Here is a 63,041-nt window from a genome sequence, read left to right as displayed (position 1 = left end):
TGGCTGTCTCTTCCATTTTCTGTGTACCATCTAGTATTTTATAATATGCTATATTATTATTGTTTGCAATGAGATAAAACATTAAAGTTCCTCTAGAGAAGGAAGGGTGCCTTATGGTAAGCACTTACTGTTCTCTGAATGTTTTCTTGTCACCTCAGTGCCTTTTTCCATTCTCTTTGCCTTTATTTTGTTCTCTAAACTCTTCTTCCATGTTTTGGCAATGGCATTAGTTCAAAATAGAAATAAAGGCTAGTTGAAGACAAGTAATTTAATTTTGCTTTAAAGCAAATTATAATGTACTTTTTAGATGTGAGAATGTTGTGTAAAAATGATACGAAATCCAAGATTCTGCATTAGCTACTTAAGATATCTTAAAGTATATAAACATTTATACCTTACAATATATATGTGTATATAGATATATGTATATATGTTTTATATATATTAAGAAAATATTTTGGCCCTCACTTTTCCCTCTTCATTAAAGTTCCCTTTTTTGGTCTTGGATTGTTGAGAATGATCTCGATACTGGTAAACTGCTAAAATATATTATTTTGAAAAATTTTTTAAATTTTTAATTTTTTAATTCGGAAAATTGACTATTTTAGTTGGTCTTCTGGTTAGCTAGCCAAGGCAGATTTCCCCGAGTGGAGGGGTGAGGGCGGGAGACCAAGCCCTGCACCAAAGAGAAGAAGGTCTTTTGGCGGAGAGTAGAAAGAATTCAACACACGTGTCAAAGTTAGGGCCAAAAGGAAAGTTTATTAGAAAAGGGGTCACACTCCACAGAGTGTAGTCTTCTCTCAGGCAGAGAGTGAGAGGGACTGAGAGGGACAGTGAGAGAGAGACAGTAAAATCACTGAGGGGGACCCTGAGTGTTCAGGGAATTCAGTTTACATGTCATTCTTTAGTTCCCATTTCTTTTAATATTGTTACCGGAGAGCAGGGTCCTTTACCCAGCACGTTGTCCAGGTTCTTGATGTCTCGAACAAAGAAATGATCAAGACACCGAAATACAGTAGAAAAGCTTTACTAGAAGGGAAAGTATACTTCCAGACACAGAAGCAGGCCCGAGCAAGGGAAGTGTGGCTCAAAAGGCCTAGTAACAAACCCTCTGGGGGTTTATCCCTTTTTGCTGTGGGTAGTTACTTTTCTCAGAGGAGTGGGCTTCCTTGATTGACAACTAAGATTGACAGGACTCAGTGATTCATCATTTGCTTTCTGCACATGTTCATTCCCAGAATTCAGTCTGTTATAATGATATTAATGAACTTCTGGGCATATGCATATTACAATGATGGTATAATGAGGCTCAGGTGAGTCGAAGGTTATTGGGTCTTCGTTGCGCAGGTGTGAGTGACTGGCTTAAATTGGTACCTAATTCTCTGCTTGCTTGTTTCTTTGTGTGAGTTAAAAAAATGCCTTCTGTCTTGCTTAATTGTGGGCGGATTAGGGCGGACCCCTTCTAGGATAGGATGACCTCAGTGTCTTTGCAGGCAGACCCGAAACCCCCTGACTTTCTTGCCTAACTCTTTTCTAAGAGCCACGAACCCCCTTATTATTAGTATGGATGTTGAGGCATGGAAGATCTCTTCTTCCGTATGGGCTTCCTGCTGAGAATGGCCGAAGTCCCTGCCTACTAGGGTTTCATGGAGCTCTTTCTCTTTCTGCCTCAGTCAGAGTGGGATCTTGGGTTTCTCGCTGAAGTGCTGCCTCAGTCCTTAGGAAAAGGTAAAAGCTTGTTATTTAAATCATATATCTATTAATTTCTATTATTGACGTACCTATTAGGAGAGTAAAGGGAAACAGGTTTCGCGGGAAGCTGGGCGAGGGCTGAGTGGGGACTGCCTGTACTGTTAATATTATATTTCTTAAAGAGTAAAAAAAGACCTTCGGCCAAAAGTCCCCTCCTTTCTCAGACTCTAAGGGCCCTGTCTGGTCTAACACTATTTCTGCTAACAATTGGCTGATGACTCTAATCAATAGCCCAAGGATCTGAGTCACCAGTTTCAGGGCAATTATAGAGATTTGAGAGAGAGGGCCTTTTTTTTCCCAAAGAAAGGAAGAACACTTAACTAGGTTTACTAAAAAGATTAACTCTGCAAGAGATGTCCCTTTTCATTTCCTGCTAAAAGATTAAGAATTTTACAAGTGATGTCCCTTATCAATATGGACAAACTGTGAGGAAGGATACACGTAGAGTGAAAGGGCTGCTGGCAGTTCCCAGCCTTTAATCCTTAGGTTCCCAGTGTTTTAGCCGTAGGGAATGACTCTGGTTCCTGTTTCCCCTTCACAGATGTGGAGAATGGGTTGTTGATAATCCAGTAGAAATCCTCCTTTGTTCTGAAGTTGTCCTGGCCTAGCTTCGGGGCTGATCAGATCAGCATATTGCAGTCTCCAGATGTAGCTTTATTAACATTTTTAATTCTCTTGCCTCCTCCCTGCATTAGTATGGTGTAATTTAAGGATTAAATATAACAAGATTTAGCTCTTAAATTTCACTAGCATGTCATAGATTTTTTTTTCCTTTGATAGAGTTAACTTCATTTTGTGAAAGACAGTTGCTCCCTATGAATTACCTGCATTGGGAGAATTTACTGATATAGAACAGAAAATAGAAACGTAATATCCCTTCTAGTTTTCATAAAAAGTAGTAAATCTGCCAGCACCAAACTCACCCAACAACCTTTACAGACTCTAAGATATTGAAACTGGACATTATAAAAAATCAGTGGCTGTTCCCCTGCTCCTCCATTCATAAATCCAAGAAAATTGGTTTAGGTCCATTTGTGGTCGTGAGTCAAAATTGATCATCATAAAGATGGCTGGTAATGAGAGAAAATAAGTTTATTAGTAGGCCTTGTCTGTTAATTTTTATTTAGGGAATCTGGGCAGATCTAAAAAGTATAGAGAAAATTTTGGATTACAAATGGTATAACAGAGGTTAAAGAATATAATGAAAGCAGTAATCCCCCACTCGGGTGATTTTAAGTGAATATATGTAATGTGCATAAATTTAAAAGAAAAAATCTTACGGAGTTAACTTTATTGTTTAGATATTTTTTTAAATATTTGACTTAAAAAATCAAGCTGTCAGTTTCATAACAAATTAAGAATAACTTTGTCAGAATCACCTTTTTTTCTGTGGTGGGAATGGTAAGGCATAGATTTAAATACTTATTTAAATGTAACAAAATAGCAACGGAGAAAATTTACTGTAATTATTCTGTGGCCTCCCTCCACAGGGCTGAAGATTGGTAATGCCCAAAGAACTTCTAATTTCTTGGATTGAACCCATTAGATAAATATGCAAGTAACATTTGCAAAGTCAGTTCTCAGATAATTGGCGTTTATAGAGTTTATTGTGACTTTTTTATTTTCCGGGCCCGTGCTAAGCACCTGACCTGAATTTATGTCTTACCGAATCCTGACATCAACTGTATGAGGTAGCTTTTATTTTAACTAAAAAATTAAGTACCTGGCCCAAAATTATCCAATAAAAGGGCTCAGCTGGGATGTGAACACAGATCTATTTATCGTCAGAGCTTTTGCTTTAACACAACAAAAAACTTTTAAAACACTCCCGAAGTGACTCGGAATTGTATTTTCCAGTCTTGTGACTTAGAAAATTAACAAGAACATAGGGATTTTATTTTCTCTCTCAGACTAGACTAGTCTTCTTTATTATCATTACAGTTGTGATAAAAAAGACAGACTATTTGAAAAGACAAGGAACTAATGAGGCAAGAGTTCTGTTCTTGGCGAGTCAGACTTACACGTCTTGTCTGTGCCCAGGCTGGACTCTGCCCTAACTTTTAAGGGTCCTTTCTGCTTGGGTTTCTGGAGATTCCCCCTCTTTGGCAAGATTGTCCTCAGCTCCAGACCCGTCATTAAAATAACAAATCAAAGCAATTAGCCACCATGCATAATTGCATTGCTGATCCTTTTATAATGCTGACTTTTCCAGATGGAGCTAACACCATTATGGAGATTAACTGCTTTTTAGTAGGTTTTCATTCTCAGTCTTGAACACATGGTGTATATCTGAATTAAGTTGATAGTAAACTATGACAGGGAAATGGTTCTGGTGCTTGGGATTTTTCAATCTCTATAATTCAAAAGCTAACAAACTTTTTGTTGTCTCTCAAAAATATTTCTCATATTGATCATTTTGGTTAAAATGTGGAGCTAAAGAGTGAAATAAGTCAGACAAGGATAAATACCGTATGATTTCACTTATATGTGGAATCTAAGGAACAAAAAGAACAAACTAATTGAAAATAGTCTCACAAATACAGAGGACAGTGTGGTTATGGCCAAAGGGTAGGGGGCAGGGGCCGTTTGTGGGCTGGGAGAAAAGGGTGAAGGGTTAAAGAAGTACAAATTAGTAGTTGATAGATGGTCACGGGGATGGGGTGTAGGCATAGGGAATGCAGTCAACAGTAATGTAATGGCTATGTGTAGGGCCAGAAGAGAGAAAGAGTAATCAGGGGTATCGTTTCATTAGCTATATAAATGTCTAACCAAAGTACTGCATACTTGAAACTAATAATAAAATAAAAAGAAATGTGGAGCCGAGATTAGATTTTTTAGTCCTAAAGATAGAAATGAGTGGATATTAACAGAACTATGAAATATTGTCTGTTTTCTTTTTCTTGACATCTAGAATATAAATGCTACAATCTAAATATTTTAAACCAACTATCCAAGGACGATGCCCCCATAACCTATACTGAGATAACTGCTGTAACAATCCATCACACTGATAGTTATCAAGTTGCTCTAAGCGTAAGAATGTTAAGAATGATAACTCTGTGCCAGATACTGTGTTAAGGGCAATATATACATTTTCTCATGCAATTTACTTAACAACCCTACTAGTCAGATACTATTATTAGACCATTTTTACAGAGGAGGAAACTGAAGTTTAGAGTGGTTATATATTTTGCGCAGGGTAATACAGCTAATAAATTAGTAGTTGAGCCAGGATTGAAACCAGGTTAGTCTTCTCTAGATCCCACACTCTTAACCGCTACCTTCCATTGCCAAATTTTGCTTTGTCCCAGAAATGACAGTGGTGAGGATGGAAACTTTTATTATAGCAGGCCTGTTTTAGGATAAGCTTATATATCCTATTTATAAGTGAACTAAATGGAATTTTTAAGGTAAACAGATTTGAAGAATGTTCTTTTTTCTGTTTAGCTGGTTTTAAATTGTTATTTTCAAAGATGTTCTCCAAATACTTTCTGATGTGGATATGTTTTGAAAGTAATGGATTTGGCTAGGTTAGGGGTGGATCAATCATGATGGTAAATTATTTTATGGCAAATGCTGTTTGGCTTGATATTCTAGCTTTGAGTAAGTATACACAATCAGTTTAAGACCTGAGTATTTAATAAAAGAGTCAGGGTTTTAGTGGATTATTTATTTTATCACTTACCCAGACTTTCCATTCATTAGTTTATGGCATTCCTCGATCTTATTCACCAGTCGAATGAGTTATTCCTATTCAGCGTTCTGGCTCTCTACTTGAGGTCTGATTTGTTGAACTTGAACCTCTAGATTACTTGCATTCATGAAAGCCGAGCACAATACTTTCTTTTTCTGTCAAACTGGATTCAAAAGATTGCCTCTGAAGGCACGGGAAGTAAAAGTGAAAAGATGATTCATCAAAAATTGCAATGTGGAAAAACAGGGCAGAATGACGTAATCTAAATGGCTACCAGACAGGACTTAATTTGTAATGGAAAAAAAAAAAACATTCTGAATTTGTTTATTATTGCTATAGTGTCTTTCTCTCTTATTCCAATTTACAATTCCTCCATAGTTTAACCTTAAATGGAGCTGCTTTTAATAGTGCAGACTATTAAATTTTAATAGTGCTTTCTATATAGAACATAAAATTGCTTGAGAAATCTATGATCAGTCATGTAACTGTCATATGTGGATAACCATTTGGACTTTCAAAGCAATATGTTGCAGCATTCTTAGCAGAGATTGTTAGACCTGCAGCTTTAATTTTAGTGTCTGGAAATTTTGCTGCAGTTCAGCCATTTTCCTCCTGTTGGTACTTGTCTTGTGAGCAGAAGCCAATACCTGCCTATTCAGTTCTTTACTCTGAAGTATTAGAGTGAAACATAAATATAAACACTTTCTACCAGCTTTCACGAGCTCTGCTTAATACTGGATTTTTTTTTTTTTTGGTGGTGATAGGTTTACCTTTTCCTTAAATCAGGCCTCAGCCTTTCTGAGACCTCATATCACCCCTCATCTGGTTCAGCAAGGCAGTCAGGTCCATTCCCAGGTCGTCTTGATTTCTACATTGACTTCAACATGAGGTACCTTGTCACCCTGCATTTCCTGATCTAAAATAAAATAATTTAAAATGCCATAGGTTACGTGCTTTTTTGCATTTAGAATATAGTAATTTAAAAAGATTTAAAAAGCTAAAACTGGAAATATAGATTTTAAAAATCATTTTTAATGTTTTAAAAAACTGCTAGGAGATTACAAAATAGTGTTACTCTATTTAGCGAATAAAAATACAGAATTCTCATTTAGATTGAATTTCAGATAAACATGAATTCTTTTTTAGTATGTCCCATGCAATATTTGGGATGTATTTGTATGAAAATATTCATTGTTTATCTGAAATTCCAATTTAACTGGGTATCATATATTTTATCTAGAAATTTATTATAAAAATATTTAGGACCAATATACTATAAGATATTATTAGTTTTATATTTTATAAAATGTTTTACTATAAATGATTTATTTGGTCTTTACTGTCACTCTGAGAGGTAAGCTTTGCTGGGAGGTGGAGAAAGGGGTGTTGTTATTCTTTAATTAGCAAGATATTGAGACCCAGAGTAGCAACTCATCAAAGCATGAACCTGAATCCAGTGCTTTTGTTCAGTCCAATGTTCTTTCTTAAAATTTGAGACATTAGCAAAATACAAAAAAGCACCATGAATTAAGATTCAGAAAGATGCAAATAGTAATGTAAGAAATACCATATTCCTACCCAGCATTGACGACCTTTAATTTTCATATTGCTTTTGGTTGAGTGTCCTTTCCAGCGCAGTGCATTACGATGCTGCTCTTAGAAAGCAGGTTAGCAAGACCCTCTCTCACGACACAGGCCCCTCCCTGTGGGCCATTACTGAGATCAGTGGGCTAGGCAGAGGGAGAGGGGTATGGAAAACCTAATGGACATGTTGACTTTATAGTCTGTGTTATTTTACCTGTGTTTTAAGAAACAAGTATCTCATTATGACATCTGCTACCACCCTATCTTCATACGTGTTGAATACTGAAACCTTTGATTAACATTTCATGCCATTCCTAACTCTTCACAGTAAACCAACTCCTCCACAAGGCTTTCCATTTGCAGTGCTAGGTCAGTCTTGTTCAGCATTAACTCATCCAAGACTTCTCAGGCCGATGCTATCAACCTTGGCACTCTGGTAAAGGGGAACTTCACTGTGGCACCTGAGCTAAGCACCATTAGCAGAACAAATACAACTTAGGTAGTAATGGGACCCTCCTCATCCAGTGGTGATAAAACATCCCACATAGTGGAGGTTAAAGAGCACATCTCTGGAGTGTAAAGACTTGGGTTCATATTGTACCTCTTCTCCTCATAGCTGTCACCTTGAGCAAATTTCTTCTCCAAACCTTAGTTTCCTCATCATTAAGATGAGAATATTATGGGGATTATATGAGTTAATGTGTGCAAAAGTGCTGAGCACACCATCAATGGTAGGTATAGTATTATTAAAGTTATAAAAAAAAAAAGAAAATTACCTTCTGCTCGATTACCAGGAAAAGAACAGAATTCTTTTTTTCAAGTACAGTACTGGGAACCTTGTGCAGTTCTATAAAAATGAATCACTGACATGAGTCATATACTGTATGTCAGAGAGCCAGTTTTCAGATAGCTAGCCTATGACTGTTATTTATAACTTACACCTTTTTAGTATGTCCCATGCAATGTTTTAAAAGAGATAGTGAAGTGTTGGGGTGTTTAATAATATGAAAGAATGATATTGTAAATTTTATAGTAATTGCTTGTTAAATTTAATTAACATGAATGGGGAAAATATTTTCTTGACAATCAGTCTTTTACATGTTTTGTGTCTTAACTTGAAGTCCTCTACAATGAGCCTGGAACTGTTGATCTGAAGCAGAGTGTTGGCGTTTTTCAAAGTAAAATTTGTGTTGACTTTTGGGAGAGGAAAAGGAACCATATCATTCAACAAAATATATTAGGTCCAGCTTACATACTTCATAGATTCCAATAATTATAAGTGTGTGCAATCATAACTATATTTGTATAAACTAAATAAACAGTAAATTAAAAATTTTCTGTGCTTGTTATGGAACTTTTTAGATAAATGATTTTCTTTTAGAACCTCCGAAATATAGAAAAATAAGTTAAATGCTCCTCTTTCAAATGACTGTCGAGCCATTTTGTGTTAATTTTTATGCACATTAGATATTTTTCTTTTTACATTAAATGCATTAATTCATATGATATAATGTATGTTGACCAGGAAAAAAAGTGTTCTTTATGTAAGATGAATTTTAAGTTCTTAATAGTAGTGTAATATTTGCTATAATTTAGAGGTTGACCATCAATGTTTTCCTTTTCCAAAATTCTCATACCATTTTTTTATTTTGAATTCAAGGTCAGCATTGGCATTTTCCAGGTGATGCATCTTGTCAAGGTAGGAGGCTGTGAAGTTGTTTAAATTCTGCATGCTTGTCCTTTCCTTCCTTGAAAGAAGGCCCACTGCATCAGCACCACCAGCACTTACAAGGCCCCCATTCGGTCCAGCACTCATGCTACTTTACCCTGTGCAAGCACCCAGCCCAACCCCGTAAACTCCACCAGAAGGCCCTGCACTCTCTGAGCCCCCTACAACGCCACAGCTTCTCCCTGAGGCATAACAGACCCGCAGCCACTTCCTGCACTGCTGTGTTGGTAAAATCCAGTGAAACAAGCCATGTGTGCAAGTGTAGCAGAAGTCTAGGGTCAAAGTATAGCTTCGAAGTCGGTGCACTATGGAGACCATTGTAGAGTTTTATATATATATACCACTGTACGTTACATCATCTTTACTGAGCAGTTTTTTTAAAAGTATATATATTTTTGGTCAACTTAGTTTGGTGATTGATGAGCCACATATGCTCAAGTGATGCCTCTTTCGGGGGCTGGTTATATATGACAAAAACTGTATGTGAGCAGGGAAAAACAGATAGGAGTATTATTTTATGACTGTCCTTTGAACTGTGAAAAATCATTTTTTTGAAACAATGGGTACTCCTCTAACAGAAAAATCTTGGTTTTCTTCTGACCTTATATTTATGTCATTCTCATGCTCTTGAGCCAGCTTAGCTTCATCTATGTAGCTTTTTAAGCCAACTGCTGTTCAGTTTCCAGGGAGTCTGTGTGGAGTAGTGCACACACTTTGGAGTTAACAAATATCTTTGAGTCCTGGCTTACTGTTTTCCATCTTGGGAAAACGAATGAGAAACAAATAATAGTGTCTGGCACATAGTGGGCACTCAATAAATGTTCATTCTCTCCTTTTCTCTCTTTTCTCATCCGCTCCCCGACTTTAGCCCATAGTGGTCTCTAAAACTCATAACCCTAGATTTTTGACAGCTGTCATGCTTGCCTCTTGGTCAGAGTTCCTCCTAAGCTCAACGTCTGAGCATGCATTGCTTCTATATGTCCACGTAAATCCCAAATTGGACAGAGTTGCCTTTGGCCAAAACTGTAGAGTTGTTAAAGTTTCTCATTGGTGTCTGTATTCTCTTTTATTTTTCTAGGTTGAAATCTCTTCCTGCCCTTCATCTGAAGCCATGAACTTTCTTGTGTTTTAACTTCTTTTTTCTATCTAAGGAAAAGATATGATATTGTTCGTTTACACTAATAGCAATATAGCCTTATTCTCTGTGTGTTGTTTCAGGCCAGCCATTTGCATTTTGAGCTTTTTCTTCAATTGTGAAATGAGAGCTCGTTCCTTGTGATAGGAATTTCAGTTCTTGGTGAGGAGAAGAAAGGTTATTTTGGGCAGAAGTCTGTTGAAATCACAGTCTCCCACTTAAAAGGGCAGCCTTAAACAAAAATGCGATTTAACCATTTTTAGAATGTATATGGGGGAGTAGACTGAAGAGGAGGCACGCATTTTCTAATTCCTTATTCTATACACAAATATCTTCCTGCTCCTTTGCCCATTTCTCAGAGTTCTGTTCCCAGAGTTTGCTCTGAATGTCAGGAAGCTGCCTCTTCTTCAGACTTTTTCTCTTCCTTTCTTATCTGCCAGTCTATCCTAAGAATCTGAAATGCCTGCAAGTGGAACCTCTGTGCCACCCCATTCCCTTGTGCCATGATCTCTACCGTAGTCAAATGCGCTCCATCCCTATAGCATGGGGATTAGTCTGCTTTTCCTATGTCAGCTTCCCATGGCTTCAGGGGCCCATGATTTCATTACACTTAGGTGCATGGGATGGAGAAGGCGAAAATGCATAGAAAGACAGAAAAGTCTCAGCTTTCCTCAGGTTTCAAGAGTGGACACCAATTATCAGGGAGTTTAGTACAGGACAATTGTCTTTTTAATATTAGTATATGTATTTCTGTAGCAGAGAAGAAGAGGAAAATTAAACTCACACGGATCATAAAAGCTATCAATGGAAACTAAAGTAGCTACTTGAGAACTAATAAAATGAGAAAAGAGAAAGAAGAAATTGTCTACATACATGTAGTAGTAATCTGATTCAACAAATGTGTATTGAGTTCCAATGCTACAAGCCATTTGCTCCTCCAGATCCACTTTCCACCTTTCTCCATCCTGTTTTCTGCCCCAGGAGGATAACCTTGCTCCCTGGCTTTCATTACATTTGCCCACTGGGGACCCAGTCAAGAAATTGGAGGAAGGGAGGGAGGGAATGAGTTTGGAGTGTTTATCCCCCTGGCCTCCTCTACTAGTTGCTTGTGGCCTTTCATTAAAAGCCACAGCTCCCCTCACAGTGGCCCTCTATATGACTTTCTCTTTCTGAGTCACCTTCCTTTGTCCCTTGGGCATGAGAGTATAATAATAGCTGCCCCCGGTGCTTTCCCTACACCATGCCTCCACCTTTGTAAATAGTCCTTTGATTAAACTATCCTTGATTTTTGCTATTTTGAATGTACCAGTTGCTTCCTGCTCAGACTCTCTCGTATGGTAGGACTTGTGTAAAGTCTTCGCTCTCCAAGAGGTTAATAAGAAAACTAATAATTGAAACATCATGAAATAAAAGTTAATAAGTCCTTATCAAAGTGCAAGCTCTTTGAGGGTAGAGACCACATGTTATTCATGTTTCTATCTTGACACTTAATGTTAGAGTGTAGAGCAGGCACCTACCAGCTTGGAACAGTAGAGGTCTATACAAAGGGTGGGGCAGATGAAAGATGGAGTTGAGCAACTGTTCTAGGAAGATCCAGGGTAGGCTTCACAGTGTAGCTAATTAGGCAGTCAGAAGCAGACAGGTTGCATTAAATAATGATTTCTAGAATCAAAGGAAGGCAGGAGAAAAGCGCTCAGAAGGTAGACAAGAATTGGTGTGCTCAGGAGGGCTAATTTGCAGAAACCATAGCAAAAATCCCACATTCAGTATGAGTGGGGCATCTTCAGACAGCCTCAGCTTCAGGGCTTCAGTTTCTTTAAGATGTATTGACACAGGCTTCACAGGACAGAAAACATCCCTGGGTATATGTTATAATCATTGTATGGGTTTCCAGTTTTCCTCTCAGGAATCCTGCTCACTGCTGCAGGTAAAGTAGGAAGAAAGAGAAGGTCTCAGGTGGGATTGGGTAGTAGAATAAGATGAGAGACAGTCCTCTGTGGCAATCTATGACTTGGGACTATAGAAGCTGGCTCACCCCTCTCTGCCTCACCTCCTTACTAGTTGAAAGGCAGAATAATGGGGGCAGTGGGTGGGAATAATAGTTAGGTTACAAGAGTTAGTAGGAGTTAAGTAACAATAGAAGATGAGTTTTTCCCCTGAAGAGCCAAGCTGGTGTGCAGAGGTGGGGCTGCTTTTGCTGAGTGTGAGAGAGAGGTGTTTCCCCCATCTCTGGGGAGGAGTAGATGAACCAGTACCTACTGAAGTTTCTGTCATTGGATTTGGATCTTTGTTTTGCTGCCCTCTTCCTTCTGCAACTACCTCTCTGTCCCAGCGTCCTGTGCTCTGAAGCTGCTACCTAGTCCCCTAAAGCCACATTCCAGTTTAATTTGTGCCCCCCTGAGGAGCTGCATCTCCCTAATTCTTCCTTCCCTTCTGAAACTTTCTAGCCTGTGTGGAAACAGGTATAGGATAACCATCTTGTTAGTCTAATCCAGTGTAAGGTGTGACTTACTGACAAAGGTGGGTAAGGGTGGAGAAGTATTCACTAACACTATTTACATTAAAAAAAAAAAAAGTACTTTTTACCTAAGTGATAAAATTTTTGGAGAAGGGATTTTTTTTCTTTGTAGTCTTCCTGTTAATACAACTTGATTATTGGATTAGCCGAATTAGGAAGGAGGGTAACTGAGGGCCTCTCTCCCTTACCTTCTGGAGGGAAGAGGCAGTAACCTGGCTTCGAGTCCTCATTTTCGCACACTAGTTACTCACCGAATATGTATTGTATACCAGAAATTTTATGGGGTCCTGAAGATGCAAAAATGAGTAAGATGAGGCCGGCCCTTGCTTTCAAAGAAGCTGTATCTTGGGGGACAGAGGGTAGGGAATAAGGCACGGATAATTACAAAATAAAATAAATAATTTAATAATGTAGATTTATGTAATATGAAGCACCAAAAAAAGAGAAACCAGTCTTTGGAACACTAGGGAGATGCCATTTGAATAGTGTCCTGAAAATTGAGCGGGGGAAAAAATCCTAGATAGAGGATCCATATAAAAGATATGTAAACATGAATGACATATTTGAAGAATTGTGTAAAGTGGTTTGGCAGGGGCATAAAGTCTGTATGAGTGAGTAACAAGAGTTAAGACTGGAAAAAATAGATTGAGGCCAGATGGGGAAGGACCTTTAATACCATTCTAAGGAATTTGGGCTTGGTCCCATAGTCAGGGGGTGGACCTATCATGGGGTGGTAGATTGCTAGGCAGGGGATCAGCATAATCTTAAGTTTTAGAAAGATAACGTTGGCAGTGCACTAGATGGATGAGAAACTGGAGAGAAACTGAAGGCAGAGAGATGAGATGGGAGAATTTGCAAGTGTCTAGGGGGAGGGGAAGAGACAATGAGAACTTTAAGAAAGTAGCAATAAGGTGATAAGAAGGGGGATAGAAGATAGAAATGGTGGCTTTAGACTATTGACTAGTTACAGATTGATAAAGGAGAGGGAGGGAGTCTTAAATGACAAGAGGTTTCCAGTTTTGGACATGGAGGAGTGCCATTATCTAATATGGAAAAGCAAAGGAATTGTTGTGGGAAAGATAACGAGTTCAGGATAAGGAAAATTGGGGACGAAGCACCTGCCACATTTAGGTATAGATATTCCATAGACAGTTGCAGTGTGGGTCTGGGATTCAGAAATTGTGACTAGATTCAGAAGTTATTGGCAAAGAGCAGCCATGAAACTGGATGAAATTTCCCAGGGAGAATAGGTAGAGATGAGGACCAAGGATAAAACTCTAAGGAACTGTAACATTTAAGGAGAAACAATAGAGGTTGGAAGGTAACACTCAAAGTAAAAAAAGAGAATCAGGAGACAGAGTTTCAAGAAAGCCAAGAGAGTGGAGAATTTCAAGACGAAATGCTCAACAGTGTTGAAAATAGCACTAGTTCAGAGATGTCAAGTAGGAGGAGTTTCAGTTAGTCTGTTTTGGGTTCTGAAAAGACCATAGAAATACTAGGGAGTGAATGCTCTCAAAGCTACTAATTAAAATACACACATATTCTCAGTCTTTATAGTTTGTGGATCATATAACATGACCACTTGCACAAATTATAGGAAAAATTTAATTTCCTTTAAAAAGGAAATCAAAATAAGAATTTAAGGGAGAGCTTAAGGCTAAGGATCATCCATATTGAGGTGATATTCACAGCTTTGAGAACAACAGTTTTTTTAAGGGAGAAAAAGGCAGAAGGTTAAGACTGAATGGTGAGGAAACCCTTAAAGTTAGGCTTAACACAGAGGAAAAGTAAGTTCCCAGTAAGGAGAGTGAATACAAGGTGACCTGGAAGACTGAAAAAGCCTCAGGAAATCACAGTGTGGATTGAAGCATGGATGATTCACCTGGTGGAGTTTCCAGAACCTCCCAGAGGCCCTTCCAGGCCTTGAGTTTCAAATTCTGCAGAGCTCAGGGAGAAAAAGGGCTAGAAAAATGTCCATGATATCGCCTCAAGATCCTTGGAGATTTAAAAGCAAGAATTTTCTGGACAATTTAGGGTATGGAAGCCAGACCATCTGTCATGAGGGAAGGAAAGGAAGGACATGGAATGAAGCCATCTGTGTCTTGTATTGCGGCAGCATCCTGAGTGGGCGTAAAAGAAAAAAGAAGGGTGAGGAGAAAAGCAAGGGCGGAGTGAAGACAAGATCGTAGGATGTAGCATGCATTTGAAAACAGAAGCTAGCTCTTCAGAGCTTCTGGGAAATAAACAAAAGGAGAACACTTAGGGAGCCAAGAAGTAAGATAGTACTCAGGCACCTGGGAGGAAAGAGTTATCAGAAATAATAGTGATCCAAGAATCAGTGAAGGCCCCGTGATGTAGGAAACCACTTGTTGGATGATTAATTTAAACTTTATTATGGGAAACATCATAAAGAACAGACACGTGGTATTATTAAAAATGATGAAAAAAAGTCTGCATTTTAGAAGAGTCACTGTGGTGAATGTGCATTGAGCCTGGAAGGCGTGTATCATTCTCTTTTGTACTTTTAAAATAACAGATTTCATTCTTATGTATAGTGAACCTAGGGGGCTGTCCTCTGATACTTGAAAGTTACAGCTATAAATATGTATGTGACTTTGAGGATGAACATGAGAGAAAAGGAAATTTAGTTGCCTTTCTAACTAAACTAGTAAAACCCAAATATAACCTATTTCTTAGGGCCAACAACTGGATTAAGGAGTGTGGTCAGCTGGGATTATCAAAAGGAGGATTCAGGGACACCGCCTTTGGCTTCATCTTAGGGAGAGATGCTGAATTTGGGCACGTGGACAATCCAGCCACCAGAGTGGAGATGCATAGTGTGGGCAAATATGTTTCACCTGACTTTAGTAGGATCTGGAGGAAATGTCTCTCAACTCTATTAACCCCATTCAAATTTTATGCTTATGTAGCAATTTTCTGATTCATAATTCATCTTACCAAGTGCACCTATAGCAAGCGAATGGTCAGGAAAGAGGTCTTGAACATCTGGAAGGAGATGTCCCTTATTGTTATTAGTAAACTGGCATTCTAATCCATACATTAGTTTTGTATGAATCCAGTTGTTGTAAGTCTGCTATCAGGTAAAGTTCAGTTTCTGGACATGAAAGGCTGAGAGGAACCAATTCTGGCCCAAAGCAAGCTTTTCAAAGTAATTCTAATTTATATTAAAAATATTATCTACTCATATTGATAACCAGTTTTGTGGGCTATCTTCTGTTTGCCTCATTATGTATTTCATACCCTTCATTAGAGGTTTTAGGAATAATAGCAATAAACATTACTTTCAACATTTAGTTCATAAAAACAAATAAACAAATAAAAAAACATGGCACTTGTATCCATTCAAGAACTGATGATGAAAAATAGAAAAATAGTTTTAGGAAATGTGTAGATCAGAGATGACAAAGAATTCTTGCTACCACTCTTCTCTCCTGTACCCATGGTAGGGGCATTAGTAACTGAGAATGACACCTAGACTGAGAATGACACCTAGAGCTGAACCTAGACTGGCTTATTGAACTCTGATCAATAACATTAATCCAGGAAGCCATAACCATTTGCCTGGATTGAATCCATGTGAGTTAAAACTCTCTGCCCTTTCTAGTTTAGATTGGGGGTTGGGGATTCTGGTCATCAAAATTACAGAATTCAGCTGGAAAGGACCTAAAGGGTAGTTTACCTTTTGAATTTGATGTCATGGGGAAAGCTCATATGCTCTTTGACCAAAAATCTCTGAATATTCTGATGGAAATAATACAAGACTAGGTAAATTGACAGAAATTATCAGAACAAAATCATCTAGACGACCAACGCATTCACTATTGTGGTGTCAACCAGGACAGAATTTGCCAGGGACCTTAAAGGTCATTACCAGGTTTTAAATCCTAGGTCTGCCTCTTATTGGGTGTATGGTAAGTTATTTAACCACTCTGAGCCTTCGTTTCCTCATATGAGAAATAATATCCAATTCATAAGTTGAAGACTACCAGTTTATATAACATATACAAAGTGTTTGCAAATGGTAGGTACTAACAAATGTTAGTTCCTTCTTGTTAAAAATTTTCAGCAGTGAGCAGAACTCCATTATCAAATATCTTTAGTCTCTACTTGAATATTTCTGGTAAAGGGAATCTGTTGTCTCACAGAGTGTTCCATTTTTGAGCTGCTCTAACCACGAAAAAGTTTGTCTTTAATTGAGCTGAGATCTGCCACACAGAATACAGCTTGCATTCTGCCACACAGAACTTAGCTTTGGAGTCTTTTGTATATTTGAAGAGAGTTATTCTACCCTCCTTAATCTTTTGTTTGCTAAGATAAGGGGTCACCAGTTCATTCAGTTGTTCTTTAGATGACATTGTTTTCACTTCCATTATTATGCAGGTTTCCATTACTTTGGGTTACTTCTAAATCTGCAGGATTGACCTAGCCACTTTTTTCTGTGCCTTGTATTAGTTCAAGGAATATTTTTTTTTTTTTGAGGAATGCATGCTAACTGTGTTTTATTACATTGTATCAATCCCCAGCATAATATTACTTTCAGTGATGTGATATAGCACAGAATTTCTTGTTTTCCTATTAAAGTTATAGAAATTATTTAAATTTAATAATCATTAGTTATATAAAATGCCCCTCCTTCCTTGGTTGCAGGGCTTGGTTTCAGAATGGCTCAGGAGTCTTGGACACATTTTAATGGAAACTTGTTTTACTCACCTTTTGGGTTCACCTTCTTTTCTTGGGTGTGGGACCAAGGCTTGTCACACAGATATTTCTGATTACGGTGTTGACTAACTAGTTGGCTCCAAAGCTATAATTACCCTCCTTCAATTAAAATCACATTTCTATATTACAACACGAGCTATTGCAAAATCTAACAATACACATTGGATTTTTATTTCCCTCTAAGAAAACTTTCCCTGACAATTTATATTTTTTTCTGATTGTTCAGATGTTAGGCGTTGCTGTTATACCACTGCTGAATAGGATAATCCTTTTAACGAATATTGATCAGTGAACGCTTTGCAATATTATGGTTCTGTTTTCCTATGACCCCACTTACTGTAATATAGTGATTAAAATATACTATATTATTATTCCCAGTTTACAGAATTTTGAGTGACTCATAAACTAGCGCCATACCTATGTGACAGCATAATTGGTGCCAAAATGAAAAATTCAATCAACATATGCTTTTTTTTAAATTGTGCCAAATAACAGGCTTGATTAAGAGTTTTCATTGAATTTCAGCCGATCCCTTTCCCTGAATTTTTTAATCGTTTTGACAATGTGTAAACCAAATGTGACGTTTCTAAACTTTGACCAACATGTATTTGGCATACCTACATTCTGCCAGATACTGTCTTACGTGCTGGAAATTTATTTCTGGGTGGCCAATAATATATTGCTCTGCCTTTGAAGAGGAATCAGAAGAATACACACAAACTCATCTTCTAAAAATAAAGGTCAGACCACCATGGTCAAAGAACATAGGATTCTCAGAAGGTCACTTAGTCTATGGGAGAGCATTCCAGGGGAGACGCACTTTGGTCCTGTTCTTGACCACCCACTCCCACTTAACATCATACACTGACATTTTATATACTCATCAAGGCTCTGTTCCAGTGCTTATTCTGCCATGAGAGTGGCCCTGGTCCTCATGCCCCAGCCCTGTGTGTTCTCGTCCTCTTCTAAACTTCTGTAGCATCTCATCTGCACTTTGTCTCATAGGCAGGTGTCTTTATACCTCAAGTTTAGGTTATTTGCATAGATGTCTATGTTTGCTCACAGTTGCTTCTGTAATGCCTAGTAAACATGTTTTAGAGAAAAGTCTATTTTAGATAGGGCACCTTGCTTAACTAAGGGAGAACAAGTTCTATTTTGGTCTAGATTGCCAGGAGTATTAAGGTTTCAGACTCAATTTTTTTTCATGGAAAGGCAGTCTTTTTTTCCCCATTAGATGCTTTAAAAGAACTCAGTTTTATATCCATTGTTACTTGGTTATCTGTGTATAGAGTATACTCTAATGATGAACAAGGGGATTCTGGGATTGCTTTTATAATTGAACATTAATGGACACTTTTTTTCTCTTATAGAAACTTTGTAGAAACCAAGTTACTCTTATTTTGTGAAAACAATTCCTAGTACTCTTTAGATGTATGTGAAAAAATCCTCAGGTTAATTTCCTAAAAAAAAAAAATGTATCATAAATTACAAGACTGCTAATTGAAACTGAAGATAACTTTCTAATGAATCATTAAATACAGTATATTGAGCAATACAATTTATATCAATATGCCTTGTGAAATTTCCAAGTTAGGATTTGTATATTTTTTATTAAAAAAATTAAATCTCCATAGAGTGTCAAGTATCTTGAAGGTTTTCTGAATTAAGTGAAAATCTCAGTAAAATACAACAACTTCTTACTGGTGTTTTAGTCCCTGACAGCATAATTCCTATATTAAGATTTAAGGAGAATAAAGTAAGTGGAATTCATTTCCATGTTACTCATGTATTTTTTTTTTAAATAAAGTAACCGAAATAAATAGATTCAAATTAAGTATATTCAGAGCATCCTCATAGTGTCTCCTGTGCGATGGACACTGCTTAGCTGCCACGCATTGATTAATAAGCTAAAGTTTATTCATTCAATCTTGCCAAAGATGAGTGGTAGAAACTTTTAGAGTTAATAAATAAATAGACAGTGAATGCACAATGCAATGCATATATATATATATATTCACTGCTGAATTGTACCCCTGAAGCGTACTGGATTTTGTTAACCAATGTCACCATAATATAAAAATAAATAAATAAATAAATAAATAAATAAATAAATAAATAAATAAATGATCTGATGAATGTTTCAAGAAAATAATGGAAGAAAATATCACCACCATTCAATATTCATGTAGCAAAAGTTTGTTGAGTGCCTCTTATATGGTAGCCCTATGCTAAGTTCCAACTTTTATTGAGTAAATAGTCTAGAACTTGTACACAATCCCATGCACATATATTCAACAAATATTGATTGTCTCCCATGCAGTGGGCTAGGTGTGCTGTTTCATGCATTGTGCTAGACGCCAAGGCTACAGTGGATGGCAAAACAGTAGGGACCTTGGAGATCTTACAGTGGGAGAAGCAGTCATGAATTCAATAGTCATTCAAATAAATACATAATTGCCAGTTCGCTAAGAGCTATGAAGGAAGACTACAGTGTACTATGAGGGTGTATGGTAGAAGAACCTGACTTCGTTAATGGTGGTGGAGGAGGAAGGGGCAGAAGCTAGTCAAAGCTTTTCAGGGGAGGTGACATTTGAATTCAAACCTGACTGATGAGTAGGAGTTACTAGGCCAGAATGGAGAGGAAACATTCTAGAAAAAGCAGAAAAGCCTGTGGGAAGAAGCAGAGTGTAGAAGAGCTGAATCAGGCCAGTTAGGCTGGTGAAGTATAGAGGGAAGCGGGGCCGGGCCAGACCTTGCTAGATTTGGGTCTTTATTCCAAAGACCATGGGGTTTTAAGCAATAGGGTGACAGGATGAAGTTTGTGTTTTCAAAACTGGGGGTGCCACGTGGAAGCTGTGTAGTCCTCTAGGAGAAAGACAATGAATGGTGGCTTGGACCAGACTGGTGGTGGTGGAAATGGAGAAAAGTAATTAGATCACAGATATTTAGGAGGCAAAAAGCCAGATATGGCCAGGATGTGCTTAGAATATTTATTGAATGAATGAATAAATAAATTGATGGATCCAGGAGACATGGACCTTGACCTAGTTAAAAAAGTTATAATTGAAGGATTTTTAGACTAATTGACAGTGGAATAACTTTTCTTGTATTGTTTAGCTTAAGTTCAGTTTGACTGAAATGTATAAATTTGTAAAAATAATGCTTTCTTATTTGGTGATTTTTCTGACCAAACCAAACATAAATGACTCATAAATATCCTAAACAGAGGTAAGTTATTATAATGATGTAAGATGTTTGGATATCTGCATATATAACAAGTGTTTTATGATTCATAGTACGCATTTTTGAAATGTAGTTTTATATGATTAGGTTCTCAGAGTGCCAATATTTTGGAAAATGCAGCTAAAAAATCTCCTGGATAAATCAGCGAATAATTAGATAACCTGCCGCTTTAGCTTTGTATCTTGGGATTTACAATATTATGTTGTCCTTTAACTCCTCAGAAATTATCTCTGTCATGCAGCTGTTCTCTGTGTACCTGGGAGGTGACAGATAATGATGATAATGATGACTAAAATGTTCACTGGGTTTTCCTCCCTTCTGAGACCTACCTTCCCCTAGAGCGAGTCTCATCTTCCCACTGGGTAGCATTCAGTTCTCCTTGCTCCTTCCAGCTCTACAAACATCTCTCAGAGTCACGTAGGGGAGGGAGATCTTCCACTGAAGACTCCAATGGAGAACTGAGTCAAATTCTCATACCTTCACATCACCCCCTGGAAGACTTTCCCTTACCCCCAGCCTCGGATTAATGAGGCAGAGAAACTAGACTTTGTTCTGCTTTATTTGTAACACCACTGAGGAATGAATTCTATATTAGCCTGGACCTAGTTCTGTAGTTTTTGTTCCAGGATTATCTCTTGATTAGATGCTGATTATATGTTGTTGTTTTTTTTTTTTTAAATGACGAAAATTTATATCGTTATTTATCAGCCTACTCAGTCACTTATTAAATAAGATAGGGAAATTTAACATTAAAATTACTCTATTACTAATTTCTTGTTAACTACTCTCTCTCACTCACCAAATGTTGATTTTAAGAAAAAAAATTACTCTATCATCCAGAATTACCACATAAATTTATTTAAAATGGGTGTCCAGTGAAAACATTTTAAAGTACCTTGAAGGTACTTTTATATAGTGCAAAATGTAACATAAAATGTAATTAAATACTTAAGATATCATAATTAAAAAATATGCCCTGAAAATATTTGTTCAACAGTATGGGTTGCTCCTTTTTAAAACTTATAAAACTCATAAAAATGAATGAGGAGGTGTCATAGCTTCCAAAAGGGGTTGACTAAGCCTCCTCACACTTTTGTCAAATAATCAGCATATACCACACGTGGAGCAATGAAACTTTTGCCAATAAAAAAATGATAATGATTCACCTTACTCCATTTATACCAATGCAACAAAGACGTATGAAACTATCATGAATTTACCTTTAGTTCATAAAAACAGGTTATTTTCAATGGACGATGTAAAGACTTACATATAGTTGGTGCTAAATAAATATTTGTTGAATGAATAAATGCACAAAAGATGAATATGTGATGCCCCACATGTGTACATAAATACACCAATTGAATTTTTTAAAATAAAAATTATATTTCAACTGGTTAAAAAAAGTTGTATTTGTAGCTCTGTTTGAAATGTGAAATTGCAGTCTTAAATGATTTTTAAAAAGTCCCATGGTATTTGCAAATAAACAAAACATTTCAAAATGGACATATTTTTCTCAGCAGAAACTGCATGTATGTATAACTTTAGGAAGTGGGTGCCAAGCTGATAACTTAAGTGAACATATTCTGACCTGCCAAGTTCATAGTGCCCCGTGTTTATAGTGTTTTTAATAAGGATTCCAAAATGCGAGGAGAATGTGATTAAACATAATTTTATTATTGTGTCTTTGTAAAAGATGACTCATCTGAAGTTGAGTAACTTGTTCTGAGTAGAATAATGACTCACTGAGTGAAGCCTGAAATACCATCTAGTTTCTATCTGTTAGCCTGTACTACCTCTCTGTGGACTGTTATATTTTTTATTTAGCATGGTTTATCCAAAAGTCTGCTTGTAAGGTCTGTTTCCATGATTTTGAAGAAAAATTGCATTTCTTTAAGAATATAAGCATAGTGAAACAATGACAGTGACATTTTTTAGCAACTAAAATTCACAGTCAGTTTAATTTGAACTGAAGAACAGAGGAGTAAATAAAACCACTAGAAGTTGGCAGAGCTGGACTCAAACCCAGGCAGTCAGCCTTTGATCTGTGTTTTTAACTATTATGCTCATGGTTTGCTGTTACAAACCGACTCTCCAGGGGAATATATAAATAGAGCCTAAGTTCCATAGTGTAAATATTCCCATCATGGCCAATTTGAAGCTACCAACTGTTTAATACCTAACTTGAAAAATTCCTGAAAAATTCCTGAGTTTTTGTCAACCAGCATGTAAGAGCAGGTGCAAGCAAGCCCATCCTAGTACATCATTTATCCTATTTGGCTCCTTTGTCAATGCTTCCAACTCAGCATTGTCATGAAGACAGACAATTAAATTATTTAAAAATCAACTTTATTGAGGTGTGATTTACATACAATAAAATCTACTAATTTTAAGCATACAATTTGAAGAGTTTTGACAAATGGGTATACCCATATAACTGTCACCATATTGAGATGTAGAATATTTTCATCAGTTCTACAGGTTCCCTTGCAACCCTTCCCAGTTAATGCCCACTCCTCCACCCTTTTCAGCCCAGGCAATTGCTGATCTGCTTTCTGTCATTTTAGATTGGATTTGTTTTCCCTAGAGTTTCATATAAATGGGATCATACAGCATATATTCTTTTGATCCTGGCTTCTTTTCATGAAATTCATCCATGTTTTTGTGTCAGTAGCTCCATTCTTTTTTTATTGGTAGGTCGTATTGTATGGATGTACCTTAATTTATTTATTCACCAGATGATTATTTTTCAGTTGTGAATTCCGATCGTCATAATTTTTTTTAAATAAATATTGCTGAATGTTGCAACTCTAGCTTTTATTAAAAAGGCTGTAGTGATAAAGAGGATACATTTAATTAAGACACTAATGTTTTTTAGTTTGATTTTATGATACTGATATTAAACAATGATATTTAGATGTTAAATCCAGTTCTAAGATTTAAGAAACACTTATTACCCCATAAAAAGCCATATACTCAGCTATGTTTATACAGTTTTCATTTGATGTTTGTGTATATTTTTAAAAGCTTGAGTAGTGCAGATTGGCTCTCTGGTTCTCTAAACTGTAAATAATTACTAGCTTTCTTCTTTATGCCTTATAGAACTTGCCTCCTTACTGGTGGGCTTTCTGGGAACTAATACCACTTACTTAAATAAGAAGTTTTAACTTGTTATGTTTATGCTTTTAAAAAGGTTTACTTTTTTCTATTCTCCTTTCTTTCTCTCTTTCTTTAAAAAAACCTCAAAGCTTTCTAGTATCAAAAGTATCTCAAGTGGCTTGAAAAGCAGGGTTAGTTTTTAAAGAAGTTTATTTCCTGAGATTCCACTAGGTGGCACTCTAACAAAGCCTAAAGAAGTGCCTGTTTTGGCAACCTATGGTTGTCTTCTAGATGGTTCCCTTCCTACTGTGAACTACTTGTAAACCCATTTGTTCTGGATAACTAAAATTAATTTTACCCTTAATTATCAAAGTTGTACACCCATTCGTTAAGTATTAAAAAAATGTACAATAAACAAATAAAATATTGTTCAAACTCCTTGCCGATCCCCAAGAGATAACCACTATAACAGTTTAGTATAAACAGTATTTTCCAGACTTTTTTAAAAAGCTTGTATATACAACAAATGCATATAAAAGTAAAATTTAAATTAGTAAAATTTTAGATTTTAAAATAATCATAAATGGTATGCTGTCTTTTGTTATCTGATCCTGTACTTGAGTTTTTTCTTATGAGTAAGACAGACTTCTCATGTCTGCAATTCATTAATGGCTAAGTCCAAAAGGGTCTTTCATGCATATGCTGAATTATGGCTTGTGGTCTAGTGAATGAGAGCTGGAATCTCATGATAGGGATGCTGTGCTAATTGTCTTTCTTGGCAGTGAGAGTAGGGCAAAGTACATTTAATAAAAACTATAATGCTTCTTTTGCCAACTGAAGATTATAGAACATTTTCACTGAGATATTATCAGGAGAAAATTGTGATTTTAGATAGGAAATTTTGTGAAATCACAGATTTTTTTCAGGTATGTCCCTCCCCCTGCGCTCGCCCATAGTGTAGCATTATGGGCAGCTGACTGGCCCCAGAGTGAGCAATCTAAGAAATCAAGCCAGAACTGAAATGCTTTTGTGACCTAATGTCGAAGGTTACATACTGTCACTTGTTCAATAGGCCTTCTCTGTTCATTATGGGAGGGGACTCTACCCAGGGACATGTATGCTAAGAGATAAGGATCATTGGGGCCATCTTAGAGCTACCACAAGAAGTAATCAATGCATAGATAGTCTTTCTTCTTCCTTCCTCTCTCTCTCTCTCTCTCTCTCTCTCTCTCTCTCTCTCTCTCTCTCTCTCTCTCTCTCTTTTCTTTCAGTGTAATCCACCTACAACATTATATTAGTTTCAGGTATACAACATAATGATATTATATTTATATATATTGTGAAATGGTCACCACAATAAGTCTTGCTAATATCATCCATAGATGGTTATTTAAAGCCATGGGATTAGATGAGATTAGGGGAAGAGTGTAGAGAGGAAAAACAAGAGGATTGAGCTTCCAGCGAGATGATGTCTCTGGGGGCTCAGTGGAGAAATATTTCCAAAAGAAGGGAATGCTGAGAAATTAAAATGATAGCTGAGAAATGACCACTGGATTTATACTTGTGCAAAACCTTTTTCTCCTTTTAATCTCACACAATTCATAATGTAGTTGTAAGGAAAACAGATGTTATTTAAAACAGTAACTTATTTGCAGCCACTTCTGAGTACCAAACAAGCAACATTATTATCACTTGGGGACTGTGGACCTTGTTCAGGAAAAGACCTTGATAATCTCTTTGAGTCTGAAAGGTAAGGGTCTCCTAGGACATGCTCTGGAGGGCTAGACAGTGAGTTGAATTGCTATGTGTAATTAAGTGAGATGATTGGAGCATCCGAAGCCACTAGCAAATATTGAAAGAAACTGTGACTTCAGAAAGCTGCATACTGAAGCAAGGCATCTTAAAATGGCATAATAACTCTCCATGCGCTTTTGCACTCAGTGCTGGAACTTCTCCAGGTTTGCCATGAATCCTCCCTCTGCCTTCTTTTCCCTTTGACACTCCTTACTCATCAGCTCCCCTGGTTTCTCCCTACCAGTTTGGTCCCATACAGTAAATAATAACAGGACACAAATAGTGAGTACTTGCTAGGTACCAGAGACTGTTCCTAGTGTTTTATGTATGTTACCTCATTTCCTCTTCACAAAACCTACCCCACTTTAAGGATCAGGAAACCAAGGCACACAGAGGTTAGGTTACTTGCTATTATGTAGCAGAGCCAGAATCTGAACCCAGTCTGGCTTCAGAACCCAGGCTCTTGAATCATTAAATCCTGCTCTTGTTTTCCTTTTACAGTTTTGAAAATGGCAACCCAGATGAAACCACCATATGTTCAGGCTTAGACTCTGGCCACCTTCTGCCCCAGCCCAGAACATGGCATCTTTTATTGATTTATGGGTTTTAACCACCCCCGTAGAAACCCCCATCCTAGGAAAAATGACACCAAAGCAATATTTGTTCATACCTCTGTGTCCTTTCACATGTGTTTCTTCTGCTCTCATTCTCTTTTCTCTACCTGTTTGATTTCTGGACGAAGCATTTAGTTGCCCCCTGACATATTGTTCGCTTCTTCCTCCATGAGTCCTTTGAACTTCGATTTGCCCTACCTCACTGTATCACCATTCCCAGAAGAGTCTCCAGTCTGGCATACTGTAGGGGTTCAATAAGTGTTTATTGACTGAGTGGAAGAAGGTCCAGAAAATTAACAGGACAATTGATATGCCCTGTAGTGCACGATATCATTTTGCTGTAACCTTGATGGGCTGATGTAAAAAGGATCTTCTTAACTTAATCTCCAGCCTTGACCTTTAATTGCAGTAGTTTATGTACATTTTTATTTACTTCCTTCATAAACCTCTATGCTCTTGACATTATTATTGGAATCAAGAAGGCTCTTGACATTATTATTGGAATCAAGAAGGCACAGATTTCATGTTATTATCATTCATCTTTTAAAATTGACTTTATTAAAACAATACTACTTGATCAAAGTCCTGTGATTAAAAGCATGTTCCAGGTCAATAGAAGAAAGTTTATTGAAAGTCTCCTTTAAGTTTGAAACGATATAAGGCAATTTTTGTTTGTTATAAAGACCAACATGGCCACAATGACTTAGAATTGAAGGGCAAAAAGGACACAAAGTGAATAGGAATCCAAAGAAAATGAAACAGACAAAAATAGAGATCGAACTAATAAGCATCTTACTCTGAAAGGAATAATTTCTACTTGTAAATTTCTTGTTCCTAAGGAACCAATCATGGGGCAGATCTTGTGAAATTTTATATTAGTTGTTCAAGTTCCTGAACTTGAGTTGAGACCACTTCATCATTCACCACCTTCTGGATAATTGCCTTGATTTTTCGGCTTTTGGTAGGGTCTAAAGATAAAGATGGAACGAAGGGGGCAAAATTAGTTTCAAATATTCATCAAAATTGGTTGTTTAACTTAACCTTCTAAATGAGGTATTGAGTGATACAATACATCAAATTTAAACTTTCAAAAGTGACTTTTGCATTCTTAAAAAATATGTTTTATTCAATGAAAATGAAATGTATTCAGCGTTGTCTTATGCACAAATGAAAATAGTTCTCTCTTTAAGCATTTAAAAAGTAGTTATGATGCTCATAATACCTCTTTGTAGGGTAGATTTTTCCCTCCCTGGACTTGCCAAAAGTTGTAATAAAGTACAGACTACTCATCTTTCTCCATAAATATTTTTTCTTGGCTTGGAATATAAATATACTTTAAGTTATTAATAATACTGTAGTAATGAGATCTTACAGCTTTAGTCATTAATAAATCTTTATTTATTCTAAGTAATTTTTAGGGAATCTTTAGCATACCTTTAGAGGAATCAATGGACTGTGGTTGAGATTTGGAGTCTGTTTCAGATGAACTTTCATCCAAACCATCACTGTAAAGAAAACAAGGGAGATGATATCACACCATGCTTTCTGGAATGACAAGAAATAAGGAGTTTGCTATTTGAGCTAAAAATTATAAATTTTTAATTTATAATTAAATTAAATAATTAGTTTAATTTAATTATTTGTTTCGTACCATTCTCGAATTTTGTACATAAAACCAGGGCCAAACAGAGAAGGTATTCCAAATTTCTTGATCAAGAATGATTGATGTATCCTGAGAGTCATCGATTGGTGCAGCGCACCTTTATTTTCAAGCCCTGCCTAAAACAGGATGTCAAAGTGAAGCAACTCGGCAACTAATGGAGGACCTGGTTTCAGAAGTTAGATTTCCCTATTTATGGTCCTGAGTTCTGCCCACTAGTCCAGGCTGCTGTTACTTTTAGAAAATCCGCTGCAGTAGATCTGAGGAGGCTATTATTTCAAGTGTCATTCTTAGCATTGGGACACTGATATCAGAACTTGAATGGGTGATTTTTCTAGTAATTGTTTGCAGTATGCCTCTGTGGTGGCATCATTGTTCATCCCAGCATTTTATGAATTATTATCAGGTAAGTTAATGGGTGACACCACTTTGTGAAGTGTAGAGCACTTAATAAATCCAAGCCATGTCTTTACTAGATTTGTTATTTTTTTGTCAACTGAAGAACCCTTTCTTCTTCTATTGCCCCCAAAACTACATCAGGTGTTCCTGTGGGTCAGCCACTCAGGTTTTTTCAACCTGAGTTCTCTATTCACCCTTGGGCCTCGCCGTCCAGCAGGCGGCGGTAGGTCTCGATCTCCAGCTCCAGGCGGGCCTTGACGTTCAGCAGCCGCTGGTGGTCTGCATTCTGGCGCTCCGTGTCCGCGCGCACCTGGAGCAGTTGCTCCTCCAGGCTGCCGATGAGCTGCTGCACCTGGGACAACTGGCCGCAGTATTCGCCTTCGGTTTGGGCCAACGAGTCCTCCAAGGATTTCTTCTGCACGTGGGAGGGAAATGGCACAGACATAACAATGGAGGGGGCTGGAATGAGGAAGGCAGTTAATATCCTAACATTTTGGATGCAGGATTTTCTTTGGAAGTCGAAATGACGCTGCCGTCTTTTTGCGTGGGCCCTACCATGGCGAGCTGGGACTGGAGCTCGATCTCCAGGTTTTGAAAGGCGCGCCTCAGGTCCGTGACCTCGCTCTTGCTGGACTGAAGCTGCTCTGTGTTGGTGCTGATCTCCTTCCTGAGCTCCCCGCTCTGCCACGGAAAAGGGCGAGGGGGTGTGAGTGAGCGCTGCTCTCATAGGTCTTTTCTGCGAATGTATCAAACAAAGCCTTTTGTTTTTGTTAGCGGTACCTTTTCAATAAACCAGGCTTCCGCATCCTTACGGTTCTGCTCAGCAATGGCTTCGTACTGCGCCCTCATGTCGTTGAGGAGCCTGGTGAGGTCCACCCCGGGAGCAGCATCCATTTCTACAGTGACCTGGCCTGGGCCGTCAGTCCGGAAGCTTTGGAGGTCCTGGGGACAGCAAGTGAGAGAGGAGTGCAGGGGCCCATTATGACTTTTGTGGATCTCTTTTTCTACAAAAATATTAAACATTATATTTTACAACTGCATTGGTATAAGAGAAACATTTTAATACAATATATTAAAACAGTTTTAACCTAAAAATTCATAGTTTTCTTTTGATTTTAAAAGAACTTAAGACATTTTCCTGGACCCCCTAAATTTCCTGGCCCTACTTCTTGGGGTCGAAGGCCTGGTGGAAAGGGTACACTGGGGGTTTCAGCTACAGCTGCCATGCCGAGGGTTGCAGACATTACGTAGGCTTGCACACTGTTTGTATCACAGTCGTTGATTTCTAGTAGAAAGCTCTTTAGAAGCCTCTGTCGAGTATCATGATTGATGTCCATTCTATACACCAGCCTCCAATAGACACCGTTATAGGCATATCAGAGTTCCATGTGTGTGTCATGCTGAGTATAGCCAATTTCTCTAATATATATATGTAATATATATGTATATATATATTGTTATTGGTAGACTTTTGTTTTTTAACTTTAAAAATACTGTATTTTTTAAAAATCACTAAATCAGGATAGTTAAAATTCTGATAGTTCTTTCCTAATGACGAAATAGCAAAATTGGAAAATGCTTTTAGTCTGTTAAAATTTCATAGAACTACCACCAATACCACCAGAAGCAGCAGCCCTTACCCCCCCCACACACAGAAATTCAAAACAGCCATTTTAGCAATGAGATAGTGTATCCTTCATGTGTGTTCTAACTCCAAATTCATAAATTCGAAACTAATTTTGGGGTATGGGAGAAAAAAAGCAGCTTAGCAAGCTGCCCTTTCTGGCTGACCTCTTCGTGGTTCTTCCTCAGGTAGGCCAGCTCTTCCGTCAGGCTCTCGATCTGCATCTCCAGGTCGGCTCTGGCCAGGGTCAGCTCGTCCAGCACCCTGCGCAGGCCATTGATGTCGGCCTCCACGCTCTGGCGCAGGGCCAACTCGTTCTCATACCTGAAAACCAAGCACAAAACAGTTTAGAGAATCAACACATCCATTTGAATAAGGCCCCTGCCATCTTCAGGGCTATTTTGAGCATTAATCTGTATGACTATTTAAAAATGGCAGCTTTGCAATGTATGATGCTGTTTTTCCTTTTATAACTTTTTCTTTTCTTTTTTCATGACAGTTTACTGCTCAGTTGGAGAGAAGTGGAAAATTATGAGGTTGATACTTTTCTACCAGCAACAAACTCCGATAGCACTGCACCCCAGGGAACAATTTCCTCTTTGGCTTGCTGCTCTGGCTATGAACAGTAAGTACTAGGCCATCTCTATGTGGAGTTTCTGACAGCATCCTAAAAGCAGTTGAAAATAAAATAATAAAAAGTCTTTTTGCTTAACTTTTAGTCATGATTTAATTTAAAACATTGATTCTTATTTTGTAACTTTTACTAAGATTTTACAGATTCATGATTCTCACCACTACAACATCCTGTGTGGAAATTTTGTGGAGCAAAAAGGACATTAGTATTTCCTCTTTATGTCTGGAGGGTGGAGTATGGGAGAGGAGGATAGAATATAAAAATAAATGCATGGTTGATATTTTAGGTTTATGTGTCATCAGGAAAAGTCATTTCATTTAACTCTCGGGCAAAAACATACTAATTCATTTCAATACATGGAAGGTTGAGGTTTAGGACATTGATGGAATTATCATGCCACATAATGAGTCGTTAGCAAATTACAAATATGGTTATCCATAGCCCCAAGTTTAAGCAATGTATGCTTAAGGACATGTAATGTGAATCGTGTTTGAATCTAGTTACTTTCTAGAATGCCCAGTGTACATTTATCAAAACACTAAATGTATGGAGCATGCGAACTGCAGAAGGTTTAAAGTAGTTGCCATCAATGAGGGCAGAAAGACAGGGAATAAGAAGAAATAGTGGGACATGTCCATTATCATGGGCCTTTCTTTTGTTCGACTCACTTCATTCTGAAGTCTTCGGCAGCCAGTCTTGCATTGTCAATCTGCAAGATGAGCTGAGCATTTCCGATGCTGGCAGAAATGATCTGGCAAAATAGGGGAAGACACACAAAATGAGGCCCTAAAATATCGATCAGTATTAAATATAATTTTGAAAGGAAAACTTTAGATGATGTTAAAATGTTACGATAGTAAGAGTTTAAGACAGTTTAATTTTTTTGTAAAGAAAATATATTCATAGAATATTTAAAAAATAGGAAACATACATTTCCTACAGAAATGGTAATGATAAAATGAAATTAAATATTTTGAGATGAGAAATTGCTCCAAATGTAGATGAGCTGAAAAAATATCTAAGTTTTAGGTGATTATCACTGTAAAACATTGTGATAGCAAAAAAGAAAAATAAAAAATAATTCTCAGAGCCCCTCCAAAATATCATATTCTTACCTTATTCTTGAGATCTTCAATCAAGGGATAATATTTACTATAATCACTCTGTGACCCGGGGTCTTCGGTCCCAGATCCTCGTGTTTCGTACCATTCTCGAATTTTGTTTTCCAGCTCAGTATTTGCCTCTTCTAGAGCTCGAACCTTATCCAAGTAGGAAGCCAATCTGTCATTGAGATTTTGCATGGTTTCCTTTTCTGATCCGTAAAGAAGGCTTCCATCATTGCCAGAGAGAACACCTGGAGAGCCACCTCCTAGGCTTCCCCCGAATCCAATCCCCAGGCCTCCAAAGCCACCTCCCAGGGCTCCCCCATAAGCAGCACCCAGTCCTCCTGCAAAGAAACTTCCAGAGCCACCACTTAAGCCAGAACCAGAACCAAACATGGAAGCACCAGAAAAGCCTCCCCCATAGCTGCCTCCAAAGCCAAGGATACTTCCCCCATAGCCACTTCCAGCGCTGGAAGCAGACATGCCCCTGGCTCTGCCCAGTGCCCCACTCTGAGAAGATGACCGCCTGGACACCCCAGAGGTCTGCACTGAGAGTGACATGGTGATGCTAGAGAGATGTACAGCCTGGGGAAGGTGGCCACAACCTGAGAGGAAGCAGTGTCAGCAAGGCAGAAAGGTTAGCCTTTTATAGGTCACGAAATGGGTGGTGCAGTTGAAAAATTCACTCTCCCCATTCAAAATATAGTGTTCCTCTTTTTTTGACCAGCTCAACAAGTAAGTGGTTAATGCATATTGAAAATTCATTGGTACAGAAATAATTGAATAATTGTGCCCATGACATGTTTGTTATACAAAAAAGAAATCTGGGTGGAGTAGAGATAGGTTGTCATAAGGAATTTTTCTTCTCCAAATTATTCTACTGCCTGTATTCTCAGCACTGCCTATTATTTTATACACGGTAGGAAAGCAATGAGTGATTCTGGAATGGATAAATTAATGAATACTTTCTCAACCTTAGCTTTTTAAAGTTCTTCACTTATCTTTCCTATTTGTTTCCTTTAGAAAACTCAGTGTAAACCAACCACTAATGATCTATTTTCTAGTGAAATATAGTTTCAGAAGAGTTGTGAAGTGGACTCGTGGAAGGGAGCAAATACATGCATTTTCCAGATTGATCCTGGAATTTGAATTTTCAAGGATTTGAAAAATTTGTCATTAGGTTGTTGCATAATTTCTTTTTTCTGACTCAGAAAGGAGACCTCTTAAACATTGAAAAATGCTGTTTTTGAGTAGAATATTATAATATTTTCAGCAGATCTTTCTTTACGTAAGAATTGACCTTCTTAGTAAATGCCACGAAGTCAGGAGCCTTGTCTGATTGTTCACTGCTCTACCCCCTGCATTGCTAGTTTCTCAAAATACAATTGATTTTTTTCATATATTGAAATTATATCAGTGCTTGCACCGTTGACCTAGCTCCCCAAATATCTAGATATTATCTTTCCTGAGTCCAGCCTCCGTGAAAGTGAAGTTCTTCAATCCTGTGAACAGTCCTAAGCCAGAGCCGGTAGTGCTCACTGGTGATCTGGGACAAATGCAGAGACGGTTACAGCAAAGCTCATGTCAAACCGTTATGGGGGACACCCACTATCAATTCTGAAAAATGGAAGGACTGTGTGACCCCCCACCCTCACCTTTTTTTATTACTTTCCCAGGGGCAGGAATGATGAATCCATTTTTGAAATCCAATTACAACTCCCTTTTACCTTATCATAGAAGGGACATATTTCCCCCCAACCTATACACATCACAAAGAGCAAGCAAGTGAGATTTCCAAATAAAAAGGTTTTAATCAAGAGATTGGCAGAAATTGCATATTCTCATTCACAATAGATCCAGAAAGGATGCAGCAATGTCATGCACTCTGCCTGACGAGAGAGGCCATATCCATTTGTCTCATTTCTTGAGAGAATGAAAACCTGTTACATGGAAATACCAGGGGCTTCAGCCTCATATGGAATTTTTACCAAGATTCCTTTAAAGCGTTTTGGCTGGGCTTGTTGTCCTTGTTTGATTTGTTAATTATTATTTTGTACTAACTGTCCTAGACACTGGGCCATGTGAGCTATTGACATTTTTAACCTTGGCGACAACCTCTTAAGGTGGATACTTTTACCTCATTTTACAGATAAGCGATCTGAGGGTCAGAATGTTAAGTGACTTATTCAAGGCCACATAGCCAGGGGATGGCAAAGATAGGATTTGGGTTTGTGGTGCCTTCTGTGGATGACACAACCCTGCTGCTTACAGTGAAAACATAAAGAAGAGAGGGTCACTCTGACTCCATTTGTGAACTGTTTCTGCCCTGTACATCAACCAGGAGCCTTAGTTCTCTCCTTTTCAAAAGAGCTTTCTCCTTGAATTTCATTTCTCAGTGTACAGGCTCATATCCAGAGATCAATGCTTCATGGTTTATAAGAAATGATACCACACACGAAATTCTCCAAACACAGAGGCAAGTGTGTTTTCAGTTATACTTATGGCATGTAACCGCATCTCCAGAGATCTTATAAAGTACTAGTTAAACTTGTACTTCTCACACAGGAACTTGATACTGTGGTTGTTACTTATTAGTTACTCACTGTCTGCACCCTCCAAGACAGAGTGATTCCATTTTATTGCCATAGAAATGAAAACAGGCTGTTGCTTGCTTTATAGAGTCAGAGGAAATGTGCCATATTCAGAATTGTAACTTAGTGATATGATCACATGAGATGGAAATATGATTAACTTGAATTTTTGAAGTTGGAACCAATTTTGTGCCAAAAGGTATATTTGCCAACTCTAATGTATATATGTAAATTTTAAATAATTTCACTCAATATCTATACATTGTTTATGTATTATACCTTTATGTTTCTATACATATTATATATTATTCTAGTTTCTAAGTTTCTCAGGTAGGGACTCTGTCTAATTCATTTTTTTATCTTGAGTCTTAGCCTAGTATTTGGCTAAACTTCATCCTTGCACTCCTGAAGTTATTTCACTTAATAACTTAATCCTTAACATGCTTGAATATGTCATATAAAATTCACTTCATTTGAAAATGACTTTGCTCTAATTTACTGGTATGCTCTAAGATTTATTCTGAATCTAATTATGAATGGGGAGCAACTTCAGAAGTTGAAAAGAAATATTTCTCCTTTTGTGGTTTTTTTTGCGGGGTGGGGAAGGGAGGGCTTAGTTAAATAATCAAGCCTCTATTTTAGAGTTTTTACAAGTGAAAATAATTTTCTTTGACAGCTGTAAAAATGTAGGAAGGTGGGAATGTATAAATGTTGGGCTTGTTGGCAAAGTGATTATTGACGTTGAGGCACAGAGGAAAATGACCAGAACCAGGGTGAACCGTTCAAAAGAATTGTGTCTTCTATTTTTATAGCGTTTAGGGAATACTCAAAATGGAGATAATTATTTACGTGGTATTTGTAAGTCTTTAGATTTTATTAAGTAAAATGTGTGCTCATCGTCTCATGTCAGATTGATTAGTTTTCTGGTCTTTGCGGGATTTTCCAGGCGTTCAAGACAGACAGACCTACTTTCTGCAATTCACTGATCCCTTGGTTGATAACACTTTTAGCTTTTGCTTTGAATAACATTTCAAGATCCTGTGAGTGGGTGAAAGAATATTGGTTGTTGACATTTCATGCTGTGCTTTTGAGATGAGGATGAATAAGGCCCCCAGGGATCATGCTTGCAGACGAGTTCTGGGCTTCAGAGTTCAGTGGTTCTCAAACGCAGGGGAGGATTGATTGTACGTGTTGAGAGAAAGAGAAAGATAAAATAATATGCTGGTAAGGAGAATCTTCGAAGTGAGTCTAGAGGAGAGAAAACAGGTGTTTGAAGGGAAATTAAAAAATAGAAATCACTGCCTAATTTTAAGTTGGAAATGATATTTGAGAGTGTAATCAGGTACATGAGATTACCCTCCAGTGAGTAAGGGTGAGAGCAGAGGATGTCCACCACACGGTCGAGGTTTGATTTGATATCATTCTGTGTCATTCTTCTTTTTAGATGTTTTAAGGCTCTGTGTGGATGTAATTCCCAAAGCCCAGAAAAAGTAGTTCTGTCCATCCTAACCTCACCTCTAGGACTTCTCTCTGAGTGTGATAGCTCCACTATTGCACTGACGATTTCATATAAAGTCAAGAAATATATCGATTATGGTTCTAATATGTGAGAAAGTGACCTACATCTAAGTACTACAGATCTTCCATGGACCTCTAGGCCTGTCAGAAATAGGATCGTACTGTTCTTTTTCTTAGCTCATATAAGAAGTATAGATACATACAGAGACTAACGCTTCCCTTTCCCACAGTAACTACTAGCAGAACCGATGGTAGAATCATCTGGTTCCATGCGTGGTCTCACCTACTTTCATTGAAATATTACTCGGAAGAAACTAGAGATAGACCAAAAGGCAAGAATTAACCTTTATTTTTATGACAAGAAATTGAGTTAAAAATAATTCTACCTCTTTTAAGAAAACATTATTATTGCCATACGGCTGTGTTCCTGCCTAGTGAATTTCAAACCCATCTTCTGAAGGTTTTTTTTTGTTTGTTTTTTTTTAAACCAGACTCACAGTCTCTGATAGTTGCATGTCAGAGTTTCAGGCTATTCTGGAATGTGTCTTGGTAGGTGAAAAAGAATTCACTTCTAAAAGTTCTTAACATCTTTTAAAAGCAATTTACCAGGTAGAGTGATTTGGAAGGAAATTAAGAAAAAAAAAAATGAGACCGAAACCTCTTCACTTCTTTGGAAAGCAGAGGAATGAGAGTGAGTGAAAAGAACTTTTTTTTTTTTTTCTGATAGTAGTCTCACTGAGTCAAGTCTTGTGTGTGTGAATGTTAGCTGGATATTTGACAGTTGGGTGTTGTGTCTGGCTAGTGAAAATGACAATTAGAAAACAAAACCACTAAGGATAGCCACATGCTCACTTCAAGTATGACTCAGTTGTCATGTAATTATTTACTTAAAAGTGTATCATGACTTCAGACAGACAGCCCTGAGGTTCGTTCTTATTTGGTAACTGACTTTGCGAAAATACTTACTTTGTGTCTTCATATATAGTTCTCATTTGTCCTCATATGTAAAATGGGGTTAGTAAAATAAGGTCAAGCCATAGGAAATTGCTATTTTTGAAGGTCAAAAATGATCACATATTGGCAAGTTCATATGATTCAACCTAATAGCTTCTACCTCATAGTGTTATTGTGAAGATTAAATGAGCAATGCATATGAAAGGCCTGGAATACTGTTTTGCTCATAGTAAGTGCTCAATAAAAAGTAGACATTATTATTCTTAAGTGAACCACATTATTATTTTTAATATAGTAATCACACTGGAAATCCTATTTATTTACAAACTTAAAAATCAAAAATTTAAATCCAAGCTATTTATTTACTAGAATACAATGATAGAGGGCAAATTTATTTTTTCTGTAAACATTTGCAAGGCAGTTATTGATCACTAAAATGCAAAAAGGGTAAAAATACGATATGTGTTCTTTTGAATTGGCTTCTTTTACTTAGCATAATGTTTTCAAGGTTCATCCATATTGTAGCATGTGTTAGTACTTCACTCTTTTATTGTCAAATAATATTCTATTGTATGAATATAGCATATTTTGTTTATCCATTCGTTAGTTAATGGACATTTGTTTCCACTTTTGGGCTATTATGAATAATACTTCTATAAACATTGTGTACAAAAGAACACATTGCATGTTTCCATTTATATGAAACGTCCAGATGAGGCAAATCCATAGAAGAAGTGGATTATTGGTTGTCAGGGGCTAGGAGGACCAGGAATGGGGGTGACTGCTAATGGGTTTCTTTCTGGGGTGATGAACATGCTTTAAAATTAGATAGTGGTGACGGTTGCACAATCCTGTGAACATGAGAAAGACCACTGAATTGTACACTTTACAAAGATGAATTTTATGCTATGTGAATTATATCTCATTAAAGCTTTTATAAAAATAGTGAGAAACATTTCATAATATATGTTCATCACATAAAGAGAACACGATGATTTATGCAGTTTTTTATTATAAGGAGAAACATTCTGCTTTGAGGAGCATTTAACTAATCTTGCTTTTAATCTACTCTCATGTCAGGCATAATGTGCTTCATTCTTATTCTGCTCAGCATTTATGATTGGAATTTGACTCTCAAATTTTCCAGAGAGTTGAGTTGAGTTTTAAAAGGCAGTGGAGACAATGGAAAACAGCAGATATAATTTGAGGCTGGCAGAATTGTATTGATATTGAAAATTCTATGAAATTAACCAAGGAATTAGCTCAATCAAGAATCCACGGGCCCCTGAAAGGAAATTTTGCAATTCAGAAACAGAAAAAATTAGAGAGGTTTATTTATATACACTCTCTGCTCCGTGAGGTTTAGTATAATTGAAATGTACTGTAATTTTCAGGGACATTAATGAATTGATATTAGGTATTCTGTAGCTTGTAATTAATGTGTTTTGTGGTAAAGTGACAGTAATGATGTTTTAAATATCCTAATGCTCATTGGATTTCATTTTTGCAGGCAGTTTGCAGCTCCTTTGATTAAAACATTTATATTTAATTACAGACTGATAAATGGGATTTTTTTCCCCCTCTTCTCATCACTAGAAAGCATTCATGGTGCTTTCTGATGGCTGCTTTCTTGTAAGACACAAAAATTTTAGCTACATTTTTTCCAAAACCTCAGCAGCATCTCCTTCTGGCAGGTGTTTACACAGATTCCATGTCTTTGATTTCAGATGTCACAACCTTGCCGTCCACTACTTCTTGCATGACTGTCTTAATCTTCCTGGTTTTCTTTATCTTGGAATTTAGATTTAAATATTAATTTAGATACATGACTCTACTGGTTTATAATATTCAACTTTTAATTATTATTATTTTATACGTATTTCCTTCCTTTAGAAAAAAATCTAACCCATTCTCTTTCTTAAATGATCTTAAGTCCATTTTATAAATAAATACAGAAAATGTGCCACTCTCCCCAAATTTACAAATTTTCTACTCTCCTCACCCCCAAAGAGAAATATACAGTATTGAATCAAGCAAAATGCACATTTTCATTTTATTTTTAATTTTCGGGATCTTAGGACATCTCACGACAATAATAGCATGGGGCCATAAAAATCACCCTGTCATGGGGAGTGTGACAAATTGCCCATACGGAGGATTTCTTTATGCAATATGATTTTCAGAATGGCTAGAGTAATATCTGCTTTCTTGAGAATTGATCTCTCTTTACTTTTCACCAGTGGCAGGTAATAAGTGGTACGCTATTGAGTGAGAATTCAGTCTTATAAGAAATGTGTGAAAATTAGAACACTTACCTCTGTCCTCCAAGATGCTTATCTGATATTCTGTAGTGCTGTTTGTTTTCTTTTTTAAGAGACGAAAAAGGAACAGGAAAAAGTGTTATTGCCATTTTGAGAATGAAGCACTGTCTTCTTTTTTTGTTTCAAAATAAAGTCCGAGTGATGTGTGTTTTAATCCTGTGTTTGTATATTTTCCCCTTTTACTATGCTTGTATATTCTAACTTGAGTGTCTTCCTTTTTATCTCGAAAGATACATAGCTTCAAAACTGACTCAGTTAACATATATGCTAGAAGTTTTTCTAATACAAATAACAGAACTACAATAGAAGTTGAAGTTTTATGTTCTTTTGTTGGCTTTCTTTGCCATGGTATCTCAGGACAGTTGCTGCTGCGACACCGATGACCTCTGTGACCTGTTGTTCAATTTATGATCTCACAATAAGAATTTTAAAAAGTTATTATGTTGTCAATTAAATATTAATCATAAAAATCAACATTAGATAATCTGCATCATCTGTATAATCATCTTCTAACTCTGTCCTTTGATTCAACGTCAAGTACAAAGGCTGTACTTAGTATTTTGGGGTGCGTGTACTTTTAGGTATATTTTTGTTTTGTTGTTGGGGTGTGTGTGTAATTGTTTTTGTGCGAGGGATTGCATTGGTGCTGGGGAATGGGTGACGGGGTTTAATGTGCGGATATTGAAATAGCACAGCATGTAGACATTGACTGACACGCAGTCCTTGGTTCTAAGAGCCTTACCTCATATCTTCTGCTTCCAGAAGGCGACGGTAAGTAGCAGTTTCCTGCTCAAGCCGGGTCTTTATGTCAAGCAGAGCATCGAATTCTTTGTTCTACCGTTCTGCATCAGTCCATACCTGCATCATTTGGGCCTTTAGAGTGTTTAGCAGTTCCTGGACGGCGGCCAGCTGTCTATGATAACGGGCTTTGGTATCCTGCAGTGTATGCTCCAAAGAGTCTTTCTATGAGCAAAAGAAAAAATGGACATTTCTTACTTGAGGACTTCATTTAAAAGATGGCTCATTTTTAATTTCTTCTGAGTGGGATTTCTGCAGCAAGTTATTGTGGACATCATGCATATTTTTAGCTTTATCTCCCATTCTTTTCAGCTAGCAAGGATCACTAGCTCTTGGGGTTTTTCTGTTTGTTTTTAGCTTTGCACTCACTGTTCTCTTATTGTCGTATATTGTATTATTATTCTCAATATTTGCTTCCCCTCCCTGCGATTGTGGTGCCCCTCCATGTAGAGGATTAGACTTCCTCATCCTATTGAAGCAAAGCTTGGTTATATGACTTTCTTTGGCTAATGAAAATACAATTGCAACTGACAAATGCCTTTTCTGAGGAGGAGCTTTAAGAATGATCCTAGGGACCGATCAATGCTCCTTTCTTTGTGCCCAACACTGGCGTGCCCCAGCTAGAGTCTACTCTGTCAGCTGTACCCCAGAGCGGAAATACCATGGAGCAGAGCTACAGCCAGCCCGTGATGGATGGTGTTGCAGTAAGCCACTGTGATTTTCAGGGTTGTTATCATGGCGTAAGTTATCATGAGCTGACTGATTTGCTCAGCCTAGACTGTCTTTACTTTTGTTCTCCAGCTTAAAAATTCATCTCAAGATTTTAGATCTAGTTTAAATGCCACTTCCCTGGTGAAATCTTCCAGATTTACTTTTTCCTCTGCATCTTTCCAGTACATTGCCCTTTTCCTTGATTTCTTCTGTCTTTTTATTATAATCAGTGTTTAGCCTATCTCCCTGCCAGCTCTTATGGGTCTTTGCATTTCCGGAGTTCCTAACATGGGCACTTAATGAGCATGTACAATACTGAGAGCTGGAAGTTAGGTGTACTTTACCATGCTGAGATGGGACTTGAGGTTTAAGCTCAAGTTCTGGTAGGTGCGGCTCAGCTTCTTTAGTTGGATCTCACTGTCTTTTAAATCTGCAACGTTCACTGTGACTTGTTGCTGCAGAGTTTCAGTCTAAAATTTCCAAAAAGGAAAAATAAATAAGGCGGCAGGGAGAAATGAGAAGAGAAGAGAGAAGAGAGAAGAGAAGAAAGAGTAGAAAGTTTTCTCTTTTTGGAGGACAACTTCTACTTTTGTTTATCCTTTAGAATTGTACTGTTACCTGTATTTTAAACTGTTCTTTGGCCTTCCGAAGGTTCTCCTGGGCCAGTGCTTCATATTTCTGCCTCATTTCATCCATGATGGCACTGAGGCTCTGGCCTGGAACAGCATTCAGCTGCACATTGACAGTGTTGCCCAGCTGTTTGTGTAGGCCGTCCACTTCCTGTGAGAGTGAAAATTCTGATTGATTATAGTCTGAAGCATATTCTCAAAAGAGACTGGGCAGAATAGACAACAAATCGTATAGCTTCTTTCAATGGGAATGAATAAAAAAAGAAAGAACATAATAACTTAGGTAGGGCTTTTTATGGTCCAGATATTGCTCTAAGTTATTTAACTCCAACAGAAACCTTATGAAAAGAAGTTAGGGCCGACATCATTATTGCCATCTTCACCATCATCATCACCACCAAATCTTCCTTCTCTTCTTTCTCGCCCTTCTCATTATTATTATAGCCATTCCATCATTCCCAATACCAGTACTTCTGAATTATTTTCTTACCTCCTGATGTTCTTTTTTGAGGATAACCAGTTCTTTATTCAGTTGTTCAATTTGAATCTCCAAGTCTGTTTTATATAGGGTTAGATCATCAAAGACGTTAGACAGCCTTGGAGATCAGCCTCCATGGCTAGGTGCACCCCTCCTTCAGTCTCATACCTGTGAATTAATTATTAAGCCGAGACAGTCGAGTCCTGAAGCCAGCCTAGAAGAGGTAATCTTAATATAATGAAATAGATTTTTATGTGGTATATGAGATCCATTTCAATACATTATTATGTCCCCCTTTATACATCTCAAAAATGTTCATGGGAACCTAAGAATCAGATAATTTTGCCCTATAAATATAATCTTTGTGATTTGGAGTGACTGGTTAAAACAAAACAATTTAAAATTACTTTAAAAGTTCCTAAATGCTAGGATATATTAATTTTTTTTTTTTGTAAAATTTGCTTTAATTACTGTGTTAGCAAAGGGTTCTCATTATTGCTATTAAATAATGGGTAGTTTGATTTACTTAATGAATGCATATGATCAATTTATTTTTATTACTTTGTAAACAGATGCATCCAAGTGAATTATCTTAAAAATTCATGCATTCTCCTCTACAATTTTATATACTCCCATTTCTATTAAAGTAGCAAACTTAAAAAAAAAATGATAGTGCAATGGGACACTCAGGTGTTGACTGCAATTAATGAACTTTGTTAAGAGTACAAGTAGTTGAACATGATCTGAACGGCTTTACTCACAGTCCCAGTCTTTGGTCGGTCAGACTGCTTTGCGAAATGCTGGCAAACTAGAAAACATCAAGAGTTACCCCTGGGACTTGTAGGCACTTGAAGGAATATGGATAACTCACTTGCAGAATCACTAAGGTAGACAAATGACTCTCTTTATATAACAGAAAGGCGCTTAGGCTGAAGGGGAGTTTTAAATTGCTTTGTTATCTTTCCAAAGGACAGAGTCAGACTCAGTATGTGAGAAGGTACATGCCAGATTACTAAAGTAGAACGTTCTAGCAACTAGAGCTAACCAACAAGAACAGTAGTAGTTACTGGAGGTGTTCAGTTACGTACTGGGTGACCAAATCATAAGACCATGGGAGAGAGAAGTCCAGCTCTGAGTGCTGGGCCAGACCAGCTAGTGTCTAACACCCTTTAAACTCTTAAGACTCTGAAAATATTTAGTGGTAGCTCCTTTGCCAACAGTAATATGGAACGCTGAGTATCGTGAGGGACCACTGAAAGAAATTGTTGTATAGGAAGTTCTTCCACGGTGTTAGAGAACCTACTTCAGTCTGAAGTCCTCAGCGGCTAGTTTAGTATTGTTGTCAACTTTCAGGACACGTCAAGCTTTTTCTTGTTGAGCCTCTTTAATCTGGAAAACACATGAGAAAGAATGACGTTTTCAACCGGATAGAAGTCTTAAATGATTGCATTGATCCTCAGGTATAACCACTGTTATGTCAAAGAGGATGTTCATTTCAATAATTTCCGCATGGAAATAGAAAGGGAGAATGATGGTATGGGTATTTAACATAGTAGACTTGTGAAATGCAACTCAAGTCCCAGGGTTTGGTCAACTTTCTTGTGATTGTACAAAAGGAGAATTTAATTCAACTTGAGCCACCAAACCTTACTGAGTGCCTAGCCTTTGATGATGTTCCTGCTTCAGACATTCCTCTTAGCTCCTCTCGCTTGGTGAACTCCTCCTCCCTCTCCTCTGCATCTTAGCTTAGACATCGTTGCTTCAAGCCTTCACTGATTTCTTCAGAACAGAACTGGCTGAACTGCCTGTGCTTTCACAGCCCTCCATGCTAGTGTTTATCCCTCTGCGTGGCATACATATTGCCTTTGTCCATGCCTGTTTTCCCCTAAATCGCATTATGTTCACCATCATATTTCCCAGTGCGCAGTATGGTGCCCAGCACCTAGTTTGTCTACTAAATACTTGCTGATGAAAGGGCACTCGTTGTGGATGTGGTAGGAGTGGTGCTATGTACGGGGGCTATCAGGACGGATAGCCTCTGATCTTAAGAAGCCGTTCTCTAATGGGTGACTTCGCTAAGATACAGATGGATCAGAAGTCTGCTTGTAGAAGATGTTATAATAACATGTTTCTTTCAGCAGGTCCCGTGCTGGAGACAGTTTCCTTCCTTCAAATACTGAGTCTGTCCAGCTAGGTGGGAAAAATTGCTGTGCCTGTGTATTTGAGATGATCCAAAGTAGATTCAGAAACACCATCCATGAGACAGGGGAGAATGATTGGTTGCTTTTGAATGTTTTTAATGGGAGCCTGAGGAGAATGACCTGTTGGCAGAAAGGGCAATTTGAATACCTTTGCCTCACGTCCCCATAGTTCCTGAAACTCCAAGGTAACTTCCTTTAGAATCTGAATCAAATCCTACTGTTGTCTAATACAATACAAGAGAAAGAGACTTGCTGATAAATAAGTGGCCTTTGCTCTAAAGCAAAATGAATGTTAAAACAGAAAAGAAAATGATAGGGACACTTTTCTTGTTTAGATAAGAATTTTAAAGTGGTGCAAGTGCTCTGTGTGATATCTGAAATCTTTAACCAGGAGGAAAGTCATCTTTTATTCTACACAATTGATAAAACAACTCCACCTTTCTTGGATAACATGGGAGCAGTTTCTCATAAGATTGCAATAAATTTGATTTGAGGGCAATAGAAAATTTTATTACTGTAGAAGTGGTTTCTGTTCTGCTTGGTGATGATGATCAGATTATTAAGCAAGACATTTTAAAATCCAGATATCATTAAGACCTATACCCCTTCCCTCCATTTCCACCCTGAATCACTTTATAATTGAAATCTATGATACAGTATTCCAGTACTTGCATTATACAATTTACATAAATGAAAGGAGGAAACTAAATTGACTGGGGTTTCAAAAGTTCGTGGGTACTAGGTCAAACACTAAGAAAGGTTTATTGTCAGTTCAAAAATTTAGCTCTTTTCAGGAAAAAATGTTTAGTATTCACTTAGCCCTGACCTGGTAAACTATGACAAAAATACAGATTATACGACTGGAGGTTAAATTTTCATATTTTATGCATAATTAGATTTAAAAACTTCAAAAAGCATACCTTACAGTTATCCTATTTTGTAGTCAGGTACTCCAGCACTAAGAGTAGATGATAGAATACACCTTTTTTATAGATGTAGCATTTCAGCCTAATTTGCTTTACAACATCTATCTAGACCCGCCTAACATAGATGCCCTCTTGATATATCCTGCAGCTAAAGAGTGGAGCATCATCCCTCACCTGATTTTTCGGCTCTTCGATTTGTCTATAATATGCACTGTAGTCCCGATTGGTGCTGGGCGCATCTTTTTCATACCACCGCTTGATCTTTAACTCAAGTTTGGAGTTAAATGGCTCCAGGGTCTGCACTTTTTCTAGCTGGCTTGCTAGGCGGTCATTTAGGTTCTGCATGGTCGTCTTCTCATTGCCAAAAAGCAAGTCACCATTTCCACAGTTCACCCAGTGTCTGGAGTTCGAGATGCGGGTGCCGTGACCCCCAAATCCCCCATAGACACTGAGTACAACCCTCAGGTGCTGATTGCCCCCCTTCTTATACATGCTGCCACTCACGTTGATTGCAGTGGTCTCTGAGGAGGAACTCAGGCTTCTTTGGAAGCTTCTGTCAGAGAAATCCATTGAGGATTCTAGGAGGGGGCATCTGTAACTTCAGGCAGGGTCTGTTCCTTGGTGGTGGCTGAGCTGACCTTTTATAGATTTCACAGCAAAGACACTTCTTTGCTGCCATCTCACCTCAGGCTGACACCACAGTTCACCTGGCCTTGCTTTTCTGACCCCCCCACAGCAGTCTGTTTAATTCCATTCCAGAAATTACCACTAGAGGCATTTCTTAGAGGCTTTTCTCAGGGGTGACTTCTTTTTTAAACAGGGGTAACAAAAGGAAACAGAAGGGATAGTCTTTTAGCCCTTGCACCTGCCTTGGCAGATTTATTTCATCCTAATATACACATGAAGAATATTTGCAATCTCCATGAACAATTTAGGCTCCTAAAAAGACAGATGTGAGTACAAAATAGTAAGTCACACTGGCGATAAAGAACAATGTTTAAAAAATTTTAAATTTATCTTTTCCTTTTTAGTGAGAAAACTTAAGTTCTATTCTTTTAGTAAATTTTAATTATACAATAGTGTTTATCAACTATAGTCACCATGTTTTACATTCAATCCTCAGACATTGCTCATCTTATAGCTGAAATTTTGTACTCTTGTATTGAACTTTTCCTATTTCCTCCAACTCCCAGCCCCTGGCAACCACTTTTCTACTGTTTCTTTCTATGAGTTTGAGTATTCCTCCTCCTCCTCCTTCTTTTAAAGATTCCACATGTAAGTGATACCATACAGTATTTGTCTTTTTTTGTCTTGCTTATTTCACTTGGCTTAATGCCCTCAAGATCTGTCCATATTGCTGCAAATGGCAGGATTTTCTTCTTCTTCTTTTTTTTTTTTTATGGCTGAGTAATATTCTATTATGGACTCTTAGGTTATTTCCTTATCTTGTCTATAGTGAATAGTGCTGCAGTGAACATGGGAATGTAGATATCTCTTTGAGATAGTGATTTCATTTCCTTTGGATATATACCCAGAAGTAGGATTGCTGGATCATATAGTACTTCTATTTTTAATTTCTTGAGGAATCTCTATACGGTTTTCCATAGTGGCTATACCAATTTATATTCTCACCAATAGTGCACAAGGGTTTCCTTTCTGCAAATCCTCACCAGCATTTGTCATCTTTTGTCTTTTTGATGATAGCCATTCTAACAGATATGAGGTGATAATCTCATTGTGATTTTAATTTGCATAAGAACAGTGGTTTATATGCATTGATAAATTACTCTTCAGAATCTCTGTTGTATGCTTTTTCTTGACTATTAAGTTTATTCTTGTTTAGAAATCATTTTATTAGGCTATTAAAATATTTTGTACAAACACAAATCTTGAATATTTAAAACAGGAATGAAACATTTATACACTTAGTGATGTAGTTTGTGGAAGTGAATTTAGGTAAATGGTGGATAGATGATTTTGAAGGATTTTTTTCTCCTCTAATTCTGATGTTCTAAGACTAGATAATTTACTAAAATTTCTTAGTCACTGCTTGGTGTTGGGTCTCATTCCCTAGAAACTGAAAATAGAGCTTTGCACATGACCCGATACCTGGAGGAGTCTCTCTGCCTATATAAGGTCAGCTCAATACCCACCGTGAGACAGACTCTGCTCCACCTATGCTAAAGCTACGGCTGCTCCCTCCTAGAATCCCCAGTGGATTTCACTGGCAGCAGCTTCCACAGAAGCCTGATTTCCCACCACAGGTCTCCATACTCACAGCTGGAGCAGAGCAATTCCTTGTATAGGAAGGGGGTGTGTGCAGTGCCTTGGGGCTATCCCCAGCCTTCACAGTTGGGCTGGAAGCCACTGCCCGTGTGTCAGCCTCCAGATATATGGTGAGCTATGGGTGTGATCTCACCAGTGGGAATGTTGTAAACACTGTAGAATGGAATGAGATTTGTTCATTTGCTCCCCATCATTCAATGCCCCCTTGCCCCCAAATTCACACCTCCCCGGAAACACTTAAATTGTTTCCTTAATCAAGTTAAAGGGATTAGAAAAGTTACAAAAAATACTTTATTAATTCTCATCCTGATAATTTAATTAATTGAAATTTGGATATGATTAAAGCAAGTAAGCAAGCAAGCAAACACAAAAGAAAAAACCTAAGAAAAGGCATATCTAAAATCTTTGTGTATTCTTTCTGAAGAATTTGGAACTTGCCTGTTTTAGTGGCTCATTTTCGTATTTGTTATGGTTCTTCCACTGAAAACCAATGGCTTTTTCATTTTTGAGGGTTTTTTTTTACTAATTTTTTAAAAAATAAGGTAAGATTATATTGTTTATTATAAACAATATGTTTTATAATAATACTTTGTATTAAAATTTGCTTCGGTTACATTCCAAAAGTAAAAATTGCGAGAGAGTTAAATCTACTTCATGCATTTTGTGGTATATGTGTGGATACTTCTTCTTTATCTTTTTATGCATTCATATATGCATTGGCCAGCAGTCACTGAGTGTTCACTACCAATGATTGGACATGTCATAAGCATATCTTACTATTTATTACAGAGCTGTAAATTACTTTGAAAATAGGTGTTATAGCTAAAATCTGCGTGAAGAACTTTTCATAAACACATGAACTGTGTTCTATATATGCCTATTCACAAAATTAATGTGTTTTTTGTTATTAGTGGAGGAGAAGGAGATTGTTTGATTAAAGTCACTGGGAAATTGTTCTGTTTAAATTACACACATTTTGCAGTGATTTAATTTCCACTAAGAGTTTCATACACTAACACATATGATCAAGGTGTGTAGAATCTTTATTTGAATAAAGAGATAGCTTTATAACTAGAAAGGAATATAAGTGCAGTTATTAAACATGATAATTTTTCAAGTTCTTTCCTTTATCACGATTCTTCTTTATGGCTTTACTTTTAAGTGAAAGTGTTAACATTTCATTAGAATAATTAAAATCATTTTTAATATTTTGGAGAAATAACTTTGTCTATGTGTGATTCCACCAATTTTTGGCCAATATTTGTAGGTTTTTGCGATTTCAAATTTAAATTAAATATGATACAGTAGCATTATTTTATAGGGTTCAGCCATCCAATCTACTCATTTATTGGAGTAGAAAAATTCCTATTGCGAAGACTTGTTTATGTAAGGGCAGGATAGTTTAACGGCTCCTATATCACACTGAGTTTTATGTTTTGATAGATTTTTATATTTTATAATATGACCACCAGAAATCAGGGTACTATTTCACAGCAGTTAATTTTTCTGAATTATACCTGAAGACTAGATACAGATCCTGTTGAGTTGTTCATATACAAGCCATGAGTTTATAACCCCTGATATTACAGGCTGTTAGATGACTGCATCCGAAAATAAATATTTATTAGATTCCAGCTTCCTTATAAATAGTAAGAGGTGCATTTTTACCTCTGAGGCAGATTCTGCTGAGGGCGTTAATAATTAATGTTAACTATGGCCAGTATTTTGGAGAGTTATCATAAGCGCTGTAGTTTTGAGAGGACTTTAAACTATTTTCCCATTATGAACAAACTATTGCAGCCCAGATATGATACATATAGAATCTCCAATCTCTTGTGGGGGGCGGGATTGTCTTCCCCAGACATCTCAATTAGGACACATTACTGTCATGGGTTGAGAAGGATGGCATATAGGAACTGTGGGTGTTTGCAGGTGTTGTGGTTCTAGATACCTGACTTAACACAGAGTTAAGTCCAAAAATATTATGGCCTCTGTACTTTAAAAACTGGTGTATTTAGTGAAATAGTTACAAATGAAATGATATGATGTCTTTGGCCTCAAAATAATATGGGAGGGAGAAGGAGGGTGAGAGTATAGATAAAGGAAGTTTGGCCATGAGTTATTTGTTGAAGCTGAGAAATGAGTACATGGGGATTTAGTATACTATTCTAACTACTCTAGTATTTATTTGAAAGTTTCTACAATAAAACATTTTAAGATCCTGATGCATTAAACTTACATTGTTGTATTTTACACAGTTAATCTGGCATATTCAGGTTTTGATTTGTATTTATTTGGTAATTCTGCCTTGCTGTGCCTCGATGAGTTGGCAAATTTGTTGTCTCATAGTGACTCGAACATAGTAGGCATTTGATATCCACTTGCCATATGCACGATGAATAAGTGGATGAATAAAAGTGCTGATACCTAGCTTCGAGGAGAGAAGAGGCATTTGTGGGGAGGTTCTTGGTGCCCATCGACTGCTGTTTCTGCTAGTCATGTTAAGAAAGTCACAGCTGCGACCCAGGAAGGAGTTTAATGACATGGAGTCTGGCAGACTGGATACCCCTAATGCCCCTGTCCCGAGTGTTCCTAATGGAAACAACTGAAGTTTATTGTCTATTTCTTCCTTCCTTTCTTTCTTTCTCCCCTTTCTTCTCTCCCCCTCTTCCTTCATCTATGTATGTATTTATCTATTTTTTTCAAACCTGTTGCAGACCTATTATGAAAGGAAAGATTCCTCAGAGATCCAAAAGGAAATGAAAACAGGAAACAGGAGAAACGTGAGAAAGCTGTCTTGCATCCCGCGGCTTTCTGCTCAGTCATAGAGATGTTGAGCTTCCCTTACGGTGTCTGTAAGGGCACAGGAGATAACGGTAGCATCTAGGGCCTGCTTAAAGTGGGAATACTATTAGGAAATATCCACATAAACCTAGTATTCTGAAGAATTATGCCTTCAGAGTAAAGGTACATGATAAATAAAGCCACTATGCAGAAAGGTACAGTAAGGAAAATCTTCTATCTCAACCTTGGTATGTGGTGCAGAGGAGAAACAAATCTTCCCTGAGAATTTATAGTTGCAGCTAGCCTGACACAGTTTGTTGTCTGTGTCTACCATGTTTGTGTGTCATCTGAAAACCTTAAGTGGAGAATTTAAAGTGGTCCCTGATCAGAGATGCCTTTAGCCAACCGGTAGCAAGAAGCTCAAATCCTCTCTAAAATAACACAACTTCAACTGAGGCTCAAAGTATCTCTACAGATGAAGTCGTGTGGATTGCGAACACACCAAGAAACAGTGGAACTGGACCTACTAAGACGTTAGCTGTGGAATCATCAGGAGATTATAATATGTCCATATTAAAGTATTTTAGTAAATAAAAGATAATCTTGAAAATTGGATCAAGTACTAAGACATTATAAAACTTACCAAGAAGATTTGCAAATAACCCAGAAGAAATGAATAATATAATTAAAATGAACAGCTCAGTGGATGGGCCCACCAATGGGTTTAGCAAGACTAAAGAGAGAATGACCGAACAAAAAGATAGCTCTGAGACGTTACCCAGGATGCAGCTAAGTGACCAAGGAGTCGAGAGACATGAAGTCTAGATTAAGGAGTTTTAAATATTTCGAATCCGAGTTCCAGAAAGAGACAGGGGAGAATGGGAAAAGAAAGCTTTCAATGAGATAAGAAGTGAAAATTTCCAGAATTGTTTAAAGAAAGTTCTCGGATTAAGGGAACCTAACAAATTGCAGGCCAAATAAATAAGAACAAAGCACATCTGTTCACAGCAGAGCAGAAAACCAAATAATAAAGACCTTTCAAGCAGGTAGAGAGAAAACGAAGACAATCACAGAGGACCGGCGATCACACCGCTTGCGGATTCGAGTGGGACAGTGCCTTCAGTGGGCTGAGAGAAAATAACTGCCATTGTAGAATTTTCCTACTCAGTGACGTTATCGCTGAAGAATGAGAGTAAAATAAAGACATTTTCAGGATAACAAAAACTGAGTTTGCCATCAGCAGACTTTCACTAAATGCAGCCTGAAAGAATGTGTTTTAAACAGAAGGAAGGTGATCACAGATGGAGGATGAGAGATGAAAAAGGGATGGTGAACAAAGTGCTAAATATATGTGCCAAATCGAAATGAATCTCAGCTATGAGCTGATACTTGCACCGCGAGGGCAAAAACAATGTAGAATTATTACAGATGAGATCTGGAAGGGGATGAAGGGTGTTACATTGTTCTGAGGTCCCTGATGAGTCAGGAAAAGGGGAAAGATACAGGTTAACCTTAGACATTGACAAGTGAAGAGCGCTTATTCTATTTCCTAATTTCGTAGTTTTTGCCCTTCACCTGATGAGTAATGGCTCCTACATCAATCTGCAGACAAACCGATGGATCGGCACAAAGAGCTCAGAAACAGATCTCCTGTATATGGAAACTTAATTTCCAGCTGGTTTGCTGTTACAGATCAGTGTGGAAAGGAATCAAGAATGTCTATATTTAAAAAATGAAATCGTATTTCTAGCTCAGGCAAAATGTGACTATACGAAAGTAAATCCCGGATTCACTAGAGAAGTAAAGTGAAAGGGAAAAACTATACAATGTTTAGAATACAGACTATTTCTTAAGTGAGATACAAAAGTGCAAACAGTGAAGTACAAAATCGTTATCAATTTAACAATTTTCGTTCATTAAAGGACACCATAAATGTAATGGAAACAGCTCCAAACAGATGAGCAGATATTTAAAATACAATACATGTAAGTGACAAGGAATTAGTTTCTGCAATATGAAAAGACTGCCTACAAATCAATAAGAAAAAGAAAAATAACTCAGAAGTTGGGCAAAATATGAATAAACTTGCATAGAAGAGGAATGCTAAATGGCCCATTTCACACCTGCCAACTGAAATAAATTAAAAGATTAAATAATATTAATTGTTGTTAAGGGAATTCTCATCCACTGATAGAGGTGTGTAGATAGGTACAATTACTTTGGAAAACAGTAATTCGACATTATTTCAAAAAAATGAACATGTACGTACATGTCATCCAGAAATTCCATTCCTAGATACGTATTCCAGAGAAACTCTTGCACATACTTACCTGAAGACATGTACAAGCGTGTTCACGGAAGCATTGTTCACACACACACACACACACACACACACACACAGCAATCCAAATGTTCATCAATAGTAGAATGAATAAATACGTTGAAGTATGTTCATGCAAAGGAATACTGTGCAGCAGTTTAAAATGGATAAACTACATTCATGACATGGATGAATTACTCAAATGACTGCTTAACAAGCATAATGTTTAGTGAAAGAAATAAAATACAAAGGAATGTATCCAGGACAATTCAAGTGATATAAAGTAGAAAAACAGACAAAGTTATATAATATGTTATTAAGGACTGTACATAAGATAGTGTGGTAGATTGCAAGCAGAGGTCACAGATTCCCGCTGCAGCTGTAGCCGTAGGCACACGCCTTTAACATGTCCTCGCAGAGTCTGAGGAGTGCTAGATCGTTTCCGTTTTTTGAGGCTAATGATATATTAAACAAATGAAAAAGAAAAAACCCAAAGTAGGGGAACCAAAATTATCTTGTTTAAAGTGTTTTTATTGCTTAGACATTACCATATTCAACCAAAAGTTTTATAATGCAATATGTTTGCGCCAATCACAAGATTTATAAAACATACTTAGTTTAGTGCACTATAGGCTGTGTGGTCCAGTGCTAGGATACAGTGTTGACCGCTGGGATGAATATCTTCTTTCATTCCTGGACAGTGACATTATTGCTGAAGAATGAGAGGAAAATAAACCAGAAGTCTCCAGAGGGGACACTGGGACAGATCTGGGAGAGGACCTGGGGAGTGGTTGTGACAGAGACGCCCAGGTCGTGTTCATTGGTGGACATGCCGAGTTTGCAGAGCCTGCGTTACTAGATCAAGTGGAGATCGCCTGTATGAAGGTGACCGTCTAATATTCAGACCTGGAGGGAACTGGGCTGTAGATGTGCAATCAAGTATAGGAAGATTGCTTCTAACCTCAATGGTTCTCACCTTATTCTTCACACGTGTCACCACTGGAATTCTTGTTCCCTCTGTCTTTCAAAACCCCAGAGCCAGACCTCTGCACGGACAGGCCACAGTGCCGGGAAGGAGCGTAGACCTCACTGCTGCCTGTAGGTTTCCTCTTTCTCTAGACTATGTTGCATTAGCACATAATCGAGCATTTCATTCACTGTGACAACCTAAAAACGTAGTATTTATGGTGCTCAAGTGCAATGTGTGAAAGATCTAGGAAGTCTTGCCTAGATTTAGCTAACTAACTGGTAATATCCAATTAACACTGAACTTTTTTAGACTACAAGGGAAGAAATGATCATCGATTCTATTTTACGATGTACTTTTATGTTATATGAGCAACCCAAACTTAGTATTTTTGAAAACGAATAAGCAAGTGGCAATTGTCATGTGCTGTTATTTTTCACGGTGCTTATTTTTAAATACAAAGAACAAAAAGCCCTCATATCTGGAAGAGACCTTGAGAAGCATGCAGACCATTCTCGTTTTTCAGACAAGAAAGCTGAGGTGTTCACAGATGAAATGACTTGCCTACAGCAACAATACAAACATAGAAAGTGAGATTAATCAACATAATATTTGCTTTCTAAATTGATTTTCAGTAAGTTTGCCTGACCCAGGAAAGCTATCTTGCAAACACCACTCTGATGTATAAATAAAATGCTCACCAATTCATTACTGCTTAAAAGACTGATATAAGGTATTTGCCCCACACATTTTAGTTTCCACCCTGGGGCTAAAGACCTACTCTTTCAATATCTTCCTTCATTTGCCCCTGATAGCACAAAACTGAAATAGGCGCTCTAAGGCGGGGCAGTGATCACTGGCCCCAGAATACTTCAAGAGCAAAGCACAGAGTATACAAATACATCCAACAAGATGAAGAGATGCATTATTAATAACACAAGCGGCAGATGTGTTCACATTTCAGCTAAGTTGGGTGTTATGTCATTACTTTTTAATGTGCACACATTTAAGTTAAAAAATTGTACAAAGGAGAATATTGATTAAAAGAGAACCTCTAGATGCTTATATTGAAAATTTGTTGCAGAGTATGTGATAGAACTTGAAAAGAGGGAGAGAGAGAGAGAGAGAGAGATTGAGAGAAAGTAAGCTTTTCCTAACGTCTGATTTTGGAAGGAGTTGTAAACAGAATTTAGTAAAATGGCTTATAAATATCCACATTTTCTGAACCAGACAGTTGGCAAAGCATGAAATGAAGTTCTGAAAACTAGTTTTTAAAAGTGGAAAAATAACCTGGCAAGTGAATCAAATCATATGTTCTTCAATGAGTATTTGCTGAATGCATTAGGTGGTCAGATATTGCTTGCAAAGAGCTTGTGGTCTAGCAGAGGAAATACTGACATGGATTTTGATTTTACTTTTCATGTGGGTAGATAAGAAAGATGAGGAAGAGTGAGATGTGAGAGCAGAAGACTGAGACCTCAGGGACCCTGAAGATAAAGAATTAGATGAATTAAGTCAGTCTGAGGCTCTGGGGTCCAGGTTATGCGTTAATTGTAAAATTGGTATGCTGACATATAATAAGGTAATAAAATCCTTAGATAATTCTGCTTGGGCATCAGAGGATTAGGAGAAAACAACCCCACGGTGAGGAGCCCCATTTAACCTGATTGAGAAAAGTGAAGGCAGAGAACCACTATCTCTGTCACTAGGATTCACTAGTGACAGTAACCACTGCAGATAGTATAGCTTTTTGCAGTTTTGTGTTTTGTTCCTGTGATATGTTTCCTAGCCTTATAACCAGGGCCTTTACACCTTTCTGGGGATTTACTAGGTGTCAGTGGAAACTTAGCTTTATTAATATTTTTCAAGAATGAATTGCTGTTCTTTGACTCACAACACAGTTAATATTTTTGATGCTTCATGTTCCACAAAGACCTCTTTGTTTGGTGTTTTCTACTTTTTTAAGCAATGAAAAGGCAGGAAGAGCCTGGAGCCATTTCTTATGTGTTGACACATATGTTGAAGGATACTTAATAATGGCTGCCCAGAGCAAAATGTAACAGGATTTTATGGGCAAGTCTTATGTTGATAGAGTGGACAGACTGGTAGCTACATACACTTTTTCAAAATAAATGCATCTCTGTGAAATGAGCTGTCAGGAGGACTACAGTTTTCGGAAGCCTAGAGTAATTAAGGTGCAATATATTGGTTCTGAGGAGCTGACATTAATGTTGACACATGATGTTTCTGGGCAATTTGATCTATACCAATAAGTCATTTTGTTTCCTACTGCAGGATTCATTTTGTTCCTAAGCCATTTGAGGCTTTATTAAAGGTTTACCTGGTGGCTTTTTAAAAGCACAGTATTTACTGTGGCGCATATTTAGTCACCACTTATGTTTATTGAACATAATAGTATGGCATTCGACCAGAATTCAGGTTTTTAATCTCTAATTCAGATCCTTTTCTCCCCTCCATTATGCTGACATAGTGCTTTAGCATTGTCAAAATGGAAAAACTATTCAGCAAAATTGACCCTAGAAGCAATGATCAATTAGTTGAATAAAAATGGAAACCAGTTTTTCTGGCCTGTCACACTTCATGTTAAAACCACGATCCTTAATCTGCTTTGTCATTGTGATTAGGGCCGTTTTGTCTTCATCATTTTGTGTTTTAATATTCCAGGAATTTTATCTAACATTTTTAATGTGGAAACTTGAATGAAATCTTTTAAGGACTTTGTTCTTTTGATATGTCTGTCTAAATGGATTTAGCACATAGTTTGCAAATTATTTCAGAGCTATGGTATTTTAAAATTGTTCTAAAAGATTTATATACACAGATGATAATCTCCAAGGTAAAAGCTGTCATAAAAATCTTCCTTTAGGATGAACCAGCTCTTTTGATGAGGAGAGAATAAAGTCACTAGAAACAAAAATGACTTCAAACCTGAAACTGACTCAAAAATTTTAAATCGGTCTTTCAAAGATCATTTCAATACTTGTGCTTTTATCATAAAACAATTTATTGGTACCGATTTTGAATTATTCTTCCATTTTTCTTTATAAGCCTATTTGCCCAATGTGTTACTCTTATATGCCCCATATTACTCATGAAATGCGGTATATGTGTATACACGCATCCAGTCCAGATATATGTCTGGATACCTGTGTTCACAACATCCCGGTGTAAAGGAAATGTCAGATTTACATGTTCCCTGGTTTGGAGGAAAAAAGGTTGATGTCATTTTTCTATTTTCTTATTTATTGAGAAATATGGATGTTTAAGAAATAGACTCAGAAAGTTAAAGAACATCTTTGTCGCAGTGTGGATATGAAAAAGCGTGCAACACTTTAAAACTATACAACATCACTGTTGCCTCTTTGCTTCACTGATGATCTCGAACACGCCGCTAGTATTATAGATACCAAGGATCAGAAGTACAGACTTTGGAGATGCGGATTGGAATTCTGTCTCTGCCACTTGCCTGCTGTGTAAATGTGGGCAAGATTCTGAGCCTCTCTGAGCCTCACTGTACTCATTTATAACGTGGAGGGTGGTAATGGAGCTCAGCCTAGCACTGATGTGACAATGAAAGGAAATGATGTCTTCGAGGTGTTTAGTACACCCGATACATAGAAAGCACTCAGCGAGTCGTAGAAGTGCAGTAATGGTAAACTTGGTGATGGCGACATGGAAACGGTGGTTAAAATTTACCATTCAGTACGCACTAGGCTAGGAGCATTGTGTCCCTGATGTTGATGGAGCCCATGGAGCTAGTGCTAGATAAGCTCTGGGAAAACCTTCTGGATGAAAATATAACTGAGAAAACTTGTGGTAACTTGGAAACATATACTGTGACCTGGAAGTGTTATAAGTGGGAGGAGATATTCATGGATTATTTAAGTAATGGGCTCTGTCCTGGGAAGATGCATAAGGTAAGGTCCTGTCCTCAAGTCTGCTCCACGCCCATGTGTACATGTGTTTGTGTGCAAGTGTGTGTGTGTGCGCACGCGCGCGCACATGCGCTGGGGTGGAGGGAGCTAGAGTAGCAAAGTTGGTGTGGTGAGACCTTGAGAGCTGAACCCAGCTATCTAATTATTCCCTCCCTGGGTCTCATTCTCCCTCCCCAAGGAGTTTATAATCAAATGGAGAGGATGACTAAGCGAAACTCCAGCTAAGCTCCTAGACAGTGCTGTCTGATAGAGAGCCACATATGTAATTTAAAATTTTCTAGGAGCCCCATGAAAAAATTAAAAACATTTTAATAATAGTTTTTATTTAAGCCAATATACCCCAAAATGTATAATGAATATAAAATTATTAATGAGCTGTTTCATCTTTTTTTTTTTTTTTTTTACCGTCTTGGAAATGGGGTGCGTGTTTCTCACTCACAGCACATTGCCATTTGGACAAGCCACATTTCAAGTGCTCAACAGATCCATGAAATTAGTGGCCATCTTAATGGATGAGGTGGTTCTAGCACACTGCTACTCGAAGCGTGGTCCTCAGTCTCAGTGTAGGTGTCCCTCCCCTGGGTTCCGTACCCACTCCCTTCCAGGATCCGCATTTTAACAAGATCCTCGGTGAATCACTGAAGTCTGAGATGTGCTACCCGATGACTTGAAAAGCATGTTATTTGGTAATAACACGCCCTCTCCTCTAATCCTATTTGTGCTGTACATTTTCTTATCATAGATTAGGTAAACTGTTTTATTACGATCAGACCTAAGGTAGAGTTTGGTTTAGCCCTTGTTTGAATCACAGGCATCTAGTTAGGTCTTTCATAATTAGAAGGTTGAGATATGATATTTTAGCAAAAAATGAAGGCAAAGCAGGCCCAAAATGAGATGGGGACTATTTTTGTTTTTAATTCAATGATGTAATGAATGACACCACCATTCTCATCATAGCATTCTTTTCGGACCTGTTTTGAGAGGGAGAAAGAAGGGAAGAGAGTGGGGGGTTCTGTTTAGTTTCCTAATTCATAGGTTTTTCATTATGTCAGAGTCCCTCCCCCAGGCTTGGCTTCATGGGCGCATGACCTTTGAAGGGCCTAGCATTTGGTTTAATGCTCTGTTGTCACAGTTTGACATTCTTAACAATTTTGAACCATAGGTCCCATATTTTCATTTTGCACTGGGCCCTGCAAATTATGTAGCTGGTCCAGCCCTCCGCTAAGCTTGTACTTAATTTTCATCTGCAGCCATAAGAGAATTAAGTGGATTAGGTAGGTTCTGGGAGGAGCTAATGCTCACTTTCACTTCCCCATTACCACTATCTCTTTATAGCCTGAGAAATAAAAAAGAGATAACCCAGGACTTCAGGGGGAATTGGGCTCAATAATTCATTAGATAATGGTGTCCTAGAGCCAGACGTCACGGAAGGCTAAATGCTGTAACTATGTAACAAAACATCATTTATCACCAGACAAAGAATAAGTTTCTAAATCAACAGGTATAAGTAGCTCCATCCTCCCAACCATCTCCACCAGGTTTACTATTATCTGCATTGTATGAACAGAGCTGGAGTCTATCTGGGCAGCACCAATGAGTCAGCTGGGCCCGTTCATGTTGAAAGTTCTATATGGGTGAGAGTTAAAATGTTAACTTACTTCTATTTTGTCAAAATTTTTAATAAAGCGTGAAAGTATATTGGTAGTTTTAGTGCTCAGACCTGAAATCAAATGCTTGGAACCAACTCATAGCTTTGAGACCTAAGAAAGTCATTTAATTTTAATACTAATCTACTTGGCACAGTTTGTGATGCCTTAAACTCAAAGTTTGGTCTATGGATCAGCAGCATTGGCATCACCTGGGAACTGGTTAGAAATGCAGATCTCGGGCCCCACTTCATACCTGCTAAACAAGAATCTGTAGTTTCAAAAGATCCTTGGTGATTTGTGTGCCTGTTAAAGTTCGAGCAGTTCTGTGATCACGTTCTCAAGTGGAGCCCAGTGTCCAGTCATATGTTTCATAAGGCAACAAGTCTAACTTTGAAAGAAGCCGTGATACCCTGACTGGTTTAAGTTGGTTAAAATTTATTTTTGAGATCTGAACAAGGGAAGTGGATAGAAAGAAACTTAATGGTTGAAACATAAAGTGAACGAAATGACCTGGGGTTGATTAATCTGGGGAAGTGAAGAATGGAAGGAAAAGCAGTTGATCTCCACTTAATCTCTGTGTGTAATGAGGGCGCCTTGTTACAAGGATTCACCTGGGACAGGAAGAAGTCACTTCTCTCTTGCTTCAAAGTGGCAAGCAGGGCCATGTGGTCTTCATTTAGAACTTCCCAAGCATCCGTTACAGTAGATCTGATGCTGTCATAGACAGTGGGGTTCAGAGATGACTAAAACACTTGATGCCAAGGAGGCTACAGCCTATTTGGAGAAGCCGATTAATAAATCAGTACAAGTGTTAATGAAAAGTTTGGAGACATAGAGGAGGGATTCCCAAATCAAACTGGATGAAAGGGCGTCATTGGTTACCTGGAGGTGGTCACATGCCAGTGCGGCATTCAGTTGGCCAGGTGACCAGGAAAAGGAACAAGGGGGATGGCTAATGCATCTTGAGGGTGCTGTAATGAATGACTTGTGGTTAAGCCACATACTATAAATCTGAGAATTCACTCATTCCTCCCACAAATTTTCAGTGCCTACTATGTGTGAGACATTGTTCTAGGCCATAAGGATACTTCGGTGAACAAAACACACAAAAGTTTCTGTTTCTGGATCTTTATTCTAGCTGGAATTGTATGTAGAGTGATACAATAAACTGTGTTGGTATATTCAATTGTATCATTGTGTAAAATGATATAAGTAAATTCTAAGATAACATGATAAAATTATACAAGAAAGGTAGAGAAATGAGAACTGGGTAAGTGGGGTGGTATAAGAATCCTGTATTGTCATCTTTCACAATAGAATCTAGGTCTTTAATATGTTAAATTGAATAATCAAGAAATAGCAGTCTAAGCATGTTCTTTAGAAATATACAAGTTAATACCCAGAGAAATAGTTAAAAAATATTTTGGAGAGGAAGATTCAGGAGTGGGGAGACTGGGGACTGCTATAATTTAGTATGAGTCTTGTAGAAATATTTGACTTTCCATTCATTCGTTCATTCATTCATTCACGAATATTTATAAGTATTATATGTGTGTGCTATAGGCCCTGTTGTAGGCACTGGGGAGAAAGTAGTATAAAAACAAAACAAACAAACAAACAAACAAACACCAACGTTTCTGCCCTCATGGAATTTCGATTCAGGTGAAAAGAGCGTGTCAGAGGATGACCCTTGTTATGGAGACAAATGAAGGGGCCGGGGTCGAGGTTGGGCTGGGGAATCTCCCAGGTGCAAAGGTCCAGAGGTGTGAGTGTGGGTGAAGCAGCGGGGGGCCCAGAGCTGGTACTGAGCGATGGAAGGGAGAGTGGTAGGAAAGGAGGTCAGAGGTAAGTGGGGGTGGTGTGCAGACAGCATTGCCTGCAAGGACTCTGGCTTTTACTCTGCTTTATGTGGGAAGCCATTGAACTTTGTGAAGTAACCCCCTATATATTTAAAAAGAGACATGCAGACCACACTTTCTAATACTGATCTTAAATTAATAGAATAGATGATATGCACTTTTTCAGCTGTATATTTTTCTTTACAATTATTACTTGAGCGTGTAGAGTAGTAACAGTGATAGCACATGCACAGTTTCGAATGCAAAGAAATTAAAATAGGCCTTTGAGGCACACTTCTCTTGCTCAGGCCTGCTTCCACGTCTGGAAGTGTACTTTCCCTTCTGATAAAGCATTTCTTTTCTGTTGTAAAAAAAAAAAAAATATATAGAAAGAAATTAAACTAAAAGCTAAAGAACACACTAGTAATGAATCAGAGTGAGGCCTTTAACACCTCCCAAGTGGGGTCAGAAGCTTAGGACTCTGGTAACCCAGGCAGAGTCTGAGTAACTAGAGTCACCTTCATTCATGCATCCACCCAATCCGTCCATCTTTCCTTCCACCATCTGATCATTAGAAATTCCGAGAGCCTCATGTCATCTAGGTACAGATATAAGTAAGCCTGTTCTCCCCTCAAGGATCGCCAGTTCAGGCAGATAGGCTAGCTGAGAGCTTGCGGTGGAGCGGGTACATGGAGCACCTGGTGGAAGTGGGGAACAGGCGGAGACTGGAACAGGCAACATGAGTATTGTATGATAGATGCCATCTGGCAGAGATGGTATTCGAATCACAAAAGATTGTTATTTGGTACGAAAGCAGCTTTCCCATTCCTTAGAAAAATGCTTTTCAAGCCTATTCACAGCCTTTGCCTTTATTCCATGATAACCAAACAATTTTCTTCATCTGATTTAGTTTATAGGCACATCAATCATACGACGAAGGTACTCCAGATAAAGGTAAAACACCACCACCCCCGACACTTCCACTGTAAATGAGTAGGGGTCTCTCGTTAATGGTGTTGATATGGTCCATTTCTTTTGCTGCCGATCAACCTTGAATGTACTGATAAAATTTCTGAACCTTGAAGTTTGAGGACTGGACCTTTGCCAGTAAATGTGTTTGGAATGAGTAAGCATATAAAGTTCAGTGACTTTGGAAGGCTCACCTGGACATATTCTGTCCATCTTATTATAAATACAGGTGTACAAGTAGAACCAACTGCCACATAGGAAACACAGCACAATAATACTTAGTAATGTATCCCACGAAATGGGCTATCTGAAGAAATGGGCTAAAATAACCCAAAATTCAATTCAGGGCTATAAAGTGTTCTTAAGTGTGGTGTGGACACACTGTGTAACATAGTAAGTACACAGTTGATGCTTAGTAAGTGAGTAAATGAATGAATGAATGAACACAAAGGGTCCACTTGATCTGTTTTAAAGAGGAGGAAATGTCTTTGTTTTTTTTTTTTCCCCTTAAAAATCTTCTTGTTATTTTGGTGTCCACTGCCAATTAAAATGTATTTTGCTATGTTTCTTAATCTAAATAAGGAATTTGAGTGTGTGCTTCTGTAGGGCAATGAACAAAAAATCGTTTCATATTAGCTTCACCCTGGGAAGGAACACAGGACCTGCAGTCAAGAGACATAAGATTTTACTCTCTGTGACCGAATTTCTTTACCTTTCAGAAAATAATGTTTTTGAAGATAAAATGAATCAATTGGGTTCTAAATTCTTGAGTCCATGTTTCGACTTAAGAAAGTATTTATTTACCTCTTGCTCCCCCTGCTGGATGATTGGCTTTCTGCTTTGCTCTTATTATAAGTGTATAGCTCTAGAATTTTTTTTTTCTTCTTTTTTCTTTTGTATTTAAAAATCCCCAGGCTTATACTGAATTATAATTAGGCTCAAGAGAAACCTTTGAACTCAGTGGTTTCCACTCTCAAGGTCTTCGCCGGCATCTCCTGGGGGGCTTGCTGTTACAGGCCAAGGATATAATTTAGGCTTTTACTGTGTTCAGTGTTTATGTCCTGGAGGATGACATTTGGCCACAGGGTTTTCAAATTTGTAAGATCATGATTCTTTGTGTTTTTAACCTAGGAATCATTGCTGTAAATCATCATGTACATTGAAAAGAATGTATCAAAGTGTCGGACTAGCTCAGGATATGGGCAGCCATACATTCCCCTGACTTAACCCTTCAAATAAGTCTACTTAGAATTTGCCTTCAAGGTCCTCCTGGCAAGTTCTTCTGAGTTTATCGTGTGCATGAGTTGGTGTCCTACCCTTCTTTCATTGTTATTTTTCTTCAAAGTCTTCCTATAACTCTTATTATAGTGTTTGTGGCTCTCACAGCTGACACTCCTGGATAATGGGCCCACAGGAGTGCTTATTACTTAGGCCACTGTGGTCATGAAATCCAGATTCACATCAACCCTATTGCAAAACTCAGGTGCATTAATTCTAGAGTCTACATGATAATTTGCTTAGTATTCAGACCTTTTAAATGTTTTGCTTCCTAGATTCTCCCACTTTCAAATCAGAAGTCCATGCCCTCTAAACACTTGTCTTTGACATTGTCTGTGCCTGTCCTGGCCCCAGTCCTCGACTGCCACTGGTCTCCGTAGCATAATCACCACTGCAGTCCCATAGTTACAGTCAATGGGGGTTTTACCTCACCTATTAGCAAATAGTCCCATAGAACATCAGAGAGTGAGACAATGGTCAGATCATGATTTTAAAAGCCCCTCTTTTCTAAAGCTTCTTTATTAGGACAATGGTGTTAAAAAGAA

General features: G+C 37.7%; 2 protein-coding genes across 2 annotated transcripts; both read right to left on the bottom strand.

Moving 5' to 3' along the window:
- Positions 1 to 26,431: 26,431 nt before the first annotated feature.
- Positions 26,432 to 32,017, bottom strand: KRT12 (keratin 12). The gene is made up of 8 exons (XM_039873533.1): positions 31,335 to 32,017; positions 30,888 to 30,970; positions 29,753 to 29,909; positions 28,742 to 28,903; positions 28,517 to 28,642; positions 28,156 to 28,376; positions 27,337 to 27,407; positions 26,432 to 26,870 (listed from the first exon to the last, which is right to left on the bottom strand). Exons 1-8 carry the CDS (start codon positions 31,881 to 31,883, stop codon positions 26,773 to 26,775), a joined length of 1,467 nt encoding a protein of 488 aa, XP_039729467.1. The 5' UTR covers positions 31,884 to 32,017; the 3' UTR covers positions 26,432 to 26,772.
- Positions 32,018 to 37,652: 5,635 nt separating this feature from the next.
- KRT20 (keratin 20) lies at positions 37,653 to 45,019 on the bottom strand. Its single transcript, XM_039873791.1, has 5 exons — positions 44,624 to 45,019; positions 40,834 to 40,995; positions 40,560 to 40,685; positions 39,565 to 39,669; positions 37,653 to 37,670 (listed from the first exon to the last, which is right to left on the bottom strand). Exons 1-5 carry the CDS (start codon positions 45,017 to 45,019, stop codon positions 37,653 to 37,655), a joined length of 807 nt encoding a protein of 268 aa, XP_039729725.1.
- Positions 45,020 to 63,041: the final 18,022 nt, after the last annotated feature.

Source organism: Pteropus medius, unplaced genomic scaffold (genome assembly GCF_902729225.1).
Source record: "Pteropus medius unplaced genomic scaffold, Ma_sr-lr_union100, whole genome shotgun sequence".
NCBI lineage: Eukaryota > Metazoa > Chordata > Mammalia > Chiroptera > Pteropodidae > Pteropus > Pteropus medius.
The sequence above is the reverse complement of the archived record's forward strand: the minus strand, read 5'-3'. Positions and strand labels throughout refer to the sequence as shown.

Bases quoted from the DNA above. Each gene is read 5' to 3' on its own strand.
- KRT12 (XM_039873533.1), bottom strand. From the start codon at position 31,883: ATGTCACTCTCAGTGCAGACCTCTGGGGTGTCCAGGCGGTCATCTTCT. The intron at 27,408-28,155 runs GTGAATAGAGAA...TTTTCTTTACAG, and splicing joins CTGGACGGCGAGGCCCAAGG to TGATGGTTTGGATGAAAGTT. The intron at 26,871-27,336 runs GTATGCTAAAGA...CTTTATCTTTAG, and splicing joins GTCCATTGATTCCTCTAAAG to ACCCTACCAAAAGCCGAAAA.
- KRT20 (XM_039873791.1), bottom strand. From the start codon at position 45,019: ATGGATTTCTCTGACAGAAGCTTCCAAAGAAGCCTGAGTTCCTCCTCA. The intron at 40,996-44,623 runs GTGAGGGATGAT...TCACTCTCACAG, and splicing joins TCGAAGAGCCGAAAAATCAG to GAAGTGGACGGCCTACACAA. The intron at 40,686-40,833 runs GTAACAGTACAA...TGGAAATTTTAG, and splicing joins AAGAACAGTTTAAAATACAG to ACTGAAACTCTGCAGCAACA.